This window comes from Patiria miniata, unplaced genomic scaffold (genome assembly GCF_015706575.1).
Source record: "Patiria miniata isolate m_02_andy unplaced genomic scaffold, ASM1570657v1 HiC_scaffold_22, whole genome shotgun sequence".
NCBI lineage: Eukaryota > Metazoa > Echinodermata > Asteroidea > Valvatida > Asterinidae > Patiria > Patiria miniata.
Genome location: NW_024037061.1, coordinates 4,059,210 through 4,114,793, shown reverse-complemented (window position 1 = coordinate 4,114,793; position 55,584 = coordinate 4,059,210). Strand labels below are relative to the sequence as shown.

The following is a 55,584-nucleotide window of genomic DNA, read 5'->3' as shown; positions in this document are numbered from 1 at the left end:
TCGAGTTCCCTGAATGTATTTCATAAATTGTTTAGGCTGTTGAATGGGATGGGGCAAGACTATTTATGCAGCCTTATGTTACTGTCATTTTCATTTGAATCTGCGGGCTTAAAACATTAGAGAATGTTAAATTACAATTATTACGTATTCATTAAAGCAGGTTTTAAGTTGAATTAATTAGTGATTTACTTGCTTTCATTTCCCTTCGCAAGTTCCAAAAAGAAGATTTTACCTCGCTTTCGTTTCAATATGGCCATTGATCTCCATATACAATGATAAGGCCCATTAATGCAACCTCGTCACCAAGGGTACCTTTATTTTCAACTTCGTTTCCAACAGTAAGCTTGGTGGGAAACTTGCTTCCTTTCCTTGATTCAATACAGATAATAATATAACAACTAGTAGAAAACACAGTCATGCACCAGACTATTCCTAATTTGCATGTGCACGATTTGCCAGCAAAATGATCCCGAATACCAGAGTGAGAGAGCAGATAGTGGCAAGAGCGTACTGCTCGACACCATGGGAACGAGGTTCATTTAAATAAGTCACGGTTATCTGTAGACCCCGTTCGGTGGAAAAGGTCCTCGGTCCTCTGTGATACGCATGGGTAGACACTACTTTCATGTCACTGAATTCAAGTGAGGGCGCTCTATGCAAGAGGTCAATCCAATTCGTTTCCTCCTCAACAGGCGCTCGGGAACCACGAGTTTGACATTGGAGTTGACAGCCTTCTACCCTTCCTTCAAAATGTCAGCTTTCCGGTCCTGAGCTGTAACATGAACAGCTCAGGGGAACCTTCAATGACCGGCCTCTATGCCTGTCAGACTACGGTGGCACTAGCAAGCGGGGATCGGGTAGGCATCGTGGGTTATATCCTGGTAGACACACCGCTGTATACTAAATCAGGTAAGGCGACAGGGCACCAACCGATTATCCAGCTGTTTTGTACACGATAAGCAGCACTGACAACTTGACGGTAACTTCGCGAAGTACGCGAACACAAACCGTACTGTTAAGACACCACAAACTGAATATAATGTTATTTGCGCAGTTTTGGCACTCGAATAAAAAAAAATACAAATACGACTCCCATTACTGCTCTCTCACCCTGGTATTGGGATGTCCTGGGTATAAAGACACACGATCGATTCTTCAGGGCGTGTGAATATAGTTAACAAGATTTCCGATTCAGTAATAATCTGTACTCATCCGTTATGCAGTTTACACTTCATTATTAATTGTATAAGCAATATGGAAAAGGATGATTATTTTGTTTTTAGAGTTAACGTCATAATTAATTCAAAATGAACGGTAGGACACGTAATACACAAGTGCACGTTGCATGTAATTGCTTTACTTTCTATTGCGGTATCGAATGGGGACGATGACAGGAACCACGTTTCCCACCCTGCCAGGGGATAGCTAAGTCGAAAACAAAGTAAGCCCTAGGGTGCGAGGTTGGCTTCACCTTGTTTCGGTAGCGTGGTTATAGGCGTACAGGCGTACAATAGGTTTACGCAACGGACACATCACAACGCAGACTGAAACGTGTAGTGCTATGGATAGGTTTTTATGGCGACGAGTTGGTGAAGTCTTGATCACGGGATCGTGTTGGTTTGACCACTGCAGATGTTCAGTCAGCTGTCAGTTCGTGGACAAACAGACATGTCCGATCATAGGCCTATATAAACAATTGGTAAACAAACTAGAACGTTGGCTTAATCGATACATGCTGGGCGTATCTATGTTTGCATGGGATAGGCGAAGTCCACGCGCCCACACCGAACGCACTATCAGCAAATGAGCATTTTCATTTAGCGCTGCGCAAACAGCGCAAACTCAGAAATGAAGCAGAGTGTAAGAAGGTGAACGATTTAAATTGAGAAGATGCACGTTTCAAACTGAGACGATAACACAATGTAGCCACATCAACTACCCTGCACCATGCACTTTGGTGGAACGTTGATAATATGGGGAAGGTTGACATCAACGTATCGTTTCGGACTTCACGAGGATTGGTACAATTGTGTCTCTTTTAGTTTCCGGTTTAAATCATCAGCATTTTTAGACGAAGCTATTTTCTTCCTGTACCCTTTTGCCAGGTAACTTGATCTTCAGTCCCGAGATCGATAGCCTACAACCGGCAGTCGACAATCTAATCGAAAGCGGAGTCGACGCCATCATAGCGCTTGGTCATTCCGGTATCGATACCGATATCGAGATCGCAAAGAAAGTGCGTGGAATCGACGTGGTGATTGGCGGCCACTCAAACACATTCATGTACACAGGTAAGTATGGTATTCGTTTGTATGAATCGGTTATTGTGATCATCGGAAACTTGTCGGGTACCGGTCCATTCCTCCCTTGATTACATCTGAATTTACGATCGCTCACCCCATAACACTGTTCAAGTAGGTTTGACAAATCGTCACCGACACCACAAAGTAACCGCACTCCACCTTGTTAAACCATATTTTTTTTTTCGATTTTCAATTGTTTACATTTTTAAACATTATTCACCAAGGCCTACCATTGCACGAAGTTTCAAAGCTTCAAGAGCTTTACTTTAATAATTACGCTAATTATCCATGACAACTTTTGCGCGAAAGTTTCAAAGCTTCAAGAGTTTTACTTGAATAATTACGCTAATTATCCATGACAACTTTTGCGCAAAATTTTCATTTTCACGAAGTAACACTCAAGTTCCATTTACCATTGCAATGCATGGCGCGCACTCTGCTCAAAATGTGAGCAAAAACTAAAACGTTTTCACGAAGTATTACTTTCCTTGTATGAGCGCGCGTGCGCTGACCTGAAGTTTCACTTTCCTCGTGTTGTATACATTGAAGAGTGTTACTTCGTGAAAACGAAAATTTACAGTTTCGCAGCTTTTTCGGTTTCACGAACTAACACTCACCTTTTTTTCTCTTATTTCTTGTTGATTTAATACACAAACGGGTTAAAAAAACAGCAGATTTATTAAATTCAATTCATCAAGTGTCCACAACGAGAAACCCAACTGAAAATACTCTGCCGTTTTGACGCAAAGTGTTGTTTTAGAAGGCGTTCAACTTTAGATGCCGTTTTCTCTGATTGCTAGTTTTTACTGGTATGTACAAGGGTGTTACTTCGTGGTGGTGCTGACGAAATCATCGCGTTTCAATAATTCTGTGCTCTTCTCTGCCATACGGCGTCTCAAGATGGTCACCCAACTTAAATCGTTTCGGACTAGATCCTGACAGTCCTTGCTGGCCTTTTCCGGCAGCTTGAACATGCTGGCCTTGTGGCCATCCCAGTGGATTGTAGCGTTGGCCAGACATCGCTCCGTGGTGGCCGTCTTGAGTCGACGAAAAGTCTCCAAATCGCGCTGAAAATTGGGTCCGTAATGGCGAACCCTCTCCCATAATGACCGGTTGAAGTGCTGGTATAGCTTGACGTCGGCTTGGTTCCATTCCTGAATTTTTTCTCTCAGGTCTGCCGTGATATTCCTGCGAGTGGTCGGCTTTCTGACACCTTTAGAGATGTACACGATGTCGTCAAATTGCCAACAGAGGAGCTTTTTCAGGAGTATCAACGATTCATCAAAGTATTCGGTGATCATGACTAAGTCCATCTCGCTACTCAGCGAGCTGATCTTTTGATCCACCGATTCTGGATCATTGGTGTCCAGCCCCAGTTCGTAGAGCTGACCGTTCTTGGCATAAACCTTCCGAGGAACCTTGCTGACAGCAAAGTATCGCTCCGGGTCTCTGAAGAAGGCTTCTAGCGGGCTGACGTCGCTGCCGTTCGTCGTGGAGATTTCGCGGTCCATACCGAAGTAACCGAAGGCTGACTCGAACTGCGCTACTGGCTGCCTGATGATCGTGAAATAGATAGCATTTGGGATTAGCTCTGTCATCGACTTGCGGTTGTATCGGGCGTGGTTCGCTAAGATGTGGAATCCACCTAGAGCCGGCCACGCTTGGGTACCGTAAGTGTCCTTCAGATTCCGAAGATAAACCTCGGATAGGTCGAACTTGTTGTACATGGAGAAGAAGTGCCTCAGAGACGGCAAGGCGAAGTTCAGATCGCTCTGGTACCCGTATCGCTGCAGCATCGTGGTAACGGTAGAACTACCAGTTTTGTGCGTCTTGATAAAAACAATTCGATTCTTCGGTTGGCAAGATGCATCTTCGGTTTGCGCTTCCTTAGTAAGGGTGGATTTCAGTGGTCTTGAAGTTGCAGTTTCCACAAAAACTCTGTGGCTGTGAGAAAGAAACCCTATCTTTAAGCACGCTGAGCAAACTTTTTGAAACATCCTTTGTGAAACTACTCTTATAGGAGTCCACATTTTGATGTGACACCGGAAAAGTGTTTGAAACCATGCAGCTAGTCGGTGTTTTATCAAGCTTTTAAAACCACCGAAGTGACGGGCTCTCGACCAATAGGAATGCGTAAACTGTCTAAGGTATTTATGAATAAGGGAATAAAGAATATTGGCAATGGAAGTTGAATGACTTCGCCAATGTTTTGCCTCTCGTTTTTGTACAGATATTTTCAAATCTTCCCAAATACTCACGTTTTGTTTTCGACCGGCGGTAGAATGTGTCTCCACGATATCACAGAGTCCGAGATCACAGACTTCTCGTGGAAAGCCCATTTCATCAACAAAAATCCCCCCAGCGCCAAAAGTGCGAAAAGCACGAGAAGATTCCGAAGCCGTTTACGACAGCAACATCCTGTGCGATGCATTATGATGGAGTTGTTGATTTTCACTGTGTGGTCTTAGAATGGAATCGTTTGGCGAGAGAACGGCAGCTGTTGCTAAACGCACCCCAGGTGTTTGTGAACGTGAACTGGTATAAAAGTCATCAAGTGACGTCCAAAATCAATTGTTGGGATGCCAGTGCATCAAACATCAAAGCGCGCGTGAAAAAAACATTGATTTCTACATTATTACAATATTAATGCCTGACTAGAGTCAAGGGCGGATCTAGAACTCAATTTTTTTTGGGGGGGGGCCAAAAAAATTTTGGTCCCCCAAAAAAGTGGGTCTAAAAAATTACGGCGTGGGGTTCGGGGCCCGCTTAAGGGCCCCGAAAAAATTTTGGATTCTAGATGCTCTGTGGTGCGATCTGAGGCAATTTCTGACCACTTTAACCAATTTATTTTGAGGAAAAGATGGTGGTGTACTCATTGCCTGCCCTTATTGCGATGTCACATTAAAAAAAAAAAAATGGGTTTCGTTTTTGGGCCCCCTTTGGCTCCCCCCTGGATCCGCCCTTGACTAGAGTCAATTCACAGCACAAACTCATTACAGGGGCAGCCTATAGGCATTGACAGATGGCTATTGTTTGTTGTTCTTTTTTTTTTCATTTGAATTGGGTTAAAGTTGGGGATGGCATGATAGAGTATTGTCATACAGTAGCTATTGTGCCCCAAACAGTCCAGTTTTGAAAACAACGATTTCTTTTTGGCTAATTTATTTTCTGTTTGAACATATTTAAAGGGGCATTACGTCCTGGGATGCGCCCAATTGGGCTACAAAACGCGTTTTAAACGAAAACGATGTCAATGGAAAGAACACTTATTTGTAAACGTCCACACAACCATAGGCGTTTTTGTGTTATTTTTGCGCGAACGAATTTTAGGGGTCAAGTTTTGACTCACAACAATCGAGCTGTTGGGTGCTATAGCCGTGAATCCTGCCGCACATGTTCCACCATTGCATCGCATTCTGCGGACGTGCGAGAAGCAACATGTGTGTATTGGTGCTGTGTGTTATAATGTGTCGCACACACAACGTGTAGCGTACATTAGATGGACACGGCTGGAAAAACGTCTTTTGTCTTTTCTCAAAAACAGTGCGACATTTGGTTAGCTTCCTTTCAACCAAACCTTTGAAATATGATAAGTAAACAATCCAATAAAATAGTCGGAGATTTCAGGCCGTATATAATACCTTTAAGAAAACTCAAGGGGCACTCCTTTACACTTGGTGGCGCTGTTCAGAGCAGAAATCCCCACCACTAAAAAGACCCGAGACTAAAATTATAGTTTTACTTTTAATTCTCCCCTTTCCCCCTTCTTTCTAAGGTTCACCCCCTTCAAGCGAGTTACCGTACAGCGACTACCCTCTGACGGTGAGTCCGGACCACGACCCCGACGCCACCGTGCTTGTGGCCTCAGACTACGCCTACGGAAAGTACCTGGGTAGACTGGACCTTACTTTCGACAGTGACGGCGCTGTTTCGAATTTTGGCGGGAACCCGATTCTCCTTGACAACAGCGTTCCGCAAGGTAAACCAATTTGTAGCCTATAAAATAATAAACATTATAATAATACCTCCACAAGCCCTATCTGACTTATGGAGTATTTTTCTTGAAGTTCTCGAGGATTGTGGAGGCTCAGCACCCGGAAAGTAGGTTTTCATTGAATTCAATCCAAACGAACCGATTTAACTTTATTCTTCTAGATACCGAAACCCTGAACGCCATGCTTCGCTGGAAGGAGACGGTAGACGTAACAGCCAATCAGATCGTTGGAAGCTCGCTGGTACCCTTGCGAGGCAACGAATTCTGCTACTCCACCGAGTGCAACATGGGTAACGTTCTGGCCGACGCCATGTTGGCACCTCACATCAACCGAACAGTTGGAGCTTGGAGTGACGTAGCAGTTGCCATGACGACCTCTGGGAGCGTCAAGGCAAACGAAGTCCAAAAAGGTAAAAGATGAAACACTGACACTCGGTACCACAAACGTTTTCTAGAAATTCATGGTGGAAATGGATCTGTCTTGTGTCTGTTTATGCAAACTTCAGGTGACGTCACCGTCAATGACCTCCTCTTGAACATGCCTTACGGTAACACGATCGACGTCCTCGAGCTCAGGGGAACAAACATTCTGGACGTACTTGAGCATTCAGTCAGGAAGTACGAGGCAGGTGGCAATGCGGGAGAATTCTTGCAACTGTGCGGTAGGTCACAAGTGTAAATCGATGAGTCAGTGAGATGATACATGGGTGTCTTTTGAAAAAAAACCACCAAATATACCCATTTTTAAATGTAAATTGTAACAAATCTCTCAATATTTTAAAAATAGTCAAGCTGTGAAAAAGGTCAGGATATCCTCTTTTTCTTTTCAATGGTGTAAAATTCATGACATCATTGCCACGGATGACTGAGCAACTATGGCCTCTTTCAAAGGGATCGAAATCGGCACGTGGTGTGTGGATAAACTCGCAAATATTCATGTTCTTGGCGCATTGTTCATACTAGATGTCCTCCTTTCCTACTTAATTTGTCAGGATGAGAGTTATCGGTAAGAGGTGTTTTTTTTAAAGAGATTTGAACCTATTTTACTGTTGATGCATTATTTTCCGTCGCCAGGGTTACGGGTCTCATATGACGTCAGCCGTCCCATCGGTAGCCGTGTTCTGACCGCGCATGTGCGCTGCGCAAACTGTGACGTCCCTTCGTACGAGCCTTTGGACAAAGAAACGATCTACAAAGTTGCGATGAACAGCTACATGGCGGGTGGCGGCTACGGATTCTCTGTAAATGAAAACAAACTCAGCCACGTCAAAGGTAGGGTGAATCGCTCTATGCACAAGTCGACACTGAATAGAACCGAGGCTTTACTGGCAGGGAAAAACAAAAAGAAACAAACACCCCTACAAACAAACAAAACAACGACGACATCGACGAATCGTTACTAATGTTATAGTGAAGAAAGTCATATTATGTGTACATGTAATATGATTTCCTTTCATTCTTCAGGTGACCTGGACGTGGACGTGACGTCAGACTATCTCCGGACTTATTCTCCAATCAGAACGGGCGTTGAAGGTCGCGTGACCATTTACAACGGCGATGCACCGTGTTATCAGGACCCGACCAGCGGAGCTGGCATGAGCTTAAAGGGGCACACGTCGTCGCTATTTCTCGTTTATTTCATCTTCCTTGCTTTAACTTGGGTATTTGGGGGTTCCTTTAATTTTGTTTGGATTGTATGGAATTGAGGAAAATGCCTGAGAGGGGCTAAAACCTCTTCAGTTCTGCTGAGTCCGACTAAATTGTATGCTGTATAGTGATTGTGTAGGACTACGATGGGCTCAACAGAGTTAGCTACTAGATGGCGAGAAACCTCAAGAACTGGTGTATAAATTCAATCAATGCTGGCCGAATTCCTGTTTTGGTGTTCTGATTGTGTTGATTCCTGCTGCTTTTGCTTGGTTTTAGCTACGGCCTTTTATTTTTTTCTGGTTTTCCAGCTCTGTCTTTATGCTGCACAAGCATGAACAAAGTACATTAAAAAATAACATGAATCATTGAATGTAATCATAAGCAAATATTGATCGCCTAATGTTACACGATATTCCCGTGAAAGTACTTAATTGGCCCCGATATTTCCACTAATTGGCGGGAACGCCAATCACTTATTCTATATCTCCGACGGGTCTTCTGAAATTATGCTGATGATTCTAGAATAGGATTAGGTTGGATATAACTTGAGGAAATCTACGTTAGAAACCGACAAACAACAGCCATGATGGCAAGACCAAGGGCCCCACCAAGTGGAGAGAAAACTTTCCCAAACAATAACATAAACTGTAAAGGGCGCCCTCTCCCCATCCCCCGCCTATAGCTTAGTGCAAAATGCATTGAAATTTGATGGCAGCACGCGTATAAGTTAAAGTATTTTTTTAAATAACATTATTTTTACCTATCTGTACAAGATTTGGCGCTTTTAGAAAAAAGGTGCACAATTAAATAGTAACTATAACACACATCCGCTGAGCTATAGTACGGATGGATCAGCATGACAATAATCGATTTTTATTTCGTAAAGATACAGATATAATAGGGCACGTTTATATGCATCGTCTACTATAACAACAACAGGTGGTACAAAGCTAAACATAAACAAATGTATCTCATTTTTTATTTTCAATCATCCCCCCAATTCATTTTCGTGTATTTAATTGCAAACCTCGCACAATTAATTACTTCAAGGGATGGACAAGCAAGTGACGACCAACGTTCCACGTCGGCAGTCGATCGCGAGAAGGCTCTGCACTGGCAAGTCTTGGCTGGTGAAACGCGCACCTTGTGAGCATATTTTATACCGTAAAGTACCGGTGTTTTTCTAGCCGTCACGAGATGGGGTGGTCCGCGAGACACTGGTGGCGTATGACCACCGCAGCGTGTCTGGTTGTAGTCATCGGGCTGATGTCTATCGAAGTCGGCATGCTGGTCAAGCAACGATCTACCAAGAACCCGGTGCGTCAGGTAACTACCACGTAAGTTGCAGTCGGAACGAAAATCCTATTTTATGTGTGATATTCAATTGCTGGATACCGCTGCAATAAATTAATAATTACTCGCCGAATCTGCTCGCGTATCATAGACCCCTGCTGTGCAAGGAGATCTTCCATAGACTTTACGTATCCAGACGATTTTTCTCTTAAAACTTTGTTTTTAATGTCAGGAGGATACACGAATGGACCAGGCAGAAGCTGCAACATGTTGAACCGAAGCAGGGAACGGACGTCATGTCTGCTCCCGATCCCTGCCAACCCAAGCACCGCTTCGTGTTCTTAAAGATCCACAAAACCGGTAGCTCCACCATCGCCACGATGCTGCAGCGCTACGGCTACCGGCGCGATCTAAACTTCGCGCTGCCCAGCGGAGCAGTCCACTATTTCCCAATGAGCAACCAGCGGTACCGTTTTGACACCCCGCGGTTAGTGTTCCAGTGGGACCTGACGGACAGGAGCGGCGCCCTGGTCTGGCCGGCGCTGGGCGGTTACCAAGTCTTGGTGAATCACGCTCTGTACAACCGTACTGTGGATGAAATTCTTATCCCAAACGCCGTATATTTCACCATGATTAGGGAACCCCTCGCCCGAACCGAATCCTTCTTCAGGTACTTCCTTTTCGACCAGGCAGTACCCCACAAGGCCAACGAAGACCCTCTTGAAGTCTTCATGAGGGACCCCCAAAGACACACCCAGAAACTGAGCAACAACAAATGGACCAAGTATTTCAGGAACGGCCAGTTTTTCTCTCTGGGGTTGGAGCGGGAAGATTACAAGAATCTCCGGGCGGTAGAGGCTGCCATCGACTCGCTGAGTCGCGGCATGGACCTGGTGATGCTGAACGAGTACTTCGACGAGTCATTGTTACTCCTGAAAAAGCTCATGTGTTGGGATTTCCAAGACATCGTTTACATCTCCAAAGCGGTTCGGAGACCCAGCGGAAACCACACAAGCATCCCAGCGGGGCTGAGAGACCAAATTCTCCGGTGGAACGCGGCTGACCTGAGGCTCTACCAACACTTCAACCGGACTTTCTGGACCAAAGTCCAAAAGTACGGTCCGGAATTTGGGCACGATTTGGACACGTTTCGGGCGATGAAGGAATCCGCAACGCAAGCGTGCATGGCAACGGGGAGCCGCCAGTGGGATTGGCACAACTCCAGCTACTGGAAATTGCCGCCAAATGCCAGCGAGAAATGCCGAGATTACACGAGAGATGACAAAGCTTGGGTCATGCTTATAAGATCGCGCATGCGCACAAAAAGCAGCGCTTTCATCAAATACAGAAATGGATAATAAACAGAACCTTTCCACAATCAACTGTTAATTTCTCTACAGCGTACTTGATATAGAAAAAGAACAATTCTCAAGAATGAAAAGAAGTGAATGCTTCAGATTTTAGGTATTTACTAGTCATTTTTCAAAGCTGGGCAGGAATTTTTGCTTGGTTTTAGCTACGGCCTTTTATTCTTTTTCTGGTTTTCCAGCTCTGTCTTTATGCTGCACAAGCATCAACAAAGTACATTAAAAATAACATGAATCATTGAATGTCATCATAAGCAAATATTGATAGCCTAATGTTACACGATATTCCCGTGAATAGCCAGTACTTGGCCCCGATATTTCCACTAATTGGCGGGAACGCCAATCCCTTATTCCATATCTCCGACGGGGCTTCCGACATTATGCTGATGATTCTAGAATAGGATTAGATTGGATATAACTTGCGGCAGTGTTGTAGTCGAGTACTTTTTTCCGAGTTCCGAGTAGTGCCGAGTACTTAGGTTGCCGAGTACGAGTACAAGTACGAGTACTGTACCTCCTAGTACAAGAACAGGTATCCGAGTACGAGTGCTTCTGAGTGCGAGTACGAGTATATACGAGTATTGTACGTACGAGTACGAGTAATTGTATTTCCCAACACGGCCATACTGCAAATGGTGCGTAATTGGCACAGGCCCAGTCAGACCGATATACAGACCCACTCACGGCTAGCTGTTAAATGTGCTTGTCCGGACGTGCACAGAGGAAAAACAGTAAACTTCGACTTCTCCACAAGCCAATCAACCATTTCAAACTGAAAATATCGATAAAATAAGGCTCTGGTATAAAGTCAAGCTTTACCATTTTTCACCCGAGTACTGCTATTCGAGAACGAGTACTTTGATGAGTACAATTTTGACATGTCAAATACAAGTACTTTGCTGCCCGAGTACGATTACCGTCATTTCGAGTACCGAGTACTTTGACGTTCGAGTACGAGTACGACCAAAAACGTACTCGAGTTGTACTCGAGAACCGAGTACGAGTACAACAACACTGACTTGAGGAAATTTACGTTAGAAACTGACAAACAACAGCCATGATGGTAAGACCAAGGGCACCACCAAGTGGCGAGAAAACTCTCCCTAACAATAACATAAACTGTAAAGGGCGCCCTCTCCCCATCCCCGACTATAGCTTAGTGCCAAATGTATTGAATTTGATGGCAGCACGCGTTAAGTTAAAGTATTTTTTAAATAACATTATTTTTACCTATCTGTACAAGATTTGGCGCTTTAAGGAAAAAGGAGCGCAATTAAATAGTAACTATAACACACATTCGCTGGGCTAAAGTACGGATGGATCAGCATGACAATAATCGATTTTTATTTCGTAAAGATACAGATATAATAAGGCACGTTTGTATGCATCGTCTACTATAACAACAACAGGTGGTACAAAGCTAAACAAAAACAAATGTATCTCATTTTTTATTTTCAATCATTGACGACCAACGTTCCACGTCGGCAGTCGATCGCGAGAAGGCTCTGCACTGGCAAGTCTTGGCTGGTGAAACGCGCACCTTGTGAGCATATTTTATACCGTAAAGTACCGGTGTTTTTCTAGCCGTCACGAGATGGGGTGGTCCGCGAGACGCTGGTGGCGTATGACCACCGCAGCGTGTCTGGTTGTAGTCATCGGGCTGATGTCTATCGAAGTCGGCATGCTGGTCAAGCAACGATCTACCAAGAACCCGGTGCGTCCGGTAACTACCACGTAAGTTGCAGTCAGAACGAAAATCCTACTTTATGTGTGATATTCAATTGCTGGATACCGCTGCAATAAATTAATAATTACTCGCCGAATCTGTTCGCGTTTCATAGACCCTTGCTGTGCAAGGAGATCCTCCACAGACTCAGATGCCTTTTACGTATCCAGACGATTTTTCTCTTAATTTTTTTTTTTTTATGTCAGGAGGATAAACGAATGGACCAGGCAGAAGCTGCAACATGTTGAACCAAAGCAGGGAACGGACACCATGTCTGCTCCCAATCCTTGCCAACCCAACCACCGCTTCGTGTTCATAAAGATCCACAAAACCGGTAGCTCCACCATCGCCACGATGCTGCAGCGCTACGGCTACCGGCGCGATCTAACCTTCGCGCTGCCCAGCGGAGCAGCCCACTCTTTCCCCATGAGCAACCAGCGGTACCGTTTTGACACCCCGCAGCTAGTCTTCCAGTGGAACCTGACGGACAGGAGCGGCGCCCTGGTCTGGCCGGCGCTGGGCGGGTACCAAGTCTTGGTGAATCACGCTCCGTACAACCGTACCGTGGATGAAATTCTTATCCCAAACGCCGTATATTTCACCATGATTAGGGAACCCCTCGCCCGAACCGAATCCTTCTTCAGGTACTTCCTTTTCGACCAGGCAGTACCCCACAAGGCCAACGAAGACCCTCTTGAAGTCTTCATGAGGGACCCGCAAAGACACACCCAGAAACTGAGCAACAACAAATGGACCAAGTATTTCAGGAACGGCCAGTTTTTCTCTCTGGGGTTGGAGCGGGAAGATTACAAGAATCTCCGGGCGGTAGAGGCTGCCATCGACTCGCTGAGTCGCGGCATGGACCTGGTGATGCTGAACGAGTACTTCGACGAGTCATTGTTACTCCTGAAAAAGCTCATGTGTTGGGATTTCCAAGACATCGTTTACATCTCCAAAGCGGTTCGGAGACCCAGCGGAAACCACACAAGCATCCCAGCGGGGCTGAGAGACCAAATTCTCCGGTGGAACGCGGCTGACCTGAGGCTCTACCAACACTTCAACCGGACTTTCTGGACAAAAGTCCAAAAGTACGGTCCGGAATTTGGGCACGATTTGGACACGTTTCGGGCGATGAAGGAATCCGCAACGCAAGCGTGCATGGCAACGGGGAGCCGCCAGTGGGATTGGCACAACTCCAGCTACTGGAAATTGCCGCCAAATGCCAGCGAGAAATGCCGAGATTACACGAGAGATGACAAAGCTTGGGTCATGCTTATAAGATCGCGCATGCGCACAAAAAGCAGCGCTTTCATCAAATACAGAAATGGATAATAAACAGAACCTTTCCACAATCAACTGTTAATTTCTCTACAGCGTACTTGATATAGAAAAAGAACAATTCTCAAGAATGAAAAGAAGTGAATGCTTCAGATTTTAGGTATTTACTAGTCATTTTTCAAAGCTGGGCAGGAATTTTTGCTTGGTTTTAGCTACGGCCTTTTATTCTTTTTCTGGTTTTCCAGCTCTGTCTTTATGCTGCACAAGCATCAACAAAGTACATTAAAAATAACATGAATCATTGAATGTCATCATAAGAAAATATTGATAGCCTAATGTTACACGATATTCCCATGAATAGCCAGTACTTGGCCCCGATATTTCCACTAATTGGCGGGAACGCCAATCCCTTATTCCATATCTCCGACGGGGCTTCCGACATTATGCTGATGATTCTAGAATAGGATTAGATTGGATATAACTTGCGGCAGTGTTGTAGTCGAGTACTTTTTTCCGAGTTCCGAGTAGTGCCGAGTACTTAGGTTGCCGAGTACGAGTACAAGTACGAGTACTGTACCTCCTAGTACAAGAACAGGTATCCGAGTACGAGTGCTTCTGAGTGCGAGTACGAGTATATACGAGTATTGTACGTACGAGTACGAGTAATTGTATTTCCGAACACGGCCATACTGCATATGGTGCGTAATTGGCACAGGCCCAGTCAGACCGATATACAGACCCACTCACGGCTAGCTGTTAAATGTGCTTGTCCGGACGTGCACAGATGAAAAACAGTAAACTTCGACTTCTCCACAAGCCAATCAACCATTTCAAACTGAAAATATCGATAAAATAAGGCTCTGGTATAAAGTCAAGCTTTACCATTTTTCACCCGAGTACTGCTATTCGAGAACGAGTACTTTGATGAGTACAATTTTGACATGTCAAATACAAGTACTTTGCTGCCCGAGTACGATTACCGTCATTTCGAGTACGAGTACTTTGACGTTCGAGTACGAGTACGACCAAAAACGTACTCGAGTTGTACTCGAGAACCGAGTACGAGTACAACAACACTGACTTGAGGAAATTTACGTTAGAAACTGACAAACAACAGCCATGATGGTAAGACCAAGGGCACCACCAAGTGGCGAGAAAACTCTCCCTAACAATAACATAAACTGTAAAGGGCGCCCTCTCCCCATCCCCGACTATAGCTTAGTGCCAAATGTATTGAATTTGATGGCAGCACGCGTAAGTTAAAGTATTTTTTAAATAACATTATTTTTACCTATCTGTACAAGATTTGGCGCTTTAAGGAAAAAGGAGCGCAATTAAATAGTAACTATAACACACATTCGCTGGGCTAAAGTACGGATGGATCAGCATGACAATAATCGATTTTTATTTCGTAAAGATACAGATATAATAAGGCACGTTTGTATGCATCGTCTACTATAACAACAACAGGTGGTACAAAGCTAAACAAAAACAAATGTATCTCATTTTTTATTTTCAATCATTGACGACCAACGTTCCACGTCGGCAGTCGATCGCGAGAAGGCTCTGCACTGGCAAGTCTTGGCTGGTGAAACGCGCACCTTGTGAGCATATTTTATACCGTAAAGTACCGGTGTTTTTCTAGCCGTCACGAGATGGGGTGGTCCGCGAGACGCTGGTGGCGTATGACCACCGCAGCGTGTCTGGTTGTAGTCATCGGGCTGATGTCTATCGAAGTCGGCATGCTGGTCAAGCAACGATCTACCAAGAACCCGGTGCGTCCGGTAACTACCACGTAAGTTGCAGTCAGAACGAAAATCCTACTTTATGTGTGATATTCAATTGCTGGATACCGCTGCAATAAATTAATAATTACTCGCCGAATCTGTTCGCGTTTCATAGACCCTTGCTGTGCAAGGAGATCCTCCACAGACTCAGATGCCTTTTACGTATCCAGACGATTTTTCTCTTAATTTTTTTTTTTTTTATGTCAGGAGGATAAACGAATGGACCAGGCAGAAGCTGCAACATGTTGAACCAAAGCAGGGAACGGACACCATGTCTGCTCCCAATCCTTGCCAACCCAACCACCGCTTCGTGTTCATAAAGATCCACAAAACCGGTAGCTCCACCATCGCCACGATGCTGCAGCGCTACGGCTACCGGCGCGATCTAACCTTCGCGCTGCCCAGCGGAGCAGTCCACTCTTTCCCCATGAGCAACCAGCGGTACCGTTTTGACACCCCGCGGCTAGTCTTCCAGTGGAACCTGACGGACAGGAGCGGTGCCCTGGTCTGGCCGGCGCTGGGCGGGTACCAAGTCTTGGTGAATCACGCTCTGTACAACCGTACCGTGGATGAAATTCTTATCCCAAACGCCGTATATTTCACCATGATTAGGGAACCCCTCGCCCGAACCGAATCCTTCTTCAGGTACTTCCTTTTCGACCAGGCGGTACCCCACAAGGCCAACGAAGACCCTCTTGAAGTCTTCATGAGGGACCCGCAAAGACACACCCAGAAAATGAGGGAAAACAATTGGACCAAGTATTTCAGGAACGGCCAGTTTTTCTCCCTGGGGTTGAAGCGGGAAGATTACGATAATCTCCGGGTGGTAGAAGCTGCCATCAACTCGCTGAGTCGCGGCATGGACCTGGTGATGCTGAACGAGTACTTCGACGAGTCATTGTTACTCCTGAAAAAGCTCATGTGTTGGGATTTCCAAGACATCGTGTACATCTCCAAAGGGGTTCGGAGACCCAGCGGAAACCACAAAAGCATCCCGGCGGGGCTGAGAGACAAAATTCTCCGTTGGAACGCGGCTGACCTGAGGCTCTACCAACACTTCAACCGGACTTTCTGGACCAAAGTCCAAAAGTACGGTCCGGAATTTTTGCACGATTTGGACACGTTCCGAGCGATGAAGGAATCCGCAACGCAAGCTTGCATGGCAACGGGGAGCCGCCATTGGGATTGGCACAACTCCAGCTACTGGAAATTGCCGCCAAATGCCAGCGAGAGATGCCGAGATTACACGAGAGATGACAACGCTTGGGTCAATCTTATAAGATCGCGCATGCGCGCAAAAAGCAGCGCTTTCATCAAATACAGCAATGGATAATAAACAGAACCTTTTCACAAATCAACTGTTAATTTCTCTACGGCGTACTTGATATAGAAAAAGAACAATTCTCATTAATGCAAAGAAGTGAATGCTTCAGATTTTAGGTATTTACTAGTCATTTTTCAAAGCTGGGCAGGAATTTTTGAAAAAGGAAAGCAAGCACATGCACTTCTATCAAAAAGTGGCTGCATTTTGTGAAAAGTTTTAGCATCAGAGAAAAAAATGTATCGTGATGTACAACTGGAAATACATACTTCATTTCCAAGAACATTTATGACAGATTTTAATCCCCAAAAAACTCAAGGGAGAAACGAAAAGAAAGAATCTTCCGGCTCGTTCGTGAAAACATCTTTTCCAGTCATATAACTTTCTTTAGATTATTTATTAATCTTTCTTAGTATTTTGAAAAGTTTCAATATAAAATCCTAGTTATCTTCGTAATTGGCATGGTGTTGGCGACTGAAATAAAGTTTTCATTTGTGTTACTAGGACTTTGCAAACTGAACACTGCTTTATAAGTTTTACGATAGTCCTGTCTGCATTCTGCAACTGCAGACAAAAGTGTTTACATCATAAAGCTGAAATCCCTTAGGGCAAGTAAAAAAAAAAATCCTCCTTTTTCGCCCGCAGCCTTTTAACAAATTTTTTTCATAAAATACATTACATTTTAGCAAACATCTCGTCAATATATTGCCTTTTAATTTTTTTCCAACAAAATTGTAGCTATGTAGAACGGGTTACGGCTCCTTCGGATACAATTTTTCATCAGCAAAACAGCTGAGAAAATGAAAGAATCAATCCGCTTTTGGAAAAAAAAGAAGGGAAAAAAAAAGAGCCAGCCTTCATTTTTTTCATAAAGCCTGGCCTGATTGAAGCTGTTGAAATTGCAAGGGGGAAATTAATGTCTGTCTCATCACAGGCTCCTACACCCTGGATTAGGATCAGCCAAAAACAATTCACATTCAACGCCTCCAAAAGGCTGTTCCAATTAGAAAGGGGCAATCAAAAGGCTCTTCAAATTACAAAGCAAACTCAAACACATTGAATCTTCGCTATCCAATTAAGCCCCCTCGCTGTACGATAAATGCAACCACAATCAGATTTAGGCTGTTGATATCACAGAGGGAAAATTACCCATTTTTCAATTTTTGAGTAATCATATTTCTCAACTCTGGATCTGTACCGGCAGATATCGTTGCATTAACAGAGGCCAGTGTCTGTCTTGAACTCCGTACGATGATTTTCTGGACCATACTCAGACTAGAATGGATAAATTTCAGATCCAATAGCTGAAGACAAAAAAAAAAGACACAAAGGCAAAAATAAGAATGAATTTGCGTAACAAGATCAAAATTATTATCAGTTATATCCTTATTTTGTAAAGAAATATTTCAATAACTAAATGTTAGTTGTTGTTTTTTGGTTTGACGACTTATTCAAAAGTAAATAACATTCATATTGCTAGGAAGAAAGGTATTGGAGAAAAAAATGCGGGAGGCGAAACTCAAAATAGCACGGGAAATCCATCTTGCATTCTCTACACTATACTATTCATGAATAATTCATGAGTCACCTGGTGTCCGCCTGTTGTCTCTTGCCCAGGGAGTGCTGTGATTGGCTGGTTGGCTTGGCAGTGCAGGTGTACCAGGGAAGTGTACAACTGTACAATGGTGGCAAATAGCTGGTGATCATTAGTGGCTTGCTGCTGTACGCCCAGACAGAAATAACTGTCGAGGATCCTGGGCCAGGGCAAAACACAATGCACCAATGATTAAATGCTACATTATAATAAAAACAACAACAGATTGTTTTTTTTTGAGCCAATCTGGTGGGGTGGGGTTCTAATTTGAAGCTGGTGGATTCTTAAAAACCAGACGTAGCTTTTTCCTCCAAGAGTGATTATGAATAGCAAACTACCTACCCAACAAAGACAAAATCGTCTGAAGTCATTCTTAATGATACTTGAATGGCAAACTAGTACCAAGACAACAGGGACAGGAGCAACGTCACATTTTGGACCCTCAATTTAAAATGAAGTTACCTGAAACAGACCACAGAGTACAGACTCGTAACCGACTTCTGTAGGACGTCTCTTCTCAACATGGTTAACCCTGAACACAGAATATAACAAAAATCTTTTCAAGTGACCCGAGGAGAAAAAAAAAACATTTTAAGATTCAACATACATTGGTCTTATAGAAGCAAATTTGTTTGAGCAGTTGCAAGCTACAATATTCAAAATTCTGGCCGTCAAATTTGAATTACAAATTTTAACAGTAACACCGGCATCAAAGGAATCTCGCCGAATCAAATTATTCCTAAGATTTAAAGGGTTCATGCAATGAATTTTCTTAAGAACATATTCTGTGCAACTTTCTCCTCCTCTTAAAGGTATGAAAACTATTTGACATCTCTTCTTTCATGAATTGCGCACATTCCATACCGGATGTGATTTCTGTTTCATTGCGGACCATGTGGACAAAATTTTGAGCGTCGCATAATGCAATCCGACCGTTGGTGATTCGAAACGGAGCCTGAGCGAGTGACGGGAATTGTAAATTTACAACACAGATAAGTTTTACAGAATTTCCTACATTATTACGCTTTTCAATGAGAAAAAAAAAACATCTCTAATCTGGAATAAAAGAGTAATGAATCAGTCTGAACGGCCGTTTCAAACCTTGCAGAGTCATGACCTTGATGACGCACAGGTCACTAGTCACGCAAAATCTAACCAATCAGAGCGTGAATTCATCAGAGTATCCCAGCGTCCTGTTTGCAGGGCGGGGGGTACGAGCGAAGGGGGTTACAGTCGACTCTCGTTAGTACAAACTCTGTTAATACAAAATTCTGGTTATAACAAACATAAAGCCTTGGTCCCGACTGTGCATTTATGTGCGAAATGAATGGGACTGATGTTCCTCTTAATACAAAATTCTGATACAACAAACAATTTGGCTAGGTCCGAACGAGTTTGTTATAACGAGACTCGACTGTATGTGCAAGGAGTCTACAAGTTTCACCTGTGCAGTCCATGAGACAATGCGGCTGTTCCTTCAGGACTAATCCAGCTGCCTGACAATGGGCCTCAATCCTAGAGGTGTGAGTTGGGCAAGTAATCATGAGCCAGGCTGACTGAGCGACGTGATACTCAAACAGCGAGCGTCTTATATCATCCTGGGAAAAACCCCAAAAAACACCAGGGATTTTAAAGAGACATTACTCCTAGGATGCGCCCAATTGGGCTACTAAACATGTTTTAAACAAATTGATGTTAATTGGAAAGAGGATTTAAAAGTAGGATATAAACGTCCACACAAACGTCCTTAAAGGTGCAGCACCCGATTTCACGACTTCAGTCGTTTAATTCATTTCAGGAAAGTTGCGATGTGTTGAACGCTTCTTAAGTTCCTTGACAATGGCTTAAAACACGTCGCAAGCTACGACCTGTCTAGTGGTCGTCCCAAAATAAGAAGAGTCCATTTTTAGCCAGTTTTGTGCCATAAACATTTCATAAACAAGATTATAATACCGAGGCAATGTGTGTATAAAGTTGTAAAAAGAAAATTCATTGAATATTTATGAATTAGCCTGGAATATTGCAGTTGAAATTAAGTAGCTACACAGTCCACTGAGAGCTCGTTTTCCTTTAAAATTGCATCACACGGCCGCCATTTTGTCCTACGTTTTAACAAATTTCGAGCGGAGATCCGACGACTCTTTGTTGAATACCAGACGACTATTTACTGTACGCTGACTTAATACATAAAACAGTCATCGAGTTGTGCTATAAATACACATACGACGCGTCACACTTAGGACGTGTTTTGTGAAATGGATCGCAGAATGCGTCGCAGCTACGATGGGGATACGATGCGTCGCAGCGCTGCGATGCATCGTAAGTTACGATGAGTTTCATGAAATCGGGTGCAGATGTCTTATCACTCGACCATCGAGTATGCTGGGGTCAGCGGGCTGCAAACTGACATCAATAACAATGTATGTTTATACCACTAAAGAGCGGCTAAAAAGGCATAATACGTTTTGAATGTACGACTCCCAAACACAAAATTCAGTCAAAGGCTCATATGTACCTTTTTGAAAGTTTCCCCTAACTTCTGATAGAGCTTAACTTCAAAGTTGGCAAGATCTTCAAATGAGTCGGTTCTCTGAACAAGTTGAAGCATAGAGCTGACAACCACAATTACTAAGGGAAATTTGGAGAATTGTGGAAAAGGTAGAAATTGTCAAAATACTATTAAACTACTACTAAGGGAATAAATATGTGCTTGGCCAGTTTTAAACACTATGTTTGAGACGGGTTGGAGTCTGGATGCTGATAATTACCCAAGTCAGACTCCAACCAGTCTTAAACATGGTGTTAAATACCAGCCAAGCACATATTTTTTCCCATTCATAAATACATTTTCGGACACAAAATCAAAACTTTTCGGTCAAAAAACTAAAACATGTATAAAAATTATAATTTTCCAATGATTTTGTTCAACAAGTTCACTTCATGTTTTTGGGACGCCCCGCTTGCTATATGATGGGAGGTCCAGTCTCGCCAGTAGTGGTAAACTCTATATATGGAGATTGGCGCATTGCACATACTGCGCAATGTGGCGCAGAATGCAGCTGTGACGGTGTGTTGTGAGTTTCAGAACTATGAAATGCTGACTCACTGGTAGTGTTGCGCATGCCTACGTGAGGATTGTGAACGTTCAACCAATAAAACGTTAATAGGCACCGGATTTCATAGGAGTCCAAATTTCATGTGACACTGGAAAAGTGTATTAGACCAGCCAGCTGGTCTTTATTATTCGTTTAAAACCGGCCACGTGACGGGCTCTCAACAAATAGGGATAGCTAAACTGTCTTAGGTATTTATGAATGAAAATTTAATAAAGGCACACAGGAACACTGGTAATAACCCGGAAATGGTTTAACCAACCTAACAATTTAACAATTTAACTTTGCTCAAAGTAACAGGAAAAAACACTACTTTTCAAAAGCAGTTTCAAAATTGCTAAAAGTGCAAAAAGTTATCAATGCAGTATTCTTGCTTTAAAGCTAGAGTCCATCATTTGCAGCCATCCGAAAAGTAACTGGCGTAATTATTGTTGAAAAACAAACTTGGTTGCAAGATAGTAAGGGAACTAAACTCCCTGTGAAATTATTCTTTCTGGGAAGCTGTCATTTTGAAGTAATCAATGCAAGAAGGCATTTCCAACGGTGATTCTTAAGAAGCACCGTAGGAAAATTTAAATTAGTAGTTCGTTTTGTTATTCAGCGCAGCGCGCACAAGTATTGGAACGACACACACGCGCGCGCGGTTGTTATATTTCGTCGGATCAGTGCGCGACGTCGCGTATAGCTGCAATTCAAAACAATTCAAAACATGATTCAGTAACCTTTGATTTGAAATTGAAATCTTAGAATGCTGTTTTCCTCGGAATGTACAGCTGAAGCTTAGCTGAAACTTCATCAGGTTAGTTGTTCAGTACCCTTCTTTAGATTTTGAGCACGTTTGTTGCTTCAAACGAACAAAATGCTCAAATTACAAATGATGGACTGTAGCTTTAACTCACTGCACGTGTTTGCCTGGATTCTGTCCGGTGACATGTAGCACGTTTGCGAATCTGTCCTGCAGATTGAGTGGACCAGCTTGTGTAGTTGGTTCAGCGACGCCAGGAGGCGCGGCTGATTGGAACTCGTCGCGTTCAGTTGACCAATCACAGGGTTCAGCATCTCCCAGTGACTCTTTCATGAATAGATTAGATGCGATTACATTAGATTAGATTTGATTGGATAAGATTTGATTACAATAGAGTATACAAGATTATTTGTTGTGTCCGCAAAATAAAAATGTTTCATTTTGGCAGGGTTTATTATTGGGAGGGGGTTTGTTCACAGGGCCTGGGAACATGATGCTCGTGTTTTTGTTTCTCCATTTTTTTTACAGATAAGAATAAAAAAATAATGGAATAAAAGTACACCTTTACAATGAATTCGTTCAAGAATTATTACTAGGAGGTATACACAATGTATTTAACACGTTTCTATGCACCCCGTATATATTGGAATTCATTTTCTAATTTCCTTCACTATAACAGCGTTTTAATTTGTAAAGGCTTATTAAATCTCTAATAACAATAATATTAGTATAAAAAACAACAGATTGTAACGAACCTCCATATGACTTAACGTGTAGAGGCGCACGCGCGTGCGTGCATGCGCATATGACATAAGTCACTATCAGCCACAGAGAAATCGAAATTGTTCGTTTCACAAAGTGACCTATCTGGATAGGTCGCCGTTCGCGCGCATGAAATATGAAAATGAAATTTTCACGAAGTAACTTATGGATTTGGCGCCTATGTTTTACCTGGTAATGATGAGTTTTTGCCTTAGAAACAATTTAAAATCATAATTCAACTATCCAACTTTCTTATATATAAAAACTGAGTCAATAAAAATTAGTGTTCTGGGTGAAAGGGTGGATGCAAAATAGGCCCAACTTCAAACGCGTTTTTCTCGAAATGGCAAAAACTGAGATAGATCAGATCGTGGTACGATCGACGAATTGTGACGCACTTTGAGACCTTTGGTATAAAGCGCTTATAATAACAGCATATTGTACAACATGGCCTGATTATTACTTACAAGGACCGAGAGAGTAAAGATGGGACATTCTTGGAGTAATCGGTCTACGATTGCCGCCACGTTGTTTAGTCTTGTAGGCTCTGTCTGCACCGTGTGAGTGAACAATTGCAAAACACCCTGAGAAAATACAATATATGAAAATAGTATTATGGTGTTTTGGGATCAAGAACATCTGCATTACTTTTGGTACATTGTATTGCATTGTATTTGTTCTCTGATGAATTCAGAAACTATAGAGTGCTCGGGGGTTTGGGGCAGTACAGGGAGTAACAGGCAGGGCAGTTTGGGTCAGTACAGGGAGTAACAGGCAGGGCAGTTTGGGTCAGTACAGGGAGTAACAGGCAGGGCAGTTTGGGTCAGTACAGGGAGTAACAGGCAGGGCAGTTTGGGGCAGTACAGGGAGTAACAGGCAGGGCAGTTTGGGGCAGTACAGGGAGTAACAGGCAGGGCAGTTTGGGGTGGCACAGGGAGTAACAGACGGAGAAGTTTGGGGCGGTACAGGGAGTAACAGGCAGGGCAGTTTGGGGCAGCACAGGGAGTAACAGGCAGGGCAGTTTGGGGCGATACAGGGAGTACCAGGCAGGGCAGTTTGGGGCAGCACAGGGAGTACCAGGCAGGGCAGTTTGGGGCGATACAGGGAGTAACAGGCAGGGCAGTTTGGGGCAGTACAGGGAGTAACAGGCAGGGCAGTTTGGGGCGATACAGGGAGTACCAGGCAGGGCAGTTTGGGGCAGTACAGGGAGTACCAGGCAGGGCAGTTTGGGGCAGTACAGGGAGTAACAGGCAGGGCAGTTTGGGGCAGTACAGGGAGTAACAGGCAGGGCAGTTTGGGGTGGCACAGGGAGTAACAGACGGAGAAGTTTGGGGCGGTACAGGGAGTTCCAGGCAGGGCAGTTTGGGGCAGTACAGGGAGTAACAGGCAGGGCAGTTTGGGGCAGTACAGGGAGTACCAGGCAGGGCAGTTTGGGGCAGTACAGGGAGTAACAGACAGGGAAGTTTGGGGCGGTACAGGGAGTAACAGGCAGGGCGGTTTGGGGTGGTACAGGGAGTAACAGGCAAGGCAGTTTGGGGCAGTACAGGGACTAAATGGGCATATATACAGGCAAGATTCAATGAGAGCTAAGAATATTAGTCCCCCTTCCCCATGTCTGTATAGCCCCTCCCCCACAACTCCCATCATTTTTCAGGGTGACCAAAATATAAAAAAAATATTTCACTTTACCTGCAATATGACTGCCACTATCTCGTAACTTAGAATGCCAAATTCTTCCTGTGCATGCTCACGCTAGAAAAGAGGGGAAAAAAGAAGAGCAACTTTCCGTGAAATATAAAATCTTTCTGTTTGACAGATTTGCCCAAGGGATATCATCCAAGAACTAAGACTAGGCACAACAGTTAAGGAGTTGTTTGACAAGATTTGTTTTCAGTTTCGTAAGTCGAGTTATTCTTCTGAATCTCAAAGTATACTGAAGTAAAAACAAACTTGCAAAGAGTCAGAGTTTCTTTAAAAAAAAAAATTAATTATTAAAAAAATTCAGATAAATAATGAAAGGTTTGCGGAAACACCATGTGCGAATAATTTCTCAACTAAGAGAATGGTTCTGAAAAGAACCAGAGGTATAAACTCGACGTTCCGGTCAGTATGCTGTGACTGTCTTTAGGAGAGTGCCTAAACTCTAAGAAAGTGAATACTTAAGTAGCAAAAGGCGAAATAAATGAAGTGTGAAGTTGCATCCTGTGAGGATGCCAAGTAGACGGGATCCTAGAGCAAGCTGAAGACGGTCAGAGTATACTGACCGGAACGTCGAGTTTATACCTCTGGTTCTTTTCAGAACCATTCTCTTAGTTGAGAAATTATTCGCACATGGTGTTTCCGCAAACCTCTCATTATTTAGTATCTCCACCAAAGCCTCAAATCTTACTTAAAAAATTTCAGATTCCTATTGATGACAAAAGCCCAAGTTTCTGAGACCAAGGTTCTGAAAAGTTTTGAAAGCCCAATTTACCAGTTGTACGTTGACGTAGTCGATCAAGGGGTTGAGGCCTGGTGGTTTAGGGGGGTTGTGTAGGTTATCTGTTAGCAGGAGGTATGGTGGCAGGCTGTGGGATAACCTGAAAGACAAAAAGGATCACACAGGGCGAGTCAAAAAAACGGAACCCAAACCCCCAAAAATATATTTTATATTTTAAAAAAATATGTAGCACCAATGATAATTATGACTGGAAAGCCCATTTATTAAACTACTTTTCAGTGAGAAATTAATTTCAATTGCTCTACACGTTAAAATGTTATCACTATTTGAACGAAGTGACTTTAAACTCAGTTTCGTCCAAAAAAGCAATTTCCTGTGTGTTCTGACTGTTTGGAACAACAAAGAAAATGACACTGAACACTTGTTTCAATAAATGTAGTACAAAAAAGTACACAATATCTTTATTAACAACCCTGCTTTGGCGAACAGTAGGATTTACAAAACCTATTTTTTTTTTTAAGACGGGCCTTCGAAAGGACTTTGTTGAATATTTGTAACTTTTAAACCGAGGTTTTAACGCTGGTAATGTTTGAAGACAATTGTAACGACAATTCTTGAAATGGCATTTTAGGACTAAACAGATTTCAGGGTCATTTAGTTAAAATGATGACATACTTGGAAGTTAAAATGATGACATACTTGGAACAGATTGAGCAATTTAAGTATTTTTTTTCAAACCCTCATTTCAACCTCTGCTTAGTTTTGTCTCATTTTTTCAGAGCACCTCGCAAATGTCAAATAATTGTTGGATTTATCCTTGAAATAATATATGTATTTCTTTTGCTTGTTTATAATGCTGCGTAAAAAAATAATTTATTGTCTGGTCTCAAGGAGCTGTCACCCCTTCTATACAGCTACAATTTGTTGAAAAAGACAATGATATTGACACAATTTGCAAAACATATTGCAAATGTATGAATAAAACAAAAGGAGGGCAGGGACGAGAAACTGGTTTATTTTTTAACCCCAAAAAACCCTCAACATTTTTTTTCAAATTTGACACACAAAACCAAACAGGTGTACATAAGGCCAAAAAAAGAAAGTCTCCGGTTTCTGGTATGGAGCTTGCCCAAAAAGGGCGACGCGGCTTTTTTTTTTTTTTTACCCGACTTTTTTGCTTCAAATGTCGGCTGATGACTGCAAATGGTGCCCGACTAAACTTAGTACAAATAGGCCTATATGGGATTGGGAGTCCAGAGAGGCCACATAAGCTTATTCTCGACCATAACTAATCTAAAAACACGTTACAAATGTGCAGCAGCAGGATTCCAGTCAAACCAGTGAGTTTGGCGGTTTTGAGACATCACCTTTCATTGAAAAAAAAAACTTTTTCATTTTGCCGACGCGCATGGCTACGGCGACGCGCGCGCATACCAGAAACCGGAGACTTCTTTTTTTTGGCCTAAGGGATGTATGTAGTAATGTGACCTTTTTTTTTTCAAAAGGAAACTTACATAATCTGGTTAGAAACTTCCAATCCCACCGCTAACTCAAGCTTCTGGTCAACTTCGCTCCCTGTCCCGGCTTTGGATAATTTCTCAAGTCTGGCTCCAAACTCGGCAAGTAGCCAGGGACAGTCTGATGCTATGGGTGGTGTCGAGTGCGGCATGGCAGGGGACCAGACTGACAGTAGCTCCTTTTGATAAAAAAAAAATGGACACTCCAAAATTGGTAAAGATGAAGCAAATACTTTTCAAGTATATTAATTTAGAAATTCAGCAGACAAGTTGTTAAATCAGTCGTATGCACGCCACAGCACACATACATGTATACAGTAAGTGTGTACGAATCCACACTCTTTAAAGGGAAGATACAACATTTGCAAACATCAAAAAAACAAAATGATCAAATTATCACAAAATACCTTACTGGATTGCTAGGGATTGACAGTCTAAAGCATCCTGTAAAATTGTGGCTCCTGGTGTGCTGACATTTTCAAGAGAAACTGTATTTTTCCAACGCTGGTCGGCACCAGCGTTGGAAAAAACTTGCTTTTTTCCAAAACTGCTCCTAATTTTTTATATTTAGTTATTCCGCATTTTCTTTGCGATTGATTACACACCTGTGAAGGGGTACAAGCCTGCTAGAGTGATTCTTTGACCTTACAATTCCCCAAAGTCTTTACATTTCTGCGTTAAATCTTAAGTGGGGTCAGGGAACCAGACTACAAGAACATGATTGGTTTTCTTGGTTTTTCCAGCATATACAAGCCCAAAACGTGAAACAAGTCAGTTTAACAACATTTGCTATAACATACTAATCCTCCAAATCCGTTTATTTCTGAAAATTGCAGCAAAACCATATGTTGTACATTCCTTCACTGTCACGCATGAGTAAGTTAAAGACCGCCCTCTATGTTTAAGCAAGGAGTCCATTGAAATAAATCCTTTACCTGTAAGAGTTGTAGAATTTCTTGGCAAGAGCTGGAACATCCGCATGACTGGCATGGTTTGGCCTCATGAGGGCAGCATTCGCTAGTCGTCACTGCGGGTTCCGCGTACCTATCCAGCAGTGCGTGGAGTATGTCCGTGCTGACCCGCTTGTAAGCAGTCCTGGTGTTTTCCGGAGAAGAGGGTTGCCTGTGTTGCGGAAGGTAAAGTGAGTATAGGGCCCAGTGATGGTACTTCTTTCTGTCAAAAGAAAAAAAGGAAACCTAGACTTTTTTCCAAAAAATAAAAACAGCTCATTTAAAGCTACAGTCCATCATTTGTAATTTGTGCATTTTGTTCGTTTGAAGCAACAAAAGAGTTCAAAATCTAATAAAGGATACTGAGCAACTAACCTGATGAAGTTTCAGCTAAGCTTCAGCTGTACATTCCGAGAAAAACAGCATTCTAAGATCTCAATTTCAAATCAAAAGTTACTGAATCTGTTTTGAATTGTTTTGAATTGCAGCTATACGCGACGTAGCGCACTGATCCGACGAATTATAACAACCGCGCGCGCATGTGCGTCGTTCCAATACTTGTGCGCGCTGCGCTGAATAACAAAACGAACTACTAATTTAAATTTTCCTACGGTGCTTCTTAAGAATCACCGTTGGAAATGCCTTCTTTCGTTGATTACTTCAAAATGACAGCTTCCCAGAAAGAATAATTTTACAGGGAGTTTAGTTCCCTTACTATCTTTCAACCAAGTTTGTTTTTCAACAATAATTACGCCAGTTACTTTTCGGATGGCTGCAAATGATGGACTATAGCTTTAAGGCAAAGTGGACCATTTACAGCTATCAAAAACGTTACCGACCAAATTATTGTGAAAAAGCTTACTTGGTTTAAAGATATAAATGGGACTGAGAAATAAGTCATTTTGAAGAAAAATAAATGAAGGTCATTTCCAAAGATGTGTCAAGTGACACATTTTTGGAAATTTCTGTGAAAACCGGCCCAAAGCGTTCTAATCTGTAGTTGATTTGTAATTGGGCAACCGCGTGGATGGGTGCCAGCGAGCCAAATAAGAATCATGTCCCGAATGCTGATTTTGGGATTGTGTCACAAGAGGGCACAAGTCAAAACATGATTCGGCAACTTTGGAATTTAAATCCAGATCCAGAATATTGTGTTTATTTTTGTTCTGTTTGCTCAAAATATGCAGTATTCACAGAGCTAAAACTTCATCAGGTTAGCTGTTAAGTACCCGTCTTAAGATTTTGAGCAGTTTTGTTGCTTCAAACGAAAAAAAAAATGCACAAATTACAAATTGTCCACTCTACCTTTAATTCACTCAAAGATTTAAATTGAAAGTTGTAAAACGACAGCCCTTTAAAGGGAAAATACAACATTTGCAAACATCAAAAAATAAAACTACCAAATCATTTTGAAATACCTTGCTGGACTGTTAGTGAATGACAGTGTAAAGCATCCTGTAAAATCATGGCACCTGGTATACTGTCATTTTCAAGAAAAGTGCTATTTTTGTACCAATTTCCAACGCTGATCGGCCGATCAGCGTTGGAAAAAACTGGCTTTTTTTTCAAATACTGGCCCCAATTAACCACCGCACTTGTTTGCAATCGATTACAAACCTATGAACGGGTACGAGCCAGCTAGACTGGTTCCCTGACCTTACAATTCCCCAATGTATGTAAACTGCTCTGTTTCTTCTTATATGGAGTCAGGGAACCAGACTACAGGAAAATGATTGTTTTTCTTGGTTTTTATAGCATTTTCGAATCCAAAACCTCAAAAAAGTCAGTGTAACTATATTTGCTATATATTTCCAACCCCCAAATTCCATCCAAAAAGGACGAGAAATTGATACTTACCGTTGGGTTTGGTTGAGGCAGTCTTGACACAAATGAACCCTCAGCTCTTGACGTAACCACTCCTTAAACGTCATCTACACAACGAAAAACGACAACGCTGGCTTTATTGTTTTGCTTTGTTTGTGCTTAAAATTTATCAAATCTTTCTCAACATTTGTAGATTCTTGAAGATGCATTCTCCAAGCTATGTTTTAGTTTCACAAAAAAATCCACCGTTTAGTAATTGAATTATTTCTTCCCAAAATTTGAATTATTGGCAGCCAGACAATAATTGGCGTCTTCCAGTGACTACATGTCTTCACCTGATCTTGGCTTGACAGCAGCTTCGTTGCTCCTTCGGTAGACCTATCCACTGACACTGTCGTCTGACTACTGGAAGGTGAGAAACAAGTTGATTGTCTTGAAGCCAGAGCGAATTCCGGACGATAGGCTGGATCCAATCTTGGCCGAAGGTAGCTGCACTAATGTGACCAAAGTAAACAGATACACAGGCTTAATAAATACAGCATGAGTAAAAAAAAACCGAAACCCAAATGTTGGGACCAATGTTTTAGTGAAGTTCTGCATGTAGCACTTTCAAAATCTAGGACCAGCGTTGGAAAAAACTGTTTTTTTTTTCAAAAACTGGCCCCAATTGACCATCGCACTTGTTTGCAATCGATTACACACCTATGAACGGGTACAAGCCAGCTAGACTGGTTCCCTGACCTTACAATTCCCCAATGTATGTAAACTGCTCTGTTTCTTCTTATATGGAGTCAGGGAACCAGACTACAGGAAAATGATTGTTTTTCTTGGTTTTTATAGCATTTTCGAACCCAAAACCTCAAAAAAGTCAGTGTAACTATATTTGCTCTATATTTTCAACCCCCCAATTCCATCCATTTCTGAAAATTACAGCAAAAGCAAATGATGTATACTCCCTTTAACTCAACGGCTGTGCACTCCTTAGTGTTTCAATAAGGTTTAAAAAAAAGATTCATTTGCCAAATAAATAAAATATGAATTTAAGCTTGAAAACAGTCAATATTTCTTACTTTTTGCTTCAGCACTTGTGGAATAACCTGACTTTGTCTGCTTTCAGGCAGATCTGAAGCATATGTGAAAACTGCATCACAGAATCTAGAACAAAGAAAGTCAAAGTTGTAACTTAATATTATATCAACTTTGGCAATAAGAATTTCAATCTAAATTCTAAAATAAGGTTAGTTGCACGTACTTAAGTGTGAGTTTCATCGCGTCACCAGTGTGCAGCTGCAGGTTCTTGGATACGAGGTTGAGCAGAGACATTTGGTCTGGTTCCCCATCCTGCTGCTGCTTCTGACCATGCGTGCTGTGAGTCTGAAGCTTGACGGGTGGCAACCTCTCTCCCAGGGCATTCATATGTAGTAGGAGGCTAGCTAGGCTTTTGATGTGGTCTTCAGCTAAAGTTTTCCCCTGACAAAAAAAACAGCAGCAAATCATCTTAAAAAACGTTATTTTTGGATAAAGGTAGATTGGACCTTTTGCAGCTACCCAAAAAGTAACCGACTAAATTATTGTTAAAAAGCTAACTTGGTTTAAAGATAGTAATGACACTAAACTCCTTGTGAAATTATTTGTTTTGACATGCTTTCATTTTGAAGAACACAGCAAAAGAAGGTCTTTTCCAAAGATGTGTCAAGTGACACATTTTTGGAAATTTCCATTGGTAGTTGGTTTGTAATTTGGTGAATCTGTGAATGGGTACATGCAATGGGTGCATGATTTGACTTGTGATTTCACTTGAGTTAACTTGTGATTTGACTTGTGATTTGGTGATTTGACTTGTGATTTAACTCGTGACTTGGTGATTTGACTTGCGATGTGACTAATGATTTGACTTGTAATTGACTTGCGATTGACTTGCGATTGACTTGCGATTGACTTGCGATTGACTTGCGATTGACTTGCGATTGACTTGCGATTGACTTGCGATTGACTTGCGATTGACTTGCGATTGACTTGCGATTGACTTGCGATTGACTTGTGATTTGACTTGTGATTGACTTGTGATTTGACTTGTGATTTGACTTGTGATTGACTTGTGATTTGATTTGTGATTGACTTGTGATTGACTTGTGATTGACTTGTGATTGACTTGCGATTGACTTGCGATTGACTTGTGATTTGACTTGCGATTGACTTGTGATTTGACTTGTGATTGACTTGTGATTGACTTGTGATTGACTTGTGATTGACTTGTGATTGACTTGTGATTGACTTGTGATTGACTTGTGATTGACTTGTGATTTGACTTAAGATTGACTTGCGATTGACTTGTGATTTGACTTGTGATTGACTTGTGATTGACTTGCGATTGACTTGTGATTGACTTGTGATTTGACTTGTTTTTTTAAATGTGACTGACTTGCGATTTGACGTGACTGACTTGTGATTGACTTGCGATTGACATGTGATTTGCATCGTGACGTGACTTGTGATGGTCTTGCCTACAATTCATTTTATTAACTGTGACGTACCTGGTGACAGATGAGGGTAAACAACCTGTGATACAAGGGGAGATGCAGAGCCCCCTGGGTGGCAAGCATTGAGGTGAAACACTCAACGAGGGCAGCACACGAGAGACCGTCCTTCGCCGTCACCATGTGGGTCTTGCAGAAACAACCAAGTAACATATCTGTCACCTAACAAACGAAAGATGCATAAATATTTCATTTCAGTTAATTTTCGTTTCATTTCATTTCATTTCATTTCATTTCATTTTCATTTCATTTCTTTTGTCTCAAATCATGGCCCTCATAGACACAATTAAAGGGAAAATACAACATTTGCAAACATCAAAAAATAAAACTACCAAATCATTTTGAAATACCTTGCTGGACTGTTAGTGAATGACAGTGGAAAGCATCCTGTAAAATCATGGCACCTGGTATACGGTCATTTTCAAGAAAAGTGGTATTTTTGTATCAATTTTGGAAAAAACTGGCTTTTTTTCAAATACTGGCCCTAATTGACCATCGCACTTGTTTGCAATCGATTACACACCTATGAACGGGTACAAGCCAGCTAGACTGGTTCCCTGACCTTACAATTCCCCAATGTATGTAAACTGCTCTGTTTCTTCTTATATGGAGTCAGGGAACCAGACTACAGGAAAATGATTGTTTTTCTTGGTTTTTATAGCATTTTCGAACCCAAACCTCAAAAAAGTCAGTGTAACTATATTTGCTATATATTTCCAACCCCCCAATTCCATCCATTTCTGAAAATTACAGCAAAAGCAAATGATGTATATTCCCAGCAATTAATTTTAAAAGTGAATAAAACTTGCAAAATACAAAAAAAAATATTACATGAGTAAAAAATTGAATGTAAAACAATAACGTTGTAAAATTTCAAATTTGCAAACCTGCATAATGGTTGGCTCGATGGAGCTCCCACTGCCGATGTCCAAGAGAATGGTGCTAGCGCCCTCTGTGCTGTGCATGTCGGCAGGCAAAATATTGAGGTCCTCAAGAACAGCACTGACTCTCCTTGAGATGAGCGATATGTAGCCAGATACATCTATGAAAATGTGAAGAAAATAATCCGAAAAACAAAATGAGTATACGGTACTATTTCTTATGTGTCAAATTGAGTGAGAGAACTCTCCCTTTGTAACCATAGAGGGCGCACTTGTTAATAGAGCCCATTGCTCTTACCTGCGTAATGTGAGGCTTGCGTTGATTCCTTGATTACGTTTTGAGGGAGTGAGTCTAAGCAGTCTTGTAGGCGATCTATGGGCGCCGTCACCATTTCGTTCATGTCCTCTGAAGAAACACCTGAAACGAAACGTGGTTACTGGGCTCTTTCTCTTCAACAGATTTTTAGCTTCTTATATCTGACGTGGTATGTCAAAATCAGGCACTTTTGGGCAAGAAGTCAATTTCGCAGTTATTGCAGTATTAGTAAAATACAGACCTTGCTCTTTCAAACGCCGCTTTGGTTTTTGAAATTAGATATTCCAAAGCGAAGTTATTAAATGTTGAAATCGGACTGTCCAAAATTTCACGCTAAATTTGCATCATTTCAGATAAAAATCTTGAACAAGGTGTCAATTTTTGAAACGACATGCCTCTCTAAAGGTGTTTTAAAAATGAAAAAGACATTTCAGTTTGAAACTTTTACAGAACATTTTAAACATTAGTAGCATCACAAATTTCAAAAAATCTCAAAATCGCTGAAAATCACCCCCATGTCATTTTCCAGCTGTTTCTCCATTCGTAGCTCTCCCCAATTCTGTCTGGTTTTGACATGCATGTACCACGTCACATAATGTTTAACTTGACAAACTATAACATGAGTTACCGTAATGTGAGTTACCAAAATTACATCCCTCTAGACATTTTGTGACTGAACTTCAAGGGATCTTCTGTGGAAAAAAAAATCCACCTCCAAAGCTTTGACTTTATAGAATAACAGCACAGATTTGAGGGAATACCCCCTCTAAATGTAACGTGAGTCACCATGGTATTGTTTGTATGCATAAGTCGCGTCACAAATCGACCACTAGTCAACCAATGCTCCTTAATAATATTGCTTAACAAACACATCTGCTGAGCAAAAATTAGCAGGGAACCTGCCACAAGCAATACAAATCGCCTGTGATTTTGGCCGGTAACCGGTTTTCGCTGAGCCAATAGTATCTGTGCTTAGAACATTTCTGTGCTTAAAGGGAAAATACAACATTTGCAAACATCAAAAAATAAAACTACCAAATCATTTTGAAATACCTTGCTGGACTGTTAGTGAATGACAGTGTAAAGCATCCTGTAAAATCATGGCACCTGGTATACTGTCAATGTCAAGAAAAGTGGTATTTTTGTATCAATTTCCAACGCTGATCGGCCGATCAGCGTTGGAAGAAAACTGGCTTTTTTTCAAATACTGGCCCCAGTTGACCATCGCACTTGTTTGCAATCGATTACACACCTATGAACGGGTACAAGCCAGCTAGACTGGTTCCCTGACCTTACAATTCCCAAATATATGTAAACTGCTCTGTTTCTTCTTAAATGGAGTCAGGGAACCAGACTACAGGAAAATGATGGTTTTTCTTGGGTTTTATAGCATTCTCGAACTCAAAACCTCAAAAAAGTCAGTGTAACTATATTTGTTATATATTTCCAACCCCCCAATTCCATCCATTTCTGAAAATTACAGCAAAAGCAAATGATGTATATTCCCTTTAACCACTCCACACATGGTGTCCCTAGATATGAAGTGAATATATATCTACTTACCTTCTAAGATTGCTGCTAGCTCAGTGGCACAAGCCTCTGTGTACTTGTTATACATTGGTAAAGGTACTTTCTCATCCCTGTAAAAATAACCACATGTCCAACTCTTTATGAAGATTACATGGTGAGTACATTTCCATGAGGACGAGTATTGAGTTCTTTGTCATGAGTACGAGTATGAGTACAAGTACTTTGTCAAGAGTACGAACACGAGTACGAGTACAAGGCAATTTGTGTTTACGAGTGCGAGTACCAAAAAAATATACTACAGTACGAGCACAATTCGGGCGATTCACACTGCAGTGCGCCACCAAGAGTTTGCCATGGAGAGTCAACTTTTCAAGTTTACAGTTGACAAAATATGGCTCATTTGAATGAGTGTCAGTAGACACTTGAGCTAATTTGTTATAGATTGGGGCATAGCGTTCTGCCGCCTTACCAAAAATCGCCATATTGATACAAAGAAAAGAAAAGGGCAAACATATACTCGAATCATACGCTTACGAAACTTCTGACCGGAAAAAACGAACAATTTCAAATGTCCCGTGCTGCGAATTTGTCGACCATCTCCCACAATGCACTGGGAAAAATGAACTCTCCGTGGCAAACTATTGGTGGCGCTCTGCATTGTGAATCGCCCGAATTACGATTATGGGAACAAGTACGAGTACTTTCCAGAAGAAGGAGCAAATTTCAATGGTTTTTTGTGTGTCAAACTAGGCACTCAACAAATGCAAAAGCCTCCCAAACAGTAGAAAATTGTTTCTTTTCCTGCAAGTACCTCTGCAACCATTTTTAAAACTCTTACTGGAGAACATTTGCAGGGGTATGAGTACGAGAACTGGTACTTCGTCATGAGTACAACAGTACGAGTACAGGTAAAACTTTCTTCTGAGTATGAGTAAGAATACAATCTCATGATGAGTACGAGTACAAAAATGTACTCAAGTACGAATCAACCATGAGTACTACAACACTGTCATAGATATAGCTGTCACTAAAATTACATTGAGACATTATGATTGACAAAAAATTTGAAACTTTTGTGCAAAGAACCCCAAAACGGAACCTTTTTGCTACCGAATTAACTACAGTTTATCACTTCAAATTTTTTTGATTGCAATGTTGTGTTTTTTCATTTTTTTTCTCAATTTGTTTAATTTTAAATTAGATTTTTAATTGTATAAGGCTTGGAATAATGACTGGCATGAAGTGAAATACCTTTCTTTTTTGTATATTTTTCTCTTCTGGAAAATAATAACATTTTGTTTTGTCAGTTTCACTTTGTGGTTGATTTGAAAATAAATAAAGAATACTTATTGACATAAATACCTTTTCAAAGCCTCGATGAATTTCATCTTACTGTCAGGAATGTCGGGCAACTGGAAAACAAAAATTAAAATATTATCAATCTTCATTTGATTATGATTATGCATGACAAAAATATAGTCAATCAAGCTGCATGAGATATTGCAGTAATTTATGATGGTTGAATGAAACATGAGTTGGTAGTAATTTGAACCACTCAGAATGTGATCCTGATCCATTTGACAAAACACGTCGTAAGTGCGACGCGTCGTAGGTGTATTTATAGCACAACTCGGTGACTGTTTTATGTATTAAGTCGGCATACAGTAAATAGTCGTCTGATATTCAACAAAGAGTCGTCGAACCTCAGCTCGAAATTTGTTAAAACGTAAAACAAAATGGCGGCCGTGCAATGCAATTTTGAAGGAAAACAAACTCTCATTGGACTGTATAGCTACTTTGAAATTTCAATTCTAATATTCCGGTCTAATTCATAATTATTCAATGAATTTTCTATTTACAACTTTACACACATTGCCTCGGTATTATAATCTTGTTAATGTAATGTTTATGGCATAAAACTGGCTTAGAAATGACTCTTCTTATTTTGGGACAACCACTAGACATGTCTTAACTTGCGACGTGTTTTAAGCTGTTGTCAAGGAACTTACGACGCGTTCAACACATCGCAACTTTCGTGAAATGGAAGATACGACGCGTCGCGAGTTGCGATGTGTTACACGTCGTAACTCGAGTTGCGACGCGTCGCGGCTCTTCATGAAATCGGGTGCAGGACACAGATAATTTTGGCTTGGGCCATTATCCACGACAAGGCCCCTCGCCAGTTTCAAACGTAGCCAGCCAAGCACATATTTATTCTCATTCATAAATACCTTTTGGTCAGAAAATCAAAATTCACAATTTGCGAACAATTCTCTTGAACAATTTTACCTCATGTTTTGTGAAAAACCCCTCTGGCCATGTCTATGGTATGTGCCTTGTGCACAAAGTGCCTAAAATCTCCTTATATGGGTATTGACGTGCATGCTGCGCATAATGCATGATGCTGCGCATAATGCATGATGTGGCGCAGAACGCAGCGGTGCAGGAATAAAGTGTTTAAAACCAGCCGGTGTTTTGTCAGCGGTTAAAAACGACCCACGTGACGGGCTCTCGACCAATAGGTATGGGTAAACTGTCTTAGGTGTGGGTAAAAAGGTTTAAAGTAACATTCTTACTGAGGTAAAACATGGTCTGAAGAAAAGACTCAAACAACGTAATCACATGGGTAGCTATCAACCAATCAAATTGGGCTACATAAAATCATGAATAAATGTTCCCAAAATAAAGTAGGACAATAACTATTATCAAAAGTAAAATAAACATTGTGAGCTTACCATTCTTGGCGTTAAAAGTGCAGGAAGGAACTGTCCTATGTAATATGGCCTCCTGAAAATACTGCAATGAAAGTTAAAAAAAGGTTACAATTAATGTTTTATCATTCCTGTTACGGCAATTGCATATCTGATGTCAAATCTGACATCAAAAAACATGAAGGTATCTTTGCCCAAGTAGAAATGTGTTTGTCTTATGCCTCCTGACCATCCTAGTCTTCTGCACTTCACAATCCTTGCAAAGCCACTTTTGCCCGTAGAGTTAGCACCCACACTTCAAATTCCTTTGAGGTAATCTTCTTTGGAGTATGGATAACACTTCAAATCCCTGCACAATTCTTTTGTGTGGTTAAAAATATAGTCCATCATTTGTTATTTGTGCATCATTTGTAATTTTGTTCGTTTGAAGCAACAAAAGTGCTCAAAATCTAAAGAAGGGTGCTGAACAGCTAAACCTGATGAAGTTTCAGCTCAGCTTCAGCTGTATATTCCGAGAAAAACAGCATTCTAGGATCTCAATTTCAAATCAAAAGTTGCTGAATCATGTTTTGAATTGGGCCTGAATTCAGCGTCCGAGACACGTTCTCACTGAGCCGATTGCAGCTACGCGATGTCGCGCACCGATCCGACGAATTATAGCAACCGCGCGTGCCTGTGCGTCGTGCCAATGCTTGCGTGCGCTTCGCCGAATAACAATACGAACTACTAATTTAAATTTCCTACGGTGCGTCTTAAGATGCACCGTTGGAAAGGCCTTCTTTTGTTGATTACTTCAAAATGACAGCTTGCCAGAAAGAATAATTTCACAGGGAGTATAGTCCCCTTACTATCTTTCAACCAAGTATGTTTTTCAACAATAATTACGCCAGTTACTTTTCAGATAGCTGCAAATGATGGACTATAGCTTTAAGCTCAGGGCAAGCAGGCAGATTCAGTCAACCTTCGCTGCTCTCCGGAGCCCTGTTTTGTTGTGAAGTGACTCTCTGTGTGGCACCGTTCATACTTTAATATATCGCTTCACACAAAACTAACCTGCAGGTTTTTAAATGGTTTTAATAAGGGAATAAATGTGTGTTTGGGATGTATTAAAACACTCTGTTTAAGACCGGTGTGAGTCTGGATGGGTACTTATCACCCATCCGGACTCCCACTGGTCTTAAACAGAGTATTTTAATACCGACCGAACAAATATTTATTCCCATTCATAAATACCTCTTCGGTCCAAAAATCAAAACAAGTCAAACACTAGGCGTTGCCAACCATTTTGTTCAACAATTTTACATCATGTTTTACGAAACACCCCTCTGACTATAATATGGAATGCCCCTCCACAACTCGTTACCTTATAAGGACATTGGCGTGCGCGTCGCGTGTACTGTGCGATGTCGCGCAAAACGCCACTGGGCTGGTGTAGTGTGAATTTCGTACCATGAAACACTGATTCACTGGTAGTATTGCACATGCATACGCGAGGAATGTGAACGTTCAACCAATGTAACGTTAAAAGGCACCGGATTTCATGGGAGTCCAAATTTCATGTGACACTGGAAAAGTGTTTAAGACCAGCTAGACACGTCTTTATCATCCGTTTAAGACCGGCCACGTGACGGGCTCTCGACCAATAGGAATGCGTAAACGGGTCTTAGGTATTTATGAATGGATTTTAAATAGTGCTCTGAATATTGACTTCATTAGGAGAGTTAATGGTTGGGACATATGTTACCTCGCTTGTAGTACTCTGTCCTGTATACGTCCCGTTTTCTCGTAGTGCGTCACAGCAATCTCAACGGCCTCCATCGCTGACTGGTTCCCTGTCTGTTCAAAACAAATATCAACAAAATTGACCGGAACAGACTAAAAGGAAAATCGTAGTCCATAAAAGGAGAAATAAACAGAGTTGACAAAATTCATCTTCAAATTCAGCGAAAATGAATAAACCTGCAGCAAACTGCTTACTGACGGGACTGACCTTATATATATAAATAAATAAAAATTCAACGGACTACTGTTTAATCATGGCAGAATCTCCGTCAGTTCATATTTTGCAGCAAAGTGTGAACATTAAACTTTAAAAAACCTAAGTTACTTGTTTAGTTTTGATTTCAACGCAATTTTTTTTACAGTTTCTATGGAAAAACCGAGGTTTTATCTGATTGGAGAAAAAAAAACCCGGAAGTTCATGCAATGAAAGGCATAAAAGATCATGTGCTTTTCATGCATTTTGTTCATTTCCGATAATAACAACACTCATAATCCAAAGAAGAATATTCAAAACCTAACCTGTTGCAGTTTCAGCTCAGTGGATTTTACACTTTTCGAGAAAACACTGAGAAGCCATGCATAATCTTTTAGATCACGAGACATGATTTTTACCCTTTATTTCCAAAAATCAGTCAGCTGACTGATCGTTGGAAATCACCTGCATGTCTTGATTTCTTCTAAATGACAGCAAGCCAGACGGAATAATTTCACAGGATGTTTAGTACCAGTACGATCTTTAATCCAAGAAAGCTTTTTGATAATTATTTGGTAGGTTACGTTTTGGGCAACTGCAAATGATACCTTTAAACCAGATGAATATTCTCATTACCTGAGCTTTACCACTAGTACTCGCCCCTGCAATATCACTCGTCTGCCAACTTTCCTAAAACGACAAAGAATCTCAGAAAAATTGCACCAATCAACGTTTAATTTAATTTTAAAAAGTGAAAACTGGTACAACCTTTCTCTAAGGCAACAATTTTGTTTATTATTCAGTGATAAAATTTTACAAAAAATGACACACGTGAGTTTCACAGAGACAATGAGCAAAACAGCAAGCAAGCACATAAATAAACAGCAAAATTGAAAAATAAAACAACTTGAATTGAAGTAAGGATGTGACGTTACACGTTCAAACGAAACAAAACAATCTAAATCTGTATACAAATTTTCCAAAATTGTTTAAATTACACCCAAATTTAAAAAAAAAAGGTCCTCCGTTCACACAATCTTCCTTTTGAGTTACATATACATAGTACAAATAAATAATGTTTTTGGATTTATTGAATTTACGAAAACTTAGAAGCACCGCAGTACTTGATTACATTCAGGGTACACAGGTTTTTACTTTTTCAATGACTGCCCGCTATTTATCATGTCATTCATAAATACCTCAGACAATTTAGCCATTCCTGTTGGACAAGAACCCGTCACGTGGCCGGTCTTAAACGGATGATAAAGACATGGCCAGCTGGTCTTAAACACTTTTTTAGTGTCACATAAAATGTGGACTCCTAAAAATCCAGTGCCTCTTACCGTTTTATTGGTTGAACGTTCACAGTCCTCACGAAGGCATACGCAACACTACCAGCGAGTCAGAATTTTATACCCGGTAGTTCTAAATTCAAAACGCAACGCCCCAGGTGCGTTCTGCGCGACATCGCGCAGAACATGCTACGCGCGCATCAATCTCCATAAAAGGGTTGTTTACATCTTACTCACCAGCTGAACACTCCATTATTTTGCTAGAGGGATGTTTCAAAAAGCAAGAAGTGAACTTGTTGAACAAAATCGGGATCTTTTGAACGAATTATTTGATATTTTTTTACGGAAAAGGTATTTATGAAGGGGAATAAATATGTGCTCGGTCGGTATTTAACACTCTGTTTAAGACTGCTTAGAGTCTGGGTGCTGATAATTACCCTCGCCTCCGGCTCGGGTAATTATCAGCACCCAGACTCTAAGCGGTCTTAAACAGAGTGATAAAAACCTCCGGAGCACACATTTATTCCCTTAATCATCGTTAATCATGTCAGTCAGCTGGCATAATGTTCAGGCGTAAGCCTTAGTGACATGGCTAAACGTTTAAACGGTTCTGAAAATATTTGCCAAACATTTACAAAATTAAATGCAAAGTCAAATTCTTACCTTGAAGTCGGCTAGTCTTGTCTTGGCCAGGGCTACGTAGTCCAAAAGAACGTCTCGACTTTTGGAGGTTGTGTACGGGGGGTGCTGAACGTGGGCCTAGAAAATGAAAATAAAAATCGAAATTATCGATTGAATTAAAATTTGAAACTATGAGTTACTTTTGTTCGATAACAGAGTTACGATTTGATACACCTACAATGCATCTACATCAAAACAATAAATTAAAGGTATAGTCCATCATTTGTAATTTGTGCATTTTGTTCATTTGAAGCAACAAAAGTGCTCAATTTCTGAAGAAGGATGCTGAACATTCAATCTGATGAACTTTCAGCTTAGCTTCAGCTGCATTTTTCGAGAAAAACAACATTCAAGGATCTCGATTTCAAATCAAAAGTTGCTGAATCATGTTTTGAATTGGGCCTGAATTAAGCATCCGAGACGTTCTCACTGAGCCGATTGCAGCTACGCGATGTCGCGCACCGATCCGACGAATTATAGCAACCACGCGCGCGTGTGCGTAGTGTCAACGCTTGCACGCAATTCGCCGGAAAAAAAAACGAACTACTAACAGAATTTGCCAACGGTGCTTCTTAAGACGCACTGTCAGAAATGACGGCTTGCCAGAAAGAATAATTTCACAGGGAGTTTAGTCCCCTTACTATCTTTCAACCAAGTACGTTTTTCAACTATAATTACGACAGTTACTTTTCGGATAGCTGCAAATGATGGACTATAGCTTTAAACAAATTGGGGAGCTAATCATCCTTATTTGCGGCTGAGAAGCTGAATTGCGAAGGATGCAGCTACAACGTGATCCAGCCGAAGGCATGTAAAGGCGCCGCCATGTGATCCGTGTCTTATAGATCCAAAGTGTTGATTTTTGTGAAGGGAAGAAAACTGGGGAACCAGGAGAAACTCCTCATGGTGCAGGAGAGAATCAACGCACAACTCTACTCACATTATGGCCCGAGCCGGGAATCCAACCCGGGCCACAGCAGTGAGAGGCGAGCGCTTTACCCACCCATAAGACACTGTACCACCCCTGCTACTCCTTTTACTGCCCCAAACTGTTCCAGTACTCTATGGTGCGGTCCTACCAACAAGCGTCAACTGGCGTCAACAAACTTCAACGGTCGTCAACGCAGCGTCAACAAATTTTGTAGAAGTTTTGGAAAATCAAAAACAGCTTTATGTGGTAGAAATGGCAACAAATAACACCTTCAGCATATAAATTACATTAAAAACTATTTCAAAAGTTTTTTTTTCAACGCGGAACGTCCGACGACTCTGTCGAGTTTGTGTTGGCCGTCATTTTGTTTACGTGAAACTAGCCGTACTACGCATGCGTGCAGTGTACAGAGCCATACTACGCATGCGCGAAGTGTACAGCGCCGTCCAAACACAATGGCGGCCAACACTAATCAACAAATTTGTCGTATATTTCGCGTTCAAAAAACAAGTTTTTAAATAATTTTAACTTTAATTGATATGCAGAAGATGTTCTTTATTGCTTGTTCTACCATATAAAGCTACTTTTAATGTTCAAAAAGCATATACAAATTTGTTGATGCTTGTTGACGACGGTTGAACTTGTTGACAGTTGTTGACTCTTGTTGACGCAGTTTAGTAGGACCCCTATGGTGTAATGTATTCCTCAGTGAATAAATACAATAAAATACAAGTGTTAATAGGTTAACATGCTACTACCTTTAAGCAATGAACAGGCTCGTGTGGCACCAGACTATTCAGGAATTCCATAAAAAATGTGAAGGCTTTACTTGATGTGAGGTGGGGGCCAGACGCTGTGCCGAATTGATCCTGAGACACGAGCAGAATAAGAAGACAAAAAAATAAAGAAACTTTGGAAAAGATAAAGAAAACCTTTGATCTTTTTATCCATTGAAGGGAATATACATCATTTGCTTTTGCTGTAATTTTCAGAAATGGATGAATTTGGGGGGTTAGTATTTTGTAGCAAATATTGTTACACTGACTTGTTTGACGTTATGGGTTCGTAGATGCTGGAAAAACCAAGAAACACAATCATGTTCTCGTAGTCTGGTTCCCTGACCCACTTAAGGTGAAACGGAGCAATTTATAGACGTCAGGGAATTGTAAAGTCACGGAACCAGTCTAGCTGGCTTGTACCCGTTCATGGATGTGTAATCGATTGAAAACAAAATGCGGACTAACTAATATGGTAAATGGGGGTAAGTGTTTGAAAAAAGCCAGTTTTTTTTCCAACGCTGGTCGGCCGACCAGCGTTGGAAATCAATACAAAAATGCAAGTTTTGTTGAAAATTTCAGCACACCAGGTGCCATGATTTTACAGGATGCTTTAGACTGTCATTCCCTAACAGTCCAGTGAGGTATTTCATAATAATTTGATAGTTTTGTGTTTTGATGTTTGCAAATGTTGTATATTCCCTTTAATTCTTTCTTTCAATATGCTCTGAAAATGCAACGAATGAAGCCCGCATCTGAATTACTTGGCTGCGGCTAAAAATTACACACGTGTCAATGGCAAGTCGCTACAGCTGGCTCCTAGCCGCTTCCCATACAAACGTGTGTAATTTCAAGCCGTTGCCAATTGATTCAAGCACAGCCGTACATAACACTCCAAAGTTCAAGGGTTATAGGTCACTGACCTTAAACCACTGAGTGTACGATGGAAAGTCACATGACCCCTCTGCAGCAGCTTGTCTGGCCAATAGGAACGCGGCGTGCAAAAGCAGCGGCCGAAAACTCTCCAGCGATTCCCTCAACAGATTTGCAACCAGACCTGCGCGGCACTGACGACAGTTTGAGAAATTGGTAAATGTTAGATTTGAGCGAGTTAAATGGAAAAAAAAAAATAAAAAAATACTTCGTGACATTTCGGACAGTCCGATTTCAAAATTTAATAACTTTGCTTTGGAATGTCCAATTTCAAAAACCAAAGCGACGTTTGAAAGAGCAAGGTCTCTGTATTTCACTAAGGCCAAAAAAAAAAAGTCTCCGGTTTCTGGTATGCGCGCGCGTTGCCGTAGCCATGCGCGTCGGCAAAATGAAAAAGTTTTTTTTCAATGAAAGATGATGTCTCAAAACCGCCAAACTCACTGGTTTGACTGGAATCCTGCTGCTGCACAATTTCAACGTGTTTTTAGACTGGGTTATGGTCGAGAATAAGCTTGATGTGGCCTCTCTGGACTCCCATATATTTGCACTAAGTTTTGTCGGGCACCATTTGCAGTCATCAGCCGACATTTGAAGCAAAAAAATCAGGTAAAAAACAAAGAAAAGCCGCGTCGCCGCACCACTTTTTGGGCAAGCTCCATACCAGAAACCGGAGACTTTTTTTTTTTGGCCTAATATTGCAATGACTCAAAATTGACTGCTTGCCCAGAAGTGTCTGATTTTGACATACCACGTCACGTCTGTCTCTCACTACTGTGGATTTTTCTTCTTCTAGAAACCTTGTCCAAAATCTTCCAACCATGGCACTCATTCAATAACTTTTACAGGCATCAAACCCCACATAAAATGAAAGTTTCTGGTCTCTACATTTCTTATCGTGCACAATCCTGCCATACCTCCGATTGAATTTAGGCGTTAAAATTCTCAAGGGCTTGAAATATTCACCTTTGATAAGCGCTGCGCCTTGTCGGAAACACACGCAGAAGACAGACACAAGAATCAGCGTGAGTTGCCAATTTATCTATGGAGAGAAAAAAGTACACGAGATGTGCAACTGACAACTCATGAACAAACAAACATCATTTGCATATTTCCCCATGGTGTCCACACGTATAATGTTTAAAGGGGCACTAGGTCCTGAAATCCCAAAAAATTTCATGTTTTGGATTGTTTACTTATCCTATTTCAAACAGCTGGTTGAAAGGAAACCAACCTAATGTCTTACCGTTCCCGAGAAAAGAGGAAAAAACCCCGCTTGTTTACATCGGACATGACGTGTCGTTATCAGTGTACGATATACACGTGGTGTGACTCGGGAACAGTGGTGACCAATCACCAATGCAAAAAAATGTGGTTTCTTCAACGTCCGCAAAAGGCGAACACTTTATGAATGAAATCACAACTAGCATCCAAACAGCTCGAATTCATGGGGTCGCAAAAGTGGACCCCGAAATTCGTTCTCGCTCGCATAATACAGGAATAACACAAAAACGCCCAGTTTTGAAAGGATAGTTGTGTGGATGTTTATATCCTACTTTTAAATGTTATTTCCGATTATCATCATCTCTTTCAAAGCACGTTTTGTAGCCCAATTGGGCTGTTCTAGGACCTAGTGTCCCTGTAAGGGGGTCAAAATTGCTCCCTGGTGATGTCACATAGGCCTACTACCCAGAGTAACGTGAACGAATAACCTCGGCACAACAAAATCCTACCTTTTTACTTTCCAATACTTCTTGTAGCACCGAGCATATCTGTTTCTCATGGACAGTCAACAACAACTGAATAAACATCTTGGTGTGACTCGACGGTGCCTTGGTGTAGGTCCAGTGGTCATGTTGTTTAGTTATAGCTGTTGTTACTACTCATACGACAAAAACAGAGTGCAAACTATTTCAACCCTACATGTACATGAGAAATATGAGAACCATTACGTAGCACCTTTGTAATGGTTTACAAAGTGCTGCGGCGCATTAAGCAGCCACTGCCAGAAACACCGGGGCAAACCCCTTCTCTTAGCGATAAGTGTTACTGGGTTCTTTAACGTGCATTACACAACACACGGGACCTAGGGCTTTACGTCCCACCCGAAGGACGAAGCAATAATGGTAAAGTGCCTTGCTCAAGAGCACAAGCACCATGTTCCCACGGTCAGGATTCGAACGCATGTACCACGGCACACGAGTTGAACACCGTAACCATTGGACCACAGCACCTTGGGTAAGCCACTTCAGCTCCACTTGCCTCTCTCCACCCAGGAGTATAAATGGGTACCGGCATTAACTGGGTGCAACCTGCTATGGACTAGCCTCCCGTCCAGGGGGAATAGAAATATTCTCAGTCGTTTCATGCTACTCAAACCGGAAATAAACGCCGGCCCGATGGGCCACATTGGCCCATGACGGACTTTAATTGCTACCAGTAAGCAGGAGGTCGTGGGTTTGAGTCCCACCCGAGTAAGCTTGTGATTTTTTTTTCTCTTGGGAGCTTAGGAATTCCTGAACTATTGATAAGACTGCCCCACAAATACTCGGGACTGCCCAACTATAGTTGGCACTATTGCCACAGTTGGGGTGAAACAGCTTGATTACAACTCTAACTGTTTAAAGGTAAAGTCCATCATTTGTAATTTGTGTATTTTGTTCGTTTGAAGCAACAAAAGTGCTCAAAATCTAAAGAAGGGTACTGAACAGCTAACCTGATGAAGTTTCAGCTCAGCTTCAGCTGTATATTCCGAGAAAAACAGCATTCTAGGATCTCAGTTTCAAATCAAAAGTTGCTGAATCATGTTTTGAATTGGGCCTAAATTCAGCGTCCGAGACACGCTCTCACTGAGCCGATTGCAGCTACGCGATGACGCGCACCAATCCGACGAATTATAGCAACTGCAAGCGCGTGTGCGTCATGTCAACGCTTGTGCGCACTTCACTGAATAAGAAACAAACTACTAATGAAAATTTCCAATGGTGCTTCTTAAGACGCACCGTTGGAAAGGCCTTCTTTTGTTGATTACTTCAAAATAACAGCTTGCCAGAAAGAATAATTTCACAGGGAGTTTAGTCCCCTTACTATCTTTCAACCAAGCATGTTTTTGAACAATAATTACGCCAGTTACTTTTCGGATAGCTGCAAATAATGCACTCTGGCTTTAAAAGCAGAATAGGTTCAATTTCCTACCTTCACAGTTTGAACACCCGGACAGAAGGCTCTGCAGTTGCCGTTTGGAGAATCTGGAGATAGCATCTTTGTCTATACTCGGGTTGCATCGGATCATCTCAAATAACTTAGCGACATGGTCACTAGGTGCACTGTCGCTAGTCTGGTTCTGAACTTTGAGTAAATCTAAATGCAAGAAGATCGGTGGATAAGAGAATGGGTTTAGACATTTATAAAGACTTGGGCAATTTTCATAGCTCCAAGGTTGCTGTAAGAGAGTGCTCAGATGATGGTATTAAATACAGTAAAATCCGACTAAACCGACATCGTACAACTCGTCAAATCGCTCAAGTCGGTCGTCTGACTTAAGTCCCGATTGTTCGTAATGCATTTCCATTGAATTTTTTATTTCTAAGTCGGCTTTTATAAGTCGCTATTTCGCTCAAGTTGTCGTGTTACTCTCGGTCCCCTCTCCATAAAAAGCATTACAAAATCCTTAAAGTCGGCATTCAACAAATCACGCATTGGCATCGACTTCCTGTACTGCGGTTGGCAAAGTGTCGAGTGAAAAGTGGTTTCGCACGCATTTAATTTGTGACTGTGCACGTACATATGTATCGTGGTCTCCACTATCAATACCCCAAACGTGATGATACAATTCGAGGATTAATTTGCTGGATTCAAATCAAGCATTAAGGAGATAATCCAGGGTAAATCGAAGCCAATTAGTGCAATGAATCGTGTGTGCAAAAGACCATTCATGTAAGCCGGCAAAATGACGACTTACAGCAGATATCAGCATTCGCGTAAGTCGTCACAAATTCTCAGGTCCCGAGAGTGCCGGTTTAGCCGGAGTTTACTGTATATTCATGCTTTTAATAAAAAACTAATTTTCAGATAATATTTTTTAAAATTTCTAGTACACCTTAATAAGTTGCTTTATCCTGACATTCCTTTTCAGTATTTCTTTTTAACTTTATATTGAATATATTAACTTTATATTGAATATATTAACTTTATATTGAATATATTAACTTTATATTGAATATTGAATTTTTTTCGAATATGTAGACAAACTGACATGAACAAGATTGTATGCATACCCAACACAATCCGGTCCAGAATATCCTGACATGCCTGTGCAAAAACAGAAAATATTCAAAACAATATTGTTGTACTTTGAAATATAATATAACAGACATAAAAAAGTGCAATAATATCACACTTCATACATATTCATTAGCTAATGCACTTTTTCATTGGTCAATATTGCATTTCATCTAGGAAGTGAAAATCAGTGTTGTAGTCGAATCTATCGCAAGTCCAGTCACAAGTACATCACAAGTCAATCAGCTTAGCCTATAAGGAACTAACTTTTAACGGCAACAAAATTATCAATGTCGACAATAAAATTGTACTCACTGTGGCCAGTCTTTGATCTATATCATACCCTTCCTCAGATTTAGAATAGCCACATCTTAGCAGAACCTCAAGAACGCCTGTTGATTGTGAAAATGAAAGTGTCTTTTTCATTGAAAAATGTGGGGTGAAGCCAAGAAAAATGACAATACATTACTGACACATCTTTTTTTTTTAGATGGGGGATGAAAACGTCTTCAACATGGCAAGAAAAGAACATTTTTATCAAATCCTTTTTGTTTTGGATGTTTCTCTTGTATTTGCCTCTTCGATATTGAACTCTGGTACCAGATATGAGGAAGGTACATTTCTGGATTTCAAGTGCTCTGTGCGCCAACGAAAGAGGGCGCCCTTCTACCTAGCAACGACGTCCCATGGGCAGGACATTTAGCTAGTTGACGCGCACCGTTGCTTGTGTGTGACGCACGTACACCAGGGGATTTGTACACACAGTTGTACGGCCGCGCGTCGCGGCAAAATTGCAGTCAGGCAAGATGGCGTCGGTTGGTCACCCCCAACTGTTCCTTCTTTGCCGGTGAGGGGGTACTTGTGAACGGAGCGGATCGTTTTCTTGTCGTATATAGGGTGTTTCAGATCTTTCTCGTTTTTTTGCTAATAACAATTTCCATATTTATACACAAAAATGGTGATTCTTCTAAGAAAAGCTTCAGCTGAAAAAAAAAAATATCAATAATATTTTTATTTACTTTGTTTTGCTGTGTTCAATTCTGGCTCATGAGCCCCTTTGTTAATTTAGTGAAATATTTTCCTAACTTTTTATCAACATTTCATTAAAATTTACCTCTCTTGATTTTGACGCTTTCTTCATCAGACCCGTCTGCCCTTAAACAAAACGCAGACAAGTTTTCGCCAAAATTCTGCAATACGGCTGGGCGTGCCAAGCTGCACTCCAGATAACTGTCCAATGAGACGGCTGAACAGCTGTGCAGTTGCCATAGCAACTCCAATGGCAAGGCTTCCACCTGGGGAAGGGGTAGTCCAGAAAAAGACAAGATGAAGAATGGATAGCGAAACAGTTTGATGGGAAGTTATCTGAACAAAGACTTTCAAATCTTACCTATTTTCTTAAGCCCGCGGTACACCTTTCTGATTTTACTGGTACATTTTGATACATTTATCGTTGCAGAGACCGCAACGTTACCTGCAAACATGCTTGATTCCATTTTATGAAACTGATCGTAAGGTAGCAGACCAGTAAATAAACTTCCATAGACCCCAATGGTAAATGCTCTCACTTCAAAAATTTGGGAAAAATACTCACAACTCTCCAAGGTGTTTGAGACACACATCAAATTAAAGCTTATTTCATCATCTTTCATTTTCTTTTCAATTTTCGGGGGGGTCAACTGATGACTTTAAGGAAAAATTTCCATCTGAAGATGATCACCCCTGAAAATAGTCCTGAAGCCCATCGCCATTTTGAAAAACGATGCCTACACTCCATTGCAAAATAGAGCGCTTTTAGGGTCCAAATTACATCCAAATTACACAGAACTGCAAGCTCCCAGTCCTGTGCACGGCTTCCACCCATATTTTTTACAAACCCTCAAGTTCATGGCCCACAGCATGCTCAAATACTGAAGGTTTTGAGGGCATGCAAATCGTGATTTGGCCGGCGTAGGCAATTTCGGACCGATTTACTGGTCTGCACCCGTAAGCTTACTGCCCGGCTGTGCAACAAATTTGTTGCGTAAGTCCCATGCATGTCAAAAGCTACGCACTGTTGCGTGAAATTGGCTGCCGTGCTTTGCATTCTGATGACACTGCCTTTCCCTTAGTCTGATTGACCTTATTCATCAGCACGCTATGCGGAACACAGCGCCCTAAATTTGTACACGTGCGGATACACGAGTTAAGTTGACCCCTACGTCATAGGTCAATCAGGCAACAGCGCGCTGCACATAGAGCTATATTAAATTACTAGAGCGCTAAATTCGTGTACAAAGTAATGCCTGCTGGGCGCATCCATGTTTGTGCACAAACCTATGGAGACCTAAAAATTTTGTACGGCTTTTGTACGGCTATTTGCATATCTGCGTTTGTATTCCATACCGGTGCGTTATCGAAGCCAATACGCCCAAAACCAAAACGCACAATCAGCAAATGAGCGTGTCATTTGGCTCGTGCGCGTATTCGCTGCAGATGCTTTTTACCGTCACGTTTTTTTAACCGTCAATGACGCGCTTAAGTTGTTTGCGTATGTTCTACTTGCCCGTTGCATGTAGAGTACACTTTCAAAATTCAATCCATCTAATTTCACTATGTTCTACAAACACACACATGAATTCAAAATGTCTGTGCCCAGGACGGCTTCAAAGCGTCTCCGCGCGCAGAATGATGAGTTAGCGCTCTAGTAATTTAATATAGCTCTATGGCGCTGCATGATCTCAGACTCTCAATTCGCTGTGAGAGATTTTGACGCTACCTTAGAGCTGAGCTGCTGGATGAACAGAGTCCTGTTGAGAAGTTGTTGACTAGCCAAGCTCCTTAAGACCTCAATCAGGCATTGGGTATTCCTCTGAAACAAAGAAATACAATAAGAAGTTGAACGTCCTGCAAAGTACAATCTGTTTTGCTTATTTTTAATTTCTCCAACATTTGTTGATCAAACAATTCCTTATTTCGCAAGCTCGATCCTCGTTCAAACATAGACCAAATAAAGTGGACAGAGCGCCTTTAACCAGAGTTGAACTATTGACCCAGAAAATTCCTAGCCAAACCATAGCCCTCTGACAAGAACCGCATGTTTGTGCAATGAGTCTAGCTGGTCTCGCCACAGGACATGGATAATCAATCATCCTGTCAACGAGACTAGTCCGCAAGCTCAAGTGATGTCTGTCTCCTGTCGTCTGACCACTATAGAACCTAAATTTGATAGACGGCATATAGTTGCAGTGAATTTTGGCCATATTATAACGTGTACTGCAAACTAAAGAGAAGTGCATTTAAAGCAAATGAAGAATCCCATCTCACTGATATAAGCCAGAATTTTTTTTTTATTTTTTTTAAATATGTAGAAGTTTATCAAGTATCCTGCTTTGCATCACAACACCTTCATTAAATAGCAACAAATATAGAAATTTCAATGCGTCCATAATTCTTGGCAAGTCTATGTCGTAAAACACACTTAAGGTTAGCACTACTTTTCTGCTATCCGCTCCGTTCACAAGTACCCCCTCACCGGCAAAGAAAGTACAGTTGGGGGTGACCGACCGACGCCATCTTGCCTGACTGCAATTTTGCCGCGACGCACGGCCGTATCATGTACCACTGCGGGAAAGTAAGTAAAGTCTGTCCCGAGCCAATGTGGCTCATCAGGCCGGCGTTTATCTCCGTCAGTAGCATGAAACGACTGAGAATATTTCTACTCCCCCTGGATGGGATGCTAGTCCATCGCAGGTTACTCCCCAGCTAATGCCGGTACCCATTTATACTCCTGGGTGGAGAGGGGCAAGTGGGGGTGAAGTGCCTTGCCCAAGGACACAATATATGACCAGCTGCTGGCTTCAAACCCCTGGCCCTCTGATCATGAGTCACGAACCCTAACCACTAGGCCACACACTCCCCCAAACCACTGCGTGTACATAGTACAAATCCCCTGGTGTGTGTGTGTCACACACAAGAAACGGTGCGCGTCAACCATTAAATGTCCCACCCATGGGACGTCGTTGCTAAGTAAAAGGGCGCCCTCTTTCGTTGGCGCACGGAGCCCATAGAGTTAGCAAACCTTGGTTTTTAAGCCAAAAATATGAAATTTATACCTTCTTTTCGTCGCTTTTGGTATGTGGAACTTCCTGCAGTAAGTGACACAGCTGCTTTGCGCATTCCAGTGCAGCAACTGTAGTTATTGGCGTTCCTGAGATGTGAGATTTTACTCGGATGCAGGACAAGCAGGCGTCAACTGAAATGGGAAGAAAAACGAGTTAGATACGCATGTACCTGTTTCGCTTGATGAATTATTCTAAGGGATAGGAATAAGAACCCCATAAATGTGTCTGAAGTACTGGACTTCCTCCGTATTGTGAGCCACTAAATGCACCTAAAATGGCAATCTGGTGATTATATCAGTTTAAATGGAACACAAAGGTACATTTCGAGGACTGCATTTTCAAAATTCCATTACATGGGCCCTTTCACCAGTTCGCATGGGAGGACGTGATACACAGGCACAGCTGACGGGCTAAGACATCAAGATTGCCTCGACTCGCCTCCGGGTGACGTCCAAACACGCTAATCCCTCATGCCTTTTGTACACACACACAAAGTCCGTGAAGTCTGTGGAAGCAGACAGTATGTTGATCTTGAATTGGCCGTTGTGCATGGCCTATTGTTGTACAATTTACGCTCCAGTGCACACCCCAGAGTATTGAAACATATATGAGGTTTCGGCAAAAAAAAATCGTACAAATATTGTTGAAATGACTCTTGCGAATCAGTATTTGTGGCGTTTGGCTGTATATCAGAAGTTGGCTGGAATATTTTGCCTTCTGCAAAAATAATCTCGGCTCGAAGTGGTTAAAGGCTTGATTCAACAAGTTTTGAGCTGGAGTATAGAATGAACTTGGCCTAGAGGATACCAACTTACTTGACAAATTTAAACTTTTCTGGCAAGAAGCCGTGGCCTTGGCCAAACTTGGCATTTCTTGAGAGGCTTGGATATTTGTCTCAGCACAATCAACCTCATCGCTGGCCTGAAAAGCAAGAAAGCAGGTTCATCAACTGAATAAAAAGGTTCGATAATTACAAGTCTTGACAAATAATGTCAAATTTGTATTACACGACCTTCAAAACAATGATCGCGCATTACAAAACATGTCACAGAAATTCAAAAATAACAAGAATTAAAACAAATTAATTTATCCAACTTAAAAAAATAATAGGATTAAATTAGCAAGTACATGTACAACCAAAATGTCCATCACTGAAATATACGCAAAGAAATTACTAATATAAGCAAGTTTAAATACAGTCGACTCTCGTTAGTACAAACTCTGTTAATACAAAATTCTGGTTATAACAAACATAAAGCCTTGGTCCCGACTGTGCATTTATATGCACAATGAATGGGACTGATGTTCCTCTTAATACAAAATTCTGATATAACAAACAAATTGGCTAGGTCCGAACGAGTTTGTTATAACGAGAGTTGAGTGTAAATGTCTTTCATACTTCGCAGTGGATATTTTGCCGGCGCCAGCTGTCTTTTAAAGGATATTAAGAAATAATATCTTTTTTTGTACAGATTTTATACTTCTTTTAACATGTTTAACAAGCTTTAGGCCTACATGGTTTATCCCCTAAGTACATTAGTGATCTTGTCATGCTTGTCACTGTTAGCAAAATGGTCGCATAATTCACGAAGTGTCTATTTAGGCACCGTCGATATATCAATATTTCTTGATTATTCAATATTATTTTGATACCAATATCATTGATAATGATAGCAATATTTTAATCATATCGAAATATCAAAAAAAATTATTGAGATATGATATCGAAAATTTGAAAATGCATCAGATTATCGTCCAACTAAATCTCCTATTTGTCATGTTTGTGTTTTTACTTTTTTTTTAACGTTTGCTGTATTAATACTACTAGTGACATTAAACTCGGCGGCAACTTGTGCTTGTGACTGAAAATAAAAGTGTCATTTTTGGAGGAATCGGGTTCATCAAGTGTAATTTTTTTATGGTCTTTAAATTTTACATTGGATAATTGTAATCGATATATCAAATATTCTCGATATTGGATTTCCGATATATCGATTGAAAATTCTGATATCGACGATGCTTATGTTTATTGAGTAGTAAACCGGTCTCGCATCTCCGTTCTTGCTCATCAGCCAATGGCAATCGTTCCGGCATGTCCGGTTTAAAGTTTCACAAGTTCAAGTTGCGGACATGTTTTATTTCAACCGATCTGCTCATTTCCACACCTCTTTCAAAAGTGCCTCGAAACTCTGGTGTCGATCAATTAACTCGAATACAGCTTGCTCCATTTCAGATCCAATTTAGTGGCCAAAAACTAACTTTCTGAAAAAATCTGTAGACGTTCCAATTTGCTCCTCATATAATTCACAGGTGGCGCGTGTTTACAAATGTATAGTCTGGTGCCAGTCTCAAAGGGGTAGCATAATATGTAAAAGACGTCGATAGGCCAGACAGCTTGTTTTACAGACCGCTTAACGTCAACAGCGCCCTCAGCGGATTCAAATTCCCATCCTTCCTTGCCAAGTCAGAGATTTGATTTCTTTGGATTTGAATTCACCGTAGAAAAATATAACCTATTGCTTTGACATGATCAGTTTTCATTTAACTGAATTTTTCATCATTCTCAAAGGTTGAAATTATATTTAATAAATGAAAGAACGAACAAATGAAAATTGGCGTAGTAATGTTCATAGTATTCCTCTTTGAAGGTTGAAAACGCATGTAATTATTTTAAAAACGAATTGTTCAGGAAGAACTTTTAATACTGATTTCTGAAATGTATTTTTGTTTTCAAATGGAAATAAATTTTTAGAGGGGGCTGGGGTGCGGCAGAGGTGCGCCCCTAGCTTAGGCTGTTTAAGGTCTGCGCCGGTCCACGAGAATTATCCTTTTTGTTCCCGTTTTGGTCTTTTTTTTTAATGAATAGTTTTTGTTAAAACAGTTAATTGAAATATTGACTGCGTACACAAACATCGAACTCTGTTATCAATGGGTTCATAATTCACAGGTGTTTGCGCGCATGACGTCATTTGGAGG

The 55,584-nt window shown here is 41.3% G+C and overlaps 5 protein-coding genes across 5 annotated transcripts in view; 4 read left to right on the top strand and 1 right to left on the bottom strand.

The window, feature by feature from the left end:
• LOC119730843 (5'-nucleotidase-like) overlaps positions 1–8,929 on the top strand; it is a 9,885-nt gene extending 956 nt beyond the window's left edge. Inside the window, exons 2-8 of the mRNA XM_038203893.1 lie at positions 693–909; positions 2,106–2,291; positions 6,079–6,282; positions 6,459–6,707; positions 6,804–6,959; positions 7,372–7,569; positions 7,762–8,929. Of these exons, the coding sequence (XP_038059821.1) occupies positions 693–909; positions 2,106–2,291; positions 6,079–6,282; positions 6,459–6,707; positions 6,804–6,959; positions 7,372–7,569; positions 7,762–8,003 (1,452 nt within the window). The 3' untranslated portion in view covers positions 8,004–8,929. The remainder of the gene's footprint in view (positions 1–692; positions 910–2,105; positions 2,292–6,078; positions 6,283–6,458; positions 6,708–6,803; positions 6,960–7,371; positions 7,570–7,761) is intronic.
• A 349-nt stretch (positions 8,930–9,278) lies between these two features.
• Positions 9,279–10,731, top strand: LOC119730841 (galactosylceramide sulfotransferase-like). Its single transcript, XM_038203892.1, has one exon. The coding sequence runs from the start codon at positions 9,537–9,539 to the stop codon at positions 10,596–10,598; it is 1,062 nt and encodes a 353-aa protein (XP_038059820.1). The 5' UTR covers positions 9,279–9,536; the 3' UTR covers positions 10,599–10,731.
• Positions 10,732–11,924: 1,193 nt separating this feature from the next.
• Positions 11,925–13,665, top strand: LOC119730643 (galactosylceramide sulfotransferase-like). The gene is made up of 2 exons (XM_038203633.1): positions 11,925–12,341; positions 12,540–13,665. Exons 1-2 carry the CDS (start codon positions 12,202–12,204, stop codon positions 13,663–13,665), a joined length of 1,266 nt encoding a protein of 421 aa, XP_038059561.1. The 5' UTR covers positions 11,925–12,201.
• A 1,324-nt stretch (positions 13,666–14,989) lies between these two features.
• On the top strand, positions 14,990–16,741 carry LOC119730555 (galactosylceramide sulfotransferase-like). The gene is made up of 2 exons (XM_038203530.1): positions 14,990–15,406; positions 15,606–16,741. Exons 1-2 carry the CDS (start codon positions 15,267–15,269, stop codon positions 16,729–16,731), a joined length of 1,266 nt encoding a protein of 421 aa, XP_038059458.1. The 5' UTR covers positions 14,990–15,266; the 3' UTR covers positions 16,732–16,741.
• Positions 16,742–16,992: 251 nt separating this feature from the next.
• LOC119730556 (Fanconi anemia group A protein homolog) lies at positions 16,993–54,948 on the bottom strand. Its single transcript, XM_038203531.1, has 36 exons — positions 54,774–54,948; positions 53,424–53,529; positions 52,600–52,739; positions 51,264–51,356; positions 49,620–49,800; positions 48,821–48,897; positions 48,502–48,535; positions 47,420–47,584; positions 45,958–46,103; positions 45,191–45,266; positions 44,218–44,351; positions 43,277–43,387; positions 41,570–41,665; positions 40,251–40,304; positions 39,384–39,475; positions 37,664–37,724; positions 36,291–36,340; positions 34,962–35,038; positions 33,381–33,500; positions 33,089–33,243; positions 32,199–32,363; positions 30,917–31,134; positions 30,735–30,819; positions 30,000–30,158; positions 29,698–29,771; positions 27,826–28,063; positions 26,888–27,069; positions 25,407–25,512; positions 24,623–24,685; positions 23,401–23,517; positions 22,326–22,497; positions 20,829–20,941; positions 19,758–19,911; positions 18,776–18,845; positions 18,308–18,473; positions 16,993–18,023 (listed from the first exon to the last, which is right to left on the bottom strand). The coding sequence occupies exons 1-36, from the start codon at positions 54,834–54,836 to the stop codon at positions 17,865–17,867; spliced, it is 4,272 nt and encodes a 1,423-aa protein (XP_038059459.1). The 5' UTR covers positions 54,837–54,948; the 3' UTR covers positions 16,993–17,864.
• Positions 54,949–55,584: the final 636 nt, after the last annotated feature.

Excerpts from the sequence above, each read along its gene's own strand:
- LOC119730555 (XM_038203530.1), top strand. The coding sequence starts at position 15,267 with ATGGGGTGGTCCGCGAGACGCTGGTGGCGTATGACCACCGCAGCGTGT. Across the intron at positions 15,407-15,605 it reads GTGCGTCCGGTAACTACCAC|GAGGATAAACGAATGGACCA; the intron begins GTAAGTTGCAGT and ends TTTTTATGTCAG.
- LOC119730556 (XM_038203531.1), bottom strand. The coding sequence starts at position 54,836 with ATGGAGCAAGCTGTATTCGAGTTAATTGATCGACACCAGAGTTTCGAG. Across the intron at positions 33,501-34,961 it reads GCTAGCAGCAATCTTAGAAG|GTGTTTCTTCAGAGGACATG; the intron begins GTAAGTAGATAT and ends GTTTCGTTTCAG. Across the intron at positions 25,513-26,887 it reads GAAGTTTCTAACCAGATTAT|GTTATCCCACAGCCTGCCAC; the intron begins GTAAGTTTCCTT and ends TTTGTCTTTCAG.
- LOC119730841 (XM_038203892.1), top strand. The coding sequence starts at position 9,537 with ATGTCTGCTCCCGATCCCTGCCAACCCAAGCACCGCTTCGTGTTCTTA.
- LOC119730643 (XM_038203633.1), top strand. The coding sequence starts at position 12,202 with ATGGGGTGGTCCGCGAGACGCTGGTGGCGTATGACCACCGCAGCGTGT. Across the intron at positions 12,342-12,539 it reads GTGCGTCCGGTAACTACCAC|GAGGATAAACGAATGGACCA; the intron begins GTAAGTTGCAGT and ends TTTTTATGTCAG.